The 70,725-nt window shown below is 37.5% G+C and overlaps 6 protein-coding genes across 8 annotated transcripts in view; 4 read left to right on the top strand and 2 right to left on the bottom strand.

Moving 5' to 3' along the window:
* The window catches only part of clcn5a (chloride channel, voltage-sensitive 5a), a 12,354-nt gene extending 255 nt beyond the window's left edge, over positions 1–12,099 (top strand). Inside the window, exons 1-12 of one of the 3 annotated variants that reach the window (XM_046868125.1) lie at positions 1,615–1,935; positions 2,528–2,706; positions 3,940–4,082; positions 4,535–4,634; positions 4,761–5,071; positions 5,183–5,389; positions 5,527–5,607; positions 5,795–6,340; positions 8,409–8,595; positions 8,727–9,125; positions 9,522–9,738; positions 10,274–12,099. In XM_046868125.1, coding sequence (XP_046724081.1) covers positions 2,562–2,706; positions 3,940–4,082; positions 4,535–4,634; positions 4,761–5,071; positions 5,183–5,389; positions 5,527–5,607; positions 5,795–6,340; positions 8,409–8,595; positions 8,727–9,125; positions 9,522–9,738; positions 10,274–10,364 — 2,427 coding nt within the window. In that variant the 5' untranslated portion in view covers positions 1,615–1,935; positions 2,528–2,561 and the 3' untranslated portion in view covers positions 10,365–12,099. Of the gene's footprint in view, positions 1–1,614; positions 1,936–1,956; positions 2,206–2,527; positions 2,707–3,939; positions 4,083–4,534; positions 4,635–4,760; positions 5,072–5,182; positions 5,390–5,526; positions 5,608–5,794; positions 6,341–8,408; positions 8,596–8,726; positions 9,126–9,521; positions 9,739–10,273 lie in introns of those variants that run through there. The other 2 variants (XM_046868124.1, XM_046868126.1) reach the window with 2 other exon arrangements.
* Positions 12,100–15,068: 2,969 nt separating this feature from the next.
* On the bottom strand, positions 15,069–20,827 carry tnfsf10l3 (tumor necrosis factor (ligand) superfamily, member 10 like 3). The gene is made up of 5 exons (XM_046867168.1): positions 20,437–20,827; positions 18,526–18,675; positions 17,085–17,121; positions 16,866–16,952; positions 15,069–16,180 (listed from the first exon to the last, which is right to left on the bottom strand). Exons 1-5 carry the CDS (start codon positions 20,698–20,700, stop codon positions 15,723–15,725), a joined length of 996 nt encoding a protein of 331 aa, XP_046723124.1. The 5' UTR covers positions 20,701–20,827; the 3' UTR covers positions 15,069–15,722.
* A 1,997-nt stretch (positions 20,828–22,824) lies between these two features.
* Positions 22,825–36,874, top strand: LOC124398256 (short transient receptor potential channel 2-like). The gene is made up of 23 exons (XM_046868345.1): positions 22,825–23,056; positions 23,192–23,333; positions 24,533–24,688; positions 24,812–24,984; positions 25,176–25,258; positions 25,552–25,715; positions 25,814–25,859; positions 26,550–26,734; positions 27,531–27,757; positions 28,351–28,459; positions 28,519–28,544; positions 29,097–29,789; positions 29,998–30,207; positions 30,298–30,462; positions 30,834–31,008; positions 31,810–32,010; positions 32,648–32,810; positions 33,739–33,831; positions 33,951–34,143; positions 34,229–34,356; positions 34,472–34,532; positions 34,616–34,724; positions 35,407–36,874. Exons 1-23 carry the CDS (start codon positions 23,009–23,011, stop codon positions 35,955–35,957), a joined length of 4,101 nt encoding a protein of 1,366 aa, XP_046724301.1. The 5' UTR covers positions 22,825–23,008; the 3' UTR covers positions 35,958–36,874.
* A 1,483-nt stretch (positions 36,875–38,357) lies between these two features.
* On the bottom strand, positions 38,358–46,191 carry rrm1 (ribonucleotide reductase M1 polypeptide). The gene is made up of 19 exons (XM_046868432.1): positions 46,025–46,191; positions 44,776–44,864; positions 44,309–44,486; positions 44,082–44,182; positions 43,945–44,004; positions 43,670–43,709; positions 43,402–43,564; positions 42,832–42,973; positions 42,632–42,715; positions 42,380–42,541; positions 41,500–41,579; positions 41,096–41,297; positions 40,820–40,969; positions 40,500–40,721; positions 40,287–40,363; positions 39,613–39,748; positions 39,024–39,119; positions 38,744–38,932; positions 38,358–38,659 (listed from the first exon to the last, which is right to left on the bottom strand). Exons 1-19 carry the CDS (start codon positions 46,041–46,043, stop codon positions 38,468–38,470), a joined length of 2,382 nt encoding a protein of 793 aa, XP_046724388.1. The 5' UTR covers positions 46,044–46,191; the 3' UTR covers positions 38,358–38,467.
* A 5,293-nt stretch (positions 46,192–51,484) lies between these two features.
* slc6a7 (solute carrier family 6 member 7) lies at positions 51,485–64,214 on the top strand. The gene is made up of 15 exons (XM_046868408.1): positions 51,485–51,781; positions 54,388–54,610; positions 57,529–57,660; positions 58,020–58,168; positions 58,260–58,309; positions 59,279–59,417; positions 59,928–60,062; positions 60,153–60,256; positions 60,341–60,465; positions 60,676–60,788; positions 61,658–61,795; positions 61,910–62,009; positions 62,572–62,690; positions 63,052–63,225; positions 63,338–64,214. The coding sequence occupies exons 1-15, from the start codon at positions 51,686–51,688 to the stop codon at positions 63,500–63,502; spliced, it is 1,962 nt and encodes a 653-aa protein (XP_046724364.1). The 5' UTR covers positions 51,485–51,685; the 3' UTR covers positions 63,503–64,214.
* A 4,612-nt stretch (positions 64,215–68,826) lies between these two features.
* Positions 68,827–70,725, top strand: part of LOC124398255 — a 4,188-nt gene continuing 2,289 nt past the window's right edge. The window contains exons 1-3 of the mRNA XM_046868344.1: positions 68,827–69,046; positions 69,371–69,411; positions 70,660–70,725. The exon at positions 70,660–70,725 is cut by the window's right edge and continues 75 nt beyond it. Coding sequence (XP_046724300.1) covers positions 68,881–69,046; positions 69,371–69,411; positions 70,660–70,725 — 273 coding nt within the window. The 5' untranslated portion in view covers positions 68,827–68,880. The remainder of the gene's footprint in view (positions 69,047–69,370; positions 69,412–70,659) is intronic.

Raw genomic sequence — 70,725 nt, 5'->3', positions numbered from 1 at the left:
TGAGATTTGACAGCATGTTTAACTCTGTGTCACAGTATGTACACGGAAAGACGAGGACACGAATAGTAATATTAAAGATGTAATTTTAATAATAAGGAGCAGGTAAATCACATACATACAAGTAGTAAAGACGATAAGCGACAATGAGTGAAGACAGTGGTGATGAGTATAAATAGAGTTTGGGTGAACAGACAGGTGAAGACGGGAAACAAACATGGTGGATGACGGGGTGCAAAGGATGATGGGTAATGTAGTCCAGTGAATGAGGGTTTTAAGTAGCTTTATATATTGAGATATATGTTAGCTTTAACACTGTGTAAAAAACTACTACTTTTAAACAAACCAGCCAGGAAGCTTAAAATAAGTGACACTAAATGTGTATTTCATCTCATTGTATAAATGATATAGGGTCTTGACATGTTGAGTTAAATACATATTTTCTTTCAATAGTTTGTTTTGAATTACTTGTTTTATTACTGAAACATGGACTGTAGATTACTGTGTGTCATGTACTGTGCATACACAAAATACAATTTGAAATATGTAAACAATATACTCTTAGTACCATTATAAGGACATCCTTGTACTTTATATTTAAAAAGGTACACATTACTACCTTAGAGTACCAATGTGTTCCTTAATGTACAACTATACATTTTGGGGGTAAATAAGGTACAAAGATGTCCTTTTAAGGGTACTGTCCCAGTGGCAAGCTGTTGTATTTCTTTCTATCATTCTGTTTTATAATCATATATAATCAGAAAGCATATAAAGCAAAAAAATTATGATAAAAAATAAAACCTGTCAATTACGCAAGGGTTAACTGGGGGAAAAAAACCCCGGTAACATTAGACATTTCGTCTCCCCCACTTTTTAAATGATGGCTACACCCCTGTTACCATACGTATTAGCTGGTAGTAGAAGCATGATCGGAGCACCAATTAGTGTTTTACATCAAAAAGCTACAATCCTGGGGATTTTAAAAATAAAATTACACCCCATGTAAAAATAGTACAGAACTTTATAACAAACTTTTAAAATAAATATATTAATAAATTCATATAATTAATACAAATATAAATAAATATAACACTCTTTGTGCAGCGCGCTGTTTTACGTGGAGAAACAAACAGCACATGGCGTCAGTGATTCGCCTCTAGAGGCCTCTCTTGTAATGACAATAGACCGAAAGCCGGAAAAACTATCAGTATGGATTCCAGCAACTATCGATGACGATTAATCGGCAAAATCGATTAATCGATTGACCTCTAAAAGAGGGAGTAGTCAGGCATGACAGGCATGTCTTTTAAATTTAGGTTTGTGTACAGAGCGCCGTTCTTTAACCCACAAATTAAGTTTCCTCTGGTTATAAGTGCAACTACGAACAGCACATGTTCCTGAGCTTTTTGAATGACTTTTTTTTTTTTTTTTTTTACATATTTCCACCTGAAAAACAAACCGCACATAAACAAAACGTATTGCCGTCGACGGATATCAATCACTACTAATGCTACTTCTTCCGGTACCCCTTAATCATTTTAGAGCCCCTCGTTTTGACACGTTCCCCTGAAAGTCAAACTTCCTTTGTCATAAAATAAAATCATCCACGAAGAAACGGGAAAATTAACATATTTTGTTTTAAAACGGTCATTTTGCATTTCCAAATTCTCTTTCTAAGATGAAAACTAACTGAACACAATATTTTCTTTTTTTTGTCGGCTAATTTGTCTAAAGTCTGTTAATCGATCACTGAGTCACTTTCGGCGGCGAGCATTACTCGATTAGACATGTCTGTTCTGGCAAGTCAAACTGGCTGACTAAAACTAGCTAGCGTCGGCAGCTAATAAGCTAATATTTAACCAACCGGACAACAATACACATTCAGGCAATACGTGAATATGTAACTTGGTGAACCTGAAAGTGCTGAACTAACAGGTAGGAGATTTCTGTTCTACTCTTAATAATTTTTTGGAGCTAGCGCTGTGTAGCATTAGCTGTAAATGTGTATTTCACTTTCTGGAAGATGCGAGAAGCTACAATATGTACATTTCTATTTTATTAGGTCGGAGTAAAGACAGGTTTAGGTGTTCAGTATTTAGAGTTGCTCTGTTGGTTTGTGTGTTAAAGGTGAAATGAGAAAATGTAATAGGAACAGATGTAATGAGAAAGAACCGGATTTGCATGCTTTGGATTTGGATCATAAATGTGTGTGTTCCAGCGATTTGTTTATTCCTTGTGGTGATTGCTTAAGTACCAGTTATATATTAAGTGCCCCAGGTCTCCGTGTGTTTCAGTATTGCAGAGTTAGTTCTTTTCTTTCCTTAATTTCAATGTGTAATTAACTAAAAATTAACATTTGTACGGCTTCAACGCTTTTCGATATTCCGTATGCTTCTCATGGTTGTATATTTTACTGGCCGGACTGAGAGGTGGGGTTGAGGCTGCGATTTGCCATGGCGCGGTCCGTCCAGCTCAACACCCTGCTGTAAGGTGTATTATTGAATTATTCTACATTGTGTGATGACAGGATTACCTGTCCTGGCCCCCTGGGTGAGGTGAGGATGGAGAACTCTGGCTACACTGAGAACTTTCCCGACTTGCAGACGGTCACCAGCAGTGACGAGGATCTGGTGGAAATCGCCGGGGCCACTCTGGATTTCTCCAGCACTGATGATGTGCCTCCTTTAGACCGGGACAATGAAGCAGGTGGATTTCCAAATGACCCCAATATTTGAAGACTATAACACATGTCTCAGATGAAAAAAAAAGAACCATATAACCACTTGAAATATAATATAGAATAATAACTAATTTGCCATTTGAACAGGGAGAATAAGAAGAGAGATTAGAATTTTGATTGGTTGGAAGATGTTCATTAATCATCTGTTATAGCGGTTTAGACAGTACTGCAGATCAGAGCACAGGTTTATATTAATGCACTTGTTTTAACATGTTATGGATGTTTTAAAACTATATTTTTGGGAAGGAGTCACCAGCATAGGAAAGTGTTTAGGAATTCGCACATAATGCAATTTTCTCGTTAACTTTGTGAGAGAAAAATACGGAGTTGTAAAACGTGTACTCCTGAAATTCATTAATAAATGAAAGTGATAGTAATTGAAACATTTCTGTGCTCTGAGACGAATAAAACCCTTTGGACATTTTCTGTTATTGAAAAATAGTCAACCTTGCATTATGTCACATTCCACCACAATTTATTTTATGTCTAAAATGTAAAAGAGGTTCCTGGCGGTCTAGTGGTTAGGATCCGGCGCTCTCACCGCTGCCCAACCAACCCCAGCCACTCTTAGTGCCGGTCCCAAGCCCGGATAAATCCAATCGGGCATAACATTGACATTATTGGCACCCTGACCTGTATGTGGCTATGCAACTTCATACGTAGCTCGTCTGTTGGATCGGACCACACAGGCCAGCCTTTGCTCTCCACGTGCGTTAATGAGCCACTGTTTCTTCCTTGGACCACTTTTGCTAGATACTGACTACTGCAGCCCGGGAACATCCCACAAGAGCTGCAGTTTTGGAGATGCTTTAATCCAGTCATCTAGTAATCACAATTGGGCCCTTGTCAAAATCGCTCAAATCTTTACACTTGCCCATTTTTCTGCTTCTAACACATCAACTTTGAGGACAAAATGTTCACTCTGTTCTTAATATATCCCACCCACTAACAGGTGCCATGATGAAGAGATAATCAGTGTTATGCACTTCACCTGTTATTCACGTCAATGGTCATAATGTCATGCCTGATTGGTGTATACCATAATTGCCTAGAATTTTTAATTTGTCTTATCATTATTGTTTTAGTTCATTTGAATTAACTTCTTAAAACACAAATAGTTTCTAAAAGAATAAAAGGCTGTAACAGAGGTTAAACTTCTCTATCTGTATTTGTCCATCATCTTCATTGTAAATGTGCAGGTGGAGCTGGGAATGGACTTTACGGGGTTCCTAAACTGATGGACCTTCTAGACGAGCCTGTGCCTGGGGTGGGCACTTATGAAGACTTTAACACTATCGACTGGGTGCGAGAGAAGTCCAAGGACCGGGATCGTCACAGAGAGGTTGTATATACTACACTACAGTGAGATCATTCTGGCAGTCCAGTCTCCAGTGTGGCTAGACTTTTTATTTTTATTTATTCTTTGTATTCCAGCCATAAATGTTTATCAGATTTTCCTCATCATATGTTTAAGAATGTATGTATGTATGTATGTGTATGTGTGTGTGTGTGTATATATATATATATATATATATATATATTTCCCCTAGTGTGTGTATGAATGTATGTATATGTATATGTGTGTGTATGTGTATATGTACTCTATAGTTATACTTTTAATATACTTTTATATTTTATTTGTTTTATTTAATTTAGACTTAATATTCTATTTCTATTTTCATGTTTAGATGTTGGACAGTCGTAAAAAGCGTTTCAGTATTGTCGCACTCTATATGAATGTGTATGTCACAAATAAAATTTTAATTTGTTTTTAAATTTGATCATATCTTGCAGATTGCCAGGCAGAGTAAAGAGTCTACATGGGCTTTAATAAAGAGTATCAGTGATGCCTTCTCCGGTTGGCTCCTCATGTTATTTATTGGACTGATGTCAGGTAAGTAAACTTTTTTTATTGCATGACTTTGCTGAGATGTTTTGAAATGTTTTATTATTGTATTTTGATTTTATTTCATAAATTCACTAAACTTATACTTGCATTATTTCCTAATTTGTTGTAAAGGTGCTCTGGCTGGCGGGATCGACATCTCCGCTCACTGGATGACCGACCTGAAGGAAGGAGTATGTCTCAACGGCTTCTGGTTCAACCACGAACACTGCTGCTGGAACTCCAAGGAGACCACATTCCAGGAGAGAGACAAGTGTCCGCAGTGGAAGAGCTGGGCCGAGTTAATGATTGGCTCCAATGGCGGGCCTTTTGCTTATATCTTAAACTATCTCATATATGTGTGCTGGGCTCTGCTATTCTCTTTCCTTGCAGTGTCTCTGGTTAGAGCATTTGCTCCTTATGCCTGTGGCTCTGGGATCCCTGAGGTACAATAGCAATTCTTTTCTTTTCCTTACTATTTATTCCGCACTTAATGTTGTCCAGGTGCAAATCCCGTTGTCGTTTACGATATGGACACACCTCTATCTCGTCCTCAGATTAAGACCATCCTCAGTGGGTTTATCATTCGAGGTTACTTAGGCAAGTGGACCCTGATGATTAAAACAATTACTCTGGTGCTGGCTGTGTCATCTGGACTAAGTCTGGGCAAAGAGGGGCCGCTGGTCCATGTGGCCTGTTGCTGTGCAAATATATTGTGCCACCTTTTTACCAAGTACCGAAAGAATGAGGCCAAAAGGCGAGAGGTGAGTGAGTGAGAGAAATGGCATTCAAAACTTTCCCGAATGGGGTTCAGATGTTTTCTGGTAAACTAAGATTTGTTGGTTGTGGCCTATGGTAACTGTTACCTCTTTATGTTTCATATAATTAATTCATTCATCAGGTTCTCTCTGCCGCTGCTGCAGTCGGTGTCTCAGTGGCATTTGGTGCTCCTATTGGAGGAGTTCTCTTCAGTCTAGAGGAGGTAAGTGACCTCCAGTTATTTATTGCTTTGTGCTGACTTTGTTTTATTTTTATTTTTTTACTTCGGTTTATTTGTGCATTTGAAGTGGTTTTGTTACTCCTGAAGGAATAGACGGCTTATCTCTTTTATTGTCAACCAGAGTACTAAGTCCATCACAGAGTTGACTCTTAACATTTCTCTCTTGTAGGTGAGTTATTACTTCCCCTTAAAGACACTGTGGCGTTCTTTCTTCGCCGCCCTTGTGGCAGCCTTCACGCTGCGCTCCATCAACCCGTTTGGAAACAGCCGGCTGGTGCTGTTCTATGTGGAGTTTCACTCACCCTGGCACCTTGTTGAGCTCGTGCCCTTTGTTTTACTGGGCATCTTCGGCGGTATCTGGGGAGCATTCTTCATCCGGGCGAACATTGCATGGTGTCGGCAGCGCAAAACAACACGCCTGGGTCACTACCCAGTCCTGGAGGTGCTGGTGGTGACTGCTGTCACAGCTGTTCTGGCGTTCCCCAACAGCTACACACGCATGAGCACCAGCGAGCTCATTTCAGAGCTGTTTAATGACTGTGGCCTGCTCGACTCCTCACAGCTGTGCAACTACGCTAACGGAACCGACATCAAGAGCAACAGCAACACCCTGCCTGACCGACCTGCCGGCCACGAGGTCTTTACAGCCATGTGGCAACTGGCGCTGGCGCTCGTCTTCAAGATGCTCATCACCGTGGTTACTTTTGGCATGAAGGTCAGTTGAAATAGTTGAAAATCAGGCTTTGTAAGCAAGCATAGTTCTAAAGGCCAGGATGTGCATTACAAAATAGAGGGATTTTACATCCGGTTTCTAACTCTGTAGTGAAAAGCTGCAACTAAGTGCAGATGATGATGTTTCTGACTGCTGACATGTTGCCCTGGTTTTAGAAACTTATAATGCTGTTTTCTGATAGGTCCTTGGTTTTACTTAAAGGTTTAGTCTAGGCTCACTTTGTAGTATCATATGTAGTCTCTAGTTCTAGCATTGAGTGTTGGATATAAATCTTGGGGAAAATGAATGAGACATGAGAAACTGCTGTAGCCTTCAGTGAGACATGGTTGGACACTACCGTTCCAGACAGTGGCTTCACTATCTCGCCAGGACAGAACAACTGCTTCGGGTAGAACAAAGGCGGCAGTGTTTGCGCTTTGGTGCTCCAGTCATTGCCAAGCACTGCTGTCCTAATGTTAAACTCATAACAGTGAAAATACATCCTTTCTTTCTCCCGCGCGATTTCAGCTCCGACATTCTAAAAGTGACCTACATACCATCGCAGGATAAAAGTAATGCTCTGGACATTCTTGAACAAGAGTAATGCTCTGGACATAATGAAACAATTAATGGGATGGAGAACAAATACTGTGCTGCTTTTATTGTTGTTGGAGACTTTAATAGGGCAAATCTAAAAAAGGTTTTTCTTAAATTCATCCAACACATAAAACATGATGCTGGAGGTTAGTGTCACAGGGCAGTAGATCTTCCATCACCTACCTGAATGACTACCGCACTGTGACTCTAACCTCCAGCATCATGAAGTTCTTTGAGAGGCTTGTCAAAAACCACCCCAGTTCCTCCTTGCCAACCACCATGGACCCTCCCCAATTCACATACAGGAAAAACAGATAGACAGAGGATGGCATCACTTTAGCAATACTAAAGGCTCTCACACACCTGGACAGGAAAAATACTTGCATCAGAATGCTGTTAGTTTACATTTATGGCATTTAGCTGAATTAGGACTGAACTCTCATTTGTGTAGCTGGATTTTGGACTTTCTGACTAACAGACCCAAAGTGGTCAGAATTGGGAATAACTACTTCTCCACTGGCGGTGGCATTCCTCAGGGTTGTGTCCTATGTCCTCTTTAAAATTTGCCGACGACACCTCCATCTTGGGGCTCATAACCGATGAAGATTAAATGGCCTACAGAGATTTGGTGAGAACTCTATTACAATGGTGCAGTAATAGCAAGCTCTGCCTCTGCATCAGCAAAACCAAAGAGATGATAGTGGACTTTAGAAGATTAAATATAACCCTTTACACATCGACAGAACCGTCATAGAAAGAGCCAAGAACATAAAGTTTCTTTGTGTCTACCTCTCTGGTGACTTGTCCTGGTCCCTGCACACCATGGCAGTTGTTAAATCAGCTCGTCAGCGACTCTCCCAGCCTTATAGTTTGTCTACCACACACCACATCAGGCAGGCGGTACCGGGGTATTCATTCCAGAACCAATAGGCTGAAGAATAGTGTTTACTCTCAGACTATCAGAATCATCAACGAACTGTAATGCCGTCTCAACACAGACCACAACTGCCAATTGATACATTTCATACATATTTGCATATGTGTTTAACACACTGGGACTGCACAATTCTTAATTCTCAGAACTATTAATACCACTATTAGTAGTATTAGTAGAAAATATCTAACATGCTGCCAGTGATGTTGATAGCATATGATTGGTGAAACGTCAGTTTGTCTTTAATTATTTATTTTAATTTAAATTGATCAGCTTGATATGTAAAACAATGACATTTAAAGAGAGCAGAGTTCCTGTTTTAAGAGGAATTTAACAACAGCTGGCAGGTGTTAATGTTTCACTGGAGTGGTTTAATAGCATCCGGAGAAGAGGGCATGTGTATATACTGGAGACCCTTAATATTCAGCATGAATATAATATGCAGATGATGATAACTACTTTTATCTTGCTTAATATTATAATTTATTATGTGGGATTTTGAATTTTGACTGGCTGTTTTCCCTGTTTTCCTCTGTGCAGGTCCCCTCAGGTCTGTTCATCCCCAGCATGGCTGTGGGGGCGATTGCAGGAAGGCTGCTTGGGGTAGGCATGGAGCAGCTGGCATATTACAATCATGACTGGGTTATCTTTAAGGGCTGGTGCTCACCTGGGGCAGATTGCATCACACCAGGCCTTTATGCGATGGTGGGAGCTGCTGCATGCTTGGGTAAGAGATTATGAATTTTCAGTATTGAATTATTCACAAGTGTATTCCTGAAAAAAGTGAAATAAGGCAAGGATATGGAACATGTCAAAAAAGAAAAAAATAAATAAATAAATACTCTTCTTACTCTGCAGGTGGTGTAACTCGAATGACGGTCTCTCTGGTGGTCATTATGTTTGAGCTGACTGGTGGTTTGGAGTACATTGTACCTCTAATGGCTGCCACCATGACCAGCAAGTGGGTGGCGGACGCCCTGGGTCGCGAGGGCATCTATGAGGCCCACATCCGTCTGAACGGCTACCCGTTTCTAGAGCCCAAAGAGGAGTTCAGCCACAAAACGTTGGCCATGGACGTTATGAGGCCTCGTCATAGTGACCCCCCGCTCTCAGTAATTACACAAGATGGCATGAGCGTGGAGGAGGTTGAGAATCTCATTCTGGACACATCTTACAGTGGTTTTCCTGTGGTTGTCTCACATGAGTCACAGAGGCTGGTAGGCTTTGTGCTGCGCCGGGATCTCATCATTTCAATCGGTGCGTGAGTTCTGAAACATCCACAACTGTGCCCTGACTTTCCAAAAGAAAACAGATGCTGAGGTTTTTTTGTCTCGTATATTTTAGGAGTGGACACATTCCAAATTTATTAGCTAGCTCAACAGTGTGCTGACCAGTAAAACCATCAACCGTTAGCTGGATAAACTAGGCTCATATTTTCAAGCAGAGAAAAGATTTAGAATGAAATGCCCTGTGTCAGTTTTGCAATTCTAATAAAAGACAGGAAAACAAAACTTTGAAACTATAGAAAGGAGTTAACTAATAGAAATTATTGCATTTTGTAGATTTTCATAGAAATACATACTTGGTGTCATACGTCTGTAGTGTGCTTGTTCTGGGTTGATTTTCAATTTTTTTCTCCACTTTGCTCTTTAGAAAATGCTCGGCAACGCCAGGAGGGTGTGGTGAGCACGTCACGGATTTTCTTCACCGAGTACACTCTGCCCCAGCCCCCTAACTTCCCACCGCCCCTGAAGCTACGTGGCATCATGGACCTCAGTCCCTTCACAGTCACCGATCACACCGCCATGGACATTGTGGTGGACATCTTCCGCAAACTCGGGCTACGCCAGTGTCTGGTCACTCATAATGGGTAAGCAACAAATCCAAGCTGGTCATTTAAAGTTTTTGAGTATGCATCTATTATTGCTGTAAATATAGTGGAAATTGAAACAAATACACATTTATTATTTTAGATATATTTTAGATAATAATCTGAATTTATTTTTATGGAAAAACTAAGAAACGATTATCAGGATTATCCCGTCCTTGTCTATTTTGCATCCAGTCAAACATTCAGCTAACATGGCATGGCCTTAGGCTGGTACTTCCTGTTACTGTTCAAGTTTAAGCCCACTTCTTCCGCTATCCATATCGAGGTCAGGATATAAACTCAAAACTAAAAAAATTGCATGCATCTTGCATATTTATTTTTTATATTGAAATTGCGTTTTTTGAGAATTGCTACATAAGCGCCAAACAAAATATAACAACGCTAATATTTTTACAAATATTTTCTTACACTCTTACTATTAAAAGGACAGGGTAAAGCTGTGTGGATGAGTTATTGTGCAGGTTGATCATACACAAATAGTCATACATTATATCTTATGTCTCTTCACTTCCAGACGTTTGCTGGGAATCATCACCAAAAAGGACATTTTAAAGCACATGGCTCAAATAGCCAACCGTGACCCAGACTCCATTCTCTTCAACTGAAATGCCAGCTTTTATAATCTCACCTCAAAACCTGTTTGATTTGCACTACAGATAACTAACAGTGCTAGGTGAGGGTGCACTCACACTGTGACGGTCGTTTCCAGTGCCAAGTTGGACATCTCGCGCGTCACGACTTCGTCATCATACTTGTTCGGATCATGACACAAAGTCCTGGTTTACAAGTTGCAAGTAGCCAACCTACCATAACATATCTTGACTATTAGTTCATCTTCAAGAAAGCGAGTGGGGAGTTGAATAAGTGGATATGCATGCACAATCCCAATCATATTAAATTATTAATGTAGCTAAAGTGTATTGAAATTCCTGTGACGTTGCAAGCGAAAGTCTTTATTCTTTATTAGTCATTCTTTGTATACAGTTCACTGATCAACTGCAAGCAATTAATTTCTAATCTCATCTTAATATATTGCAATATTTCCGTCATAACTTTATTGAATGAGCTAAAAGCGAATACCAGTAACCACGAGCGTATGTCTGTGTTTGTTGGGGTTTGCGTAACTGTACTCACATTTTATGTTAAATCGGGTAACATTTACTGTGACTTCAGCCTCTTAAGCAGGAACCTAATTGCATAAGGAGCAACAGGTTTACAGCATTGTGAAATATGTGAATACAATTTTAAGGGCATCCAACCCCTTACTTATCATTTAGAAGAGGTTTGCACATTCAAGCATTTATCATCTTTTCTAGTTTAACCCCTTTTTGAATCTGCAGGGCAGCTGGGCATTCTGCTTGTATTATTTAATTGGCTGTTTTGTGGTGTTAAGTGGATTTACACCTGGGTATGTCTGACTTCTGCACCATTGCTTGACCACTTCTAGTTATATACATATATACACGTCTATCATAGCTTGAAATCTTCCTCCCCTTTTTTTTTTTTGTTGCTTCCATTGTTGACTGCATTATTTATGTTATGTTGATCAGCACGGCCGAGTGGCCATGCACTAATTATGTACTTTACGTTTTGTTTTATTTTGTTAAGTTTTCAGCTTTGTTTAGACAGTATATGATCATTTGTAGCAGTGGCCTTTCCACAAAAAATATTGTATTTCACTATATTCCTCAGGATATGATGTATGCATGGTTGAAGACTTTAATGATATTTTAACCACAACCTTAATCTCAGTGTTTAAGACAAAATTATTTTGAAATATACACATCTACAAGCAAAGTTTCTTTGGAGTGTTTTCCTGACATGATGGGATCTTGTTCACTTGAGACTGCTCTCAGTCAGGTGCACGATCCAACGCTGTCATTGTTTACATCCTCCAAAGACACTTTCCTGCACATTACTTTAAGCTTTTCATAAATCCATTAAGGGCTAGAGTTAATACTGGTATTTCTAATCCACAGCACCTGGTGTCATTATCAGGATTTTGTCTTTAATAAGGCAGAGAGTTGTTTTGAAATCATGTTGGAGCTGTTCTTGTATACCAGGGTCTTACAATATCTCATCCCTTTTCTCTTATTGTACCATCACTTCAGTGTGCCTGCAGATCTGGGTACATCACAAGGCCACTTTAATTTTTTCCATGCACTCCATATGAGAAGAGCATTATGTATTTTTATGTCTTAGAAATTTATGTATGTTATGTCATTAATTACTTGGTACCTGTTTATCTGATTCATGTGTGTTTATCATGGTTTATGTATTTGGAAAAAATAAGAATGTATCATTATCACTATAATTTATTCATTAACACTCATAAGGCAAGTTGTGGTTTGATTGTCTGTGGTTATTGTTTAAGAGTCACTCTGGAATGAATCCGTGCAATTTTTTGCTTTAACTTCAGAGAAAAATCAACAAGCATTTAAATACTAACTAAAAGCTCACACATAAACTGATGAACAGAATTATTTGGTTTTATATTCAGGTTGGTTTTAACATAAAATTAGGCCAATGATCACGATCAGTTCCACTTCTTTCTCTTTCCCCGACAAAGCAAAAGCTGGTCTTTTTGCAGATTTAACTATCTGTGAGCTTTTGTTCACAAGTCAGCTCTTTTATGCAAACAGTGAGCACTGACTGTCCCTGCTTCTTTTTTTGAAAGAAGCAGGATTTGCAATCACTAGTATGGGCAAAGTGAAGGTGAAGCGTAATTTAGTGAGAGGGAACAAAGTGGTGCTCTCGTTATGTTTTGTCTCGTGCTCTTTCTCTGGCCCCACCACCAATTCTGAAAGCAAAATGAACAGCCAACAAGTTTCTTTCTGTTTTATGCTGCTACCTATTGGCTGCAATAAAAACCACAGTTACCAATTAAAAAGCTCACAGGCTTAACACGATTTTGCAGATACCTGGTCAGATTTAACAAATATGCGCTTTTTCAGCATAGCATTCCACATTTAATCCCAATTTACACTTACAATTCCCTTCACTCTTCTGGGAACACTTTCCACAAGATTTTAGAGTGTGCTTGTGGACATTTGTGGACATCAGCCACAAGTGTGTTAGTAAAGTCAGACACTGATGTAGGCCTGGGATTCCGTCAGTGTTGAAATTCATCCCAAAGGTGTTCAGTAGGTTTGAGATCAGAGCTCCATAGAAGGCCGCTCAACATTTTATTATAGACATCCCATACAATGATGTGCCTTCAGCTTGGAGAAGAGGAGACACAAATATAGAAGGAAAGGTCAGGTGTCCTAATACTTTTGTCTGTATAGTGTATGCACCTACTTTACATACAATGCACACCTGACCTGACCATTTTTTTTCTACATTCTCTTAATTCAGTTGCTGTTATAATAACCTCCACTCTTCTGGGGAGACTTTCCACTAGATTTCAGAGCATGTCTGTGAGGATTTGTGTGATCATTCCACCATAAGAAATTTGGTGAGGACAGGCATTAATGCCGTGTAAGAAGGCCTAGTTTGCTTGTTTGGGCCTCTTAGTTTTGTAATAAAAGGAAATGTATTTTTTAAAAACATATAGACATTTTATGCAATGATGTCTACAGATTTAATAGATAAGTGTCCACATATTTTTGCCCATGTAGTGTATGCATTTGGAAATCTTAATGGGATGTGAATGGCCCTCAATTCTGCAATCACCCATCAAACTTAAGAATTATAAACACTTTCGATGTCTAATAATGTGTCACCATGGAAATAAAATCTCTGGTTTAATAGTTCACGCTGTGTAAAAAAATTCAGTATCCCAGCAATCTGTCCATATAAAGCTAACATTTCCTTGGAAGAGAAACTTTGTGTGTAATCTACAATAACACATTTCCAGCTTTTCCAGGGAGGTTTTGTGCCCAGTGTTGACTTACCTCTCACTCTTCACACAGACAGCATGGGGATTGTGGGAATAAATCAAAGGGAATTCTGATGGGGATTCGGTCCTCATTTCTGTCTTGGGATTCAGGCATGAACAGTGAGTGTCTTCGTGAGTCAGGGGGCACTGTAGCCTCTGGCTGATGCTCATGTGAGCATCTGGAGCTATTCAAAGACCACAAACATGGACGAAAGAATGTCTCTCGGTTTCTTATAAAGCCTATGTACAATTCAGAGCTCAAGGTCATTAACTGTGGCAGTTTTTTTTTTTTTTTTTTTAAGTGAAATGCATGGGTGGAAAAATACATATATATACATGTACACTTTATACACAACAACCGCTTTAATAGGAACCGTTTTAACGTCATGTGGCTGCGGATAGGAATAGATAGGAATCAAGAACTTTATGTTCACATCAAGCATCAGTCTTTGGTCATTTGTATTTCTTAAACTACTCTTTTGGGAATTTCCAAAACAACGGTTTATACAGAATGGTGTGAGAAAACATTTTATAAGTGATCAATTTATAGATGCAAATGCTGTGATGATGAAAAAGAGCAATGAAAAATGACCAGACAGGTGTGAGCTGACAGGAATTCTGTCGTAGCTTTCTGTCGATAATCACTCTTTACAACCGTGGCGGGCAGGAAAGCATGTCAAACTGCACAGCACAAGGTGGATGAGCTATAACAGAACAAGATTCCAGTCCAGGCAGCCAAAACCAAGAATCTGAAGTTTAATCTTCAAGATTAATGGACTTTTTTTTCTAGTTTTCAAATGTTCCTGATACTTAAGTGCATTTAAAAGTAGCAACCTCTTTCCTTTAGATTACATAGTACATTTTGAATATAAGTAAGGTTTTAACGTGTTATGTAGTATAATTTCTCAATATTTATTCAACCCTCTGTTTTAATATCTGTTGAAAGTACAAAAATGGCTCCAGGATGCAATTTCAAAATTTTTCATATATTTTTTTATTAAATCTCTGGGCTTATTCAGTATTTCCAGAACTGAACACGCTTAGGGCATAAAATGCTTTCTACAGCTGCATGTTCCACATCTGGTGAAATCTGAGCATGTGTTTATCCGGCACAGCAAATTTGTTTAGACTTGCCAAAAAAATGAAACAAATTGCATAAATCTACATGTATGTGCAGAAGGACAGTTGATTGTTGGTTGCGAGCAGTGGCTGAAAGGTGCCAAGAAGATCAGAAACGGTCCTGTTTTCAAGACAGGGATTTTTGTGCAATGTCAAGTCACGGGTATTAGTGATGTGTTGCTTTTGAACAAATTGACTAACAAATGTCATCATTTTTATACAGAGTTATTAATCATTCATTTATTTATCCATTCATTCACGCAATCACGCATTCATTTTTAGAAACAACTGAAATGATGCATTGCAAACCTTCTTTAAACATTTTTGATTTATTTACAAGGAATTCACATCACTAAAGCTGTCCTAACTAGTAGCTCCTGTACAAATGAAACTTCAACTCATATTTATATTGAATACTTTTGGCCAAAAGGGTTTTTTTCTTTTTTACATTTTCCGTTGTTTAAGACTCCGTCTGTCACTGTCACACCAGCTGTAAGCACCAATGGGTTCTGTATATCCATTCATAGTGGTGCACTTCATTCAGACCTATTCATGGTAAATTCATGAAATTCCTCAGCTGTGTTCCCACAAACTCTGGACCACCCATTAGCTTCTCCTTTCGAGATCCTACTGCACATTTCCGAAGGAAAAAACTTTTGTGATGCTCCTTGAGAAAGAGCAATGATAACTCGAGGAACTCTGAATATGAGTTTTACCCTGGGTTTTTAGAAGAATTCATTTTGTTCATCTTTCAATTCCAACAACTGATGAACCATCCTTCTGGTTTTAATAGCTGCATGTGCCTTCTGCATTCAATTAGTCTGCTGTTGAGTCATTTGGTCTCGCTTCATAGAGGTTTCTGAGTAAACAGGAAGCGTCACAGATCCTTCCTTATTCCACCCACTCTTTTCCTTTTTCTCAGTCCACACACTGAAAACTTCAGAGACACTCAAATGAGCAGGGCTCAGAGGTCAAAACGAAAGGCTCCGAAGTAACTGGATGAATCTTCTGCATGTACCGCGGTAGGAGATGACACAGAGACAAAGATCTCATCTCCTGATCGCAGCTCGAACATGCCTCCCTGGTAGATGGAATGGAGGGCATTCTCGCTGTCTGGGGCCCAGCACTTGGTGCCCACTCCTTTTAACAGCTGAATGGGCTGTGCGTAGGCCGTCTTCTTATACACACACTGCACCACCTGCTGACTCACAGAGCTGGACTGATGATCGCCATTAAACAGTGTGATATACCGGAAGTAGACCTGAGCATACAGGTAATAGCGCCCTGTCTGAGGGATCCGCAGCCGACCGTTGGACACTGTCATGTTGTGTAGGTGTGAGCCGAAGCTTTGGTTTCCCCAGGAACGTACAGGGTGGCGACAAGACTGGTGCAGATCTCTCTGAGGAGCTAAAGATGTTGAGCCTAAAAAAAAAAAAAGGTATTTAAATGTAAAAAATTAATAATTTATTCACAATTCAGCACGTCACCCCACAGTAATGTGATTTTTAGTCCATTCTTTGGTAACCATCACTTAAACAGTGAGACTTTAAGTGGTGTGATGTACTATGTAATCATTAGTTACATCTACATGGCAAAAGTAGTTAAGCACCTGACCATTACATCCATATGTGGCTTTTGAACTTTGCTGTTACAATAACATCTGCTCTCCTGGGAAGACATTCCACTAGATCATGGAGCATGGCTGTGTGGATTTGCTTGTTCAGCCACAAGAACTTAAGTGAGGTCAGGCACTGATGTCTGGCTTGTAGGTCTGGTACACACTCAACATTCAAGTTTATCCCAAAGTTGACCGATAACTTTACCTGTACTTTCAAAGATTCAAGTTTACATATTATTGATGTAAGAGTACTTTTACTTGAGTAGAATATTGTACTACTCATTCCACCTCTGCAATTAATCAACCACTTCGAACCAATCAGATTCAAGAATTCAACTGACTGACAAAACTCAATGAATTAACCTTGAGGAACTAAAACAGAACCGATCCTCTTCTTGGTGGCACTCATCATGCTTGTAAACTTGTTTTGTATGAAATGTTTGCATTTACATTCAAATGGAGGTTACTCTATGACACAAAAGAACACACCTTGTAATCCATTGTCTCTGAGGGTGAGGTGAGCGGAGGGCCTCTGGCTATTGGGAACTTTCAGACTCGGTTCGACTGTTTGTCTTTCTATAAGAAACACAGAGGGCTAATCAGAGCATTAGAAGGCTTGTTATATGTTATGGATATATATTCATACATACATACATACATACATACATACATACATACATACATACTTAATTATCTACAAATGATTACCTTGAACCATGTGCTGAGAGATGATGTTTTCTGTAACCTAAGCAAGAAAGCAGAAAAGCCGCTCAAATTTGCAACAATAAAAACATAAAACAGTGATTATCATTTTTGTTGACCTCCTTTCAACAAATGTGATCAAATGTCTCTGCTTGTCTTTGCGAAAAGAAATTCTACAGCGTGATGGAAAAGGATCCACATCCAGGAAATAATTTCCGCTGCCCAAGGACAATAGCGCTCAGTAGGAGGCTGGGGCTTTCACAGTGCCTCGTAACAACATTCAAGACACGTTTATCCTTTCCAAATCAGGCCCAAAGCCGCTGAGAAAACAAAAGCCACAAGGACTGAAGGCCTGCAGACCAATTCCTGCCAAAGACACAAAGAAGTGCTGACATCATAAGTGCTCGACTTTCCTTCATGGCAACGTATCAACTATACAAGAACATTTTCCAGAGTATAGACTAGGGCTGAAAAGAAAGAGAGAGAGAGAGAGAGAGAGAGAGAGAGAGAGAGAGAGAGAGAGAGAAAGGAATTAAGATAGAATGAAAGAGAAGAAAACAAACCAAAATGTAAAGAGAGATGAAAGCTCAGTGTGGAGGGTAAGATGTTCCACTTGATTTTTTTATGCTGCAAAAAGCTGTCTTGCACATTTTAAAAAGTGAAGCCAAACCAAACTTCTAGATACCTGAGTAAACAAGACACAGGCCATGCTCTCAAAGATATATCTTTTTATAAATATTATTCTATTCTGGAGTAGGGAGTAGGGATGTCGCCCTGGCTCGATTAACACTGCATTTGCACTTTTGAGAGCAACAAGAGCAACAACCCACTATTTTTGAACATCCATTTATGGAACAGATTATTCGTTTACTGATCAGGTCACTTATGAGTTGACAAACTTACATTTCTGATATTATTTTTGATATTAAGCGATATTTATCAATATGAAATTTTTTACTTTTTAATAATCAATTCAATAAGCATAGTTCAAGAGATACCAGAAGCCCTAGTCAAAAAGAAAAATGCCTTCTCAAAACCACACCACTTTACATGCCACGCTTTGCATTTCATTTCCTGTATAAATAAATTGCTACATGGGATTTTAAAATAGTATATATGAGGTAAATAAATCCAACAAAGGAGCCATGCAACTACTTCAACTATGCTAAAAAGCCCTGAAGAAGTGAATATAAACAGACTGGATTCAAAAGTATGGGTTTATGATGCTGTGATATTTGCTGCCCATTGTTAAAACTGTTTAAACAAATGTGTGAGTGTTGCCCAGTGATGGACTGGCATCTCATCCAGTGTGTATTCTTGTGTAACAACTTGTGTTTGTGTTTACTGAAGGTGAATAAAAAAAAATCTATATTTCGTGATCACAATTCAGAATACAATTCATTGTCCAGCACCAGCAGGAAAAACGCTAAAATATATCCACATCTACCTTGGATATATATGTCTTAATTCCTTCAGCCAGTCTGATGCATGGTTCACCAAAGAGCTGTACCAGACTATCCGGCACCTCCTGATCTTTGTCCAGAGCATTCAGCAGCCCAAGACAGCGCAGCTCCTCAGACACGCCCTGACTTCGAGCCTGTCCATCCACCAGAAAGAAACAGCGTTAAAAACAAAGTTACCCGAAGGACCAGTCTCATTTACAGTGCACATGGATTGGAACAAAAATGCTGTGTAAAGCATAACTAATAAAAACATGCTGGTTGTGAAAGCAGATGTCTGAGCTGCCTGAAATCCTTTCTTTTGAGGAAACCACACTGCAAGACATCCAGAAATGTCATCACAAAAAAAAAAAATAAAGGAACTCTGCCATGAAATGACAAAAACATGTTTTGAGCCTGATGGAAGGCTTATTTTTGTTACTTCTTTTGTGGTGATGTTAAGGAGGCATGGGTGATAAGGGTAGAAGACCAAAAACACATCTTCTGGTGCCAACATTCTTTAATTCTCATATTTGGCAGTAATGTTTTAGAAGTAATCCCTGGAAGCTAATCTCCATGGTGTCCTTATTGCTTTTTCCACTTGTCTTCATATATTATTATATAATAATTACATAATTCCGTATATTTACTGAGCAATGACACAATCTAAGTTCCATCATATTTAGTTTTACACACATTACACAGGGTTTGCCACAGAAAAGTTGCCTGCCTCTGTGTCAACAGTATTGAAGGTGGATTATGCAGTGTATTATTAATTTATTTACTATTTTGTTCAACTGTTATTTTATTTGTTATTATTATTATTATTATTATTATTATTATTCAGTAATTACTTACCGAAGTAATTACCACGAATTACTTAAATATATAATTTATAATAACGGCTAAGCATATCACAGAGTTACTGTAATTTTCCCATATTTTACAGAATGTCCTGAAGCATTGTATTGACTGTGCAACACTAAGAAAGGCACCCAAATCAACACAACATCGTCTTATATCTCACAAAAAAAAGCAAAAGCCAGGTCAGAAATATTCCAAATCCCCGAAGTAAATGTTGATGAGTTTTACATGGAAGCTATGAGATTGCTCTTTCTAACAACTATGAAAACAACGGCAGCAAAGAGCAAGTCAGCAACCCATCACCTTTATAAACACCCAAATATGAAAATCTCATATAGAAGTTCTGCTTCCCGTTTGTTTGTCTGATTGTTTTAAAAGCTGTATCTCTGTAGGAATGCCAGTCACTTGTAGAAGTCCTGTGGTTTCAGCAAGGTCAAACTATTTACAGGATGGATATGCATTATGTACACAGAGTTGAGCATTGCTTTGTGAAGCCAAGCATTTAACTGTGGATTTCCACAATGAGAAAGAAGCCAAGTAATGAAATCTGTGTATAAAGCTGCCTTAAACTGCTTGAATTTGGTGTCTATGCAAAGTGAAGAAATTTATATAAGTAATAACTTTCTAGAGCTGTTGTGACAATTTGCAAAGAAGCTTAGATTTTAAAACATATCAAGTTTATTCAACTGTTTTTTTATGAAATGGAAATCATTGCAATATGTTTAACATACATTAAGATTATTCAGTAACATCTGTTCTAGGAAAGTAGATCCATACTGAAGATTTCCCTACAGAGTGCCACCAGATGTTTGTTGTGAATAATGTAGATAAAAGCAGAGGTGATAATAATACAGTCGGTTTTAGTTGTGTTTTTATAATAAGGAAAGAACAATATTCAGTGCAGAATTTTTTTTTTTTTTTTCAGTTCTGTTAAAATAATTATGCCAACTCGTGTGCAAGCAAATCTCTGCTGCAGATGCATGTAAGTTGTGTTTGCAGTCATGTTTTGCAGTCTTATTAAAACCTAGTGTTAGGAATAGAAAGCTATCATTTACCTGAGCCATTGACATGTTGAGGTAGACGAACAATCCAGTAGTCGAGGCGACTTGAAGAACCACCATGACTACAAACACGGTAGGGATCCATAACTTGGACGGCGCGTCCACGGATATTTTCGGCTGAGCCATGATGAATGACGACTCGCTGCACACGGATCTCAGAAAATCTGACTCGGAGTTGGATGCCAGCGCGTTCCTTTCGGATGACTGATCCTCACTGGCTTCAGAAGGATCTGCTGGAGGGACGGACACTCCATCCATCCCGCTGTGAATACTGACAAAGCTGATGAAGACCAGACCAGCTGCACATATACAGCACTCAGGATTATTCACTCTTTTACACACTTATACACACGTGTTCAAATCCATTACAGACCATTGTATAGTACACGTTTCCTGTAGTTTTCTCAAGCATTACATTAACATTACAACCAGTCTCCTCTGGGTTTTCCGGTTTCCTCCCACCACAACAAAAAAAAAAAATTGGATTGATTCTGATAAACTTTTCCCTGCATATAAATGTGTGTGTGCATAAATCCCTGTGATAGACTTGTGTCTATTTTGTGTCAATCAATGTCATGTAACACATTCACTAGCAAGCAGAAGAAAGACAAAATACATACAGGATCCAGGGTTGAAGGTTGAAGCACAAGCCTCACATACAATCTTCTGAAAGCTGTGTAACCCATCTTTTTTGTTGTCTATATATGATCTCGTCCACCACCGATATCTCAGAATACCTATCAATCCAGCACTCTATTTTTTTTTAAATATTGTGATTTATTTATGGTCCAGGCTTTTGTCCTGATCATGACTCTCTAACGTGGGAACCACTTCAAGTCCTGACCATCTATTCTTCTTTCACGTTTATTACTCTTAACAAATCACCTTCTTAGAAGTTCAGAGCAGGTACCAGATCAAGTAAATTGTGCTCACTGATGCTTGAAATACATTGATTCTAATTACACAATCATCACTTGCTGTAAATATACGGATTTGTAATAAAGGATAGAAACATATAATAGTGCAAAGGGGTGAAAGGTAAAAAGCACCATACTGGCTTCACTTCCGGGATGTATTATCAGTTCACACTCAGAATTCCAGGGATAAGCTCCGGATCCACCACCACCCTGACCAGGACAAAGTGCTTAGTGAACCCGAATGAGTAATAGCAAAGTTTAATAGGAAGGAACATTGATTCATGATGTGAGAATGATGTGACACGCACACAAACACATAATTGGCAGTAAAATACTTTTCCATTTTTATTACATAATTGTAAACATAATCTCAATAAAAGTCTTGCACATGGTATAAAAGGCCACAGTATCTAGATGCTGAGATGCAGTTTAAGGGTCTTCCTCAAAAACCTTGCAAATAACACTTCGGCAGAGTTTCCTTCTGATCTGAGACTCAAAGCTTTAACCACAACTACAACTTCCAGCAAGCAGCCACTGATTTAGCCATTTCTGAATTCTTAATTTCATTTCAACACTGAGTTACAGTTGTTCTAAAACACTTCATATGAAGCTGAACTCATACAGGGTTTGTACACCAAGGACATTAGGGTGCAGAAAAATGGACTTCTCTTATCAATAGTACACAAACAATAAAAAACCATAAAACTGTTGTATAGATATTACAAAGTTATATAAAAGAATGTAGGTTTAGTGCTTATAAGTTTGTCCTCTAAGTGGCGGCGACTGTGGCAAGGAGAAACTCCTGAGATGGTGTAAGGAAGAAACCTTGAGAGGAACCAGACTCAAATAGGAACCCGTCCTTATCTGGGTGGCACCGAATGTCCATTCGTTATAGTTCCATTATTATTGAGGTGTTCAGTGATGGACACTTAAATAAAGAAATGTGCATGCAAACTACAGTCCTAAGCCATTGTAGGATTGATTTGGACTGTAATTTGGATTGAACACTTCAATAATGATGGAACTATAATGAATAGACATTTGGTGTCCACCAGATGAGGTGTTGGGTTTCAGTTTGAGTCTTTTCAAGGTTTCTTCTTCATACATCTCGGGGAGTTTTTCCTTGCCTCGCTCGGTAGGATAAATGTAAATGGATAAACATAAAATTAAGTTTTCCCTTAACATATAAACACAAATACATTCATATTTTATAACCTTTATTTCTGTAAAGCTGCTTTGGGACAATTTCCTATAAAAAGCGCCATACAAAAAAAAAACCTGGATTGAATTGTGGCTTTGGATTTCATTCATTTTTATGCAAAAGGAAAAGAAAACACGAACTCTCGTTTTATATATTGGGAATTTAAAGATATTTTATCAAACCCACTCCTAACTGTTTGTACTATACCCACAGTGTAGAACGAACTTTCCAGCCTCACTAACACAGCGCTACAGTAGGTGGCGGTAATGAGCCACAAAATGGCGCCTGAATTCTACCCGAGAGGAAGAACTTGGTCGCTTAGCAGCAGTCAGCTGATACAGCTGGCGGGAAAAACGGGGATTTCTGTGTCTCTGTTAAACGAGAATTGTACATAAATATCTATTTTATATAAAAATGTCTTGATGCGGTTGTTATATAAACTGCTTTCATGATGGCACCAGTTCGAATTCAACATGTCGTCTCGTTCACCTCAGAGGTAAGCGATCTTGTTTGGATTTGTCCCCAGTCTTCCCTGCTTCCCTCTGGGGTTAAAGAGTTCGAAATGAAGCGTCTGAATTCATGAATTCTTAAGAAAATGTTTATGTTGACAAATTAATATGGGGCTTTTCAGGACCCGAAGCACCGTGTGGTAAACCTGTGTTTGGGTGAGGAAGGGAGCAGCCCGTGGTTGTGCGGTGCAGCAGACCGGAGCGGCCTTCTGAAAGCAGAGCTGCAGCTGGACCGGGCTTCTACCATCGCCTTCGTCGATGTGGGTCAGTGCCCCAGTAGTATATCATTTTAAACCAACAAACCATGCAGAATAAAACTTCAAGGCCAATTTAATTCCCGAACTTTATTTCAACTCCATAAAGTCGATGAAGGCCACAGCAAATTATTAAATATGACAGATGTTGGTTTAGGTGATGTTACACCTTTATATCAGAATTTAATCATCTTTATTGGCAAGTATTATGTCTTAAATGTGCAAGGAAGTTGTCATGGTGTGCAGGTGCTTTAAAAATAGAAAAAGGAAATCATTTTAAGTAATAAATAAAGCTCTTATTATCAGCCTGGAAGTGGTACGGGTTAGTGGTTAAGGCATTGGATTTGGATCCAAAGGATGTGAGTTCAAATCCCATAAAACAAATAAACAAACAAAAAAAACCACTCTTGGGCCCCTAAACAAGGCCCTTAATCCTATCGCTGCTCAGTTGTATGAATGTATGTGTGTCAATTCATTATTGGCAAAAAAATCTGTTGCATATGTGAAATCTTATATGAAGTTGAACTTTGACATTTTGGTTAAAGTTCTTTTGCACGTTTGTTAGATGCTAAACTGCATTTTGTTGCTGTGTACCTGTACTATGTGACGACAATAAAGATCTATCTGTCTGTCTGTCTGTCCTTAAAATAATTATATGAACACCGAGGCAGGTTTTAAGCACGACCCACTAGATGCTTTTAATATAAATGCTATAAACCTGCACACATGAAGAAAGTCATGAGACTTGTCACTGCCCATTGCTGGGTTATGAAGCCAGTTTTGACAGCAAACCAAGATACAGATCATGGGTGCTCTACTGCCTGTGCTTCTGTTGGTAGTTGCTGCATCAATCACTCGATTCTCGCATAAAGTTTTCTCAACTTAGTCTTTATAAACTTGGTCCCACAGTTGGTGCTGCTCATGTCACTGAAAATCAGCAGCTCTTATTGAAAATGTCTCTGGTTGAATTGTCTGTACGTTTAAACACAGCAGTCTTGTATTTTCTGGAAATCCACCCCAAGAGAACTTGATCTGCACTAGCAAACCAAAGATAATAACCCAATGGGACCTCAGTTCAGTAAACAACACAGACGTCTTTACTTGTAATTAAGAATTACTGTTCCCAATGCAAGCATCCCCTGCTGGATATATTTATCAGTGTTCCATGAATTTAAACACATTGTTTGTTTTTTTTGCTTCGTCTTTAAGGAAACCATGGCTCTGCGTTTGTTCAGGTCGATGTGGGTCGTTCTTCCTGGTCTATCGATCATCCTTATGTCACACTGCTTCCCACGGCGACCCTAATGAGCCCGGCCGATTCACGAAAAGGCATAGGAAAGCACGGTGTGCGCATGTTCAAAAAAGGTGCCTACTGTTTACGTTTGTTTAAGAAAGTGTTTTATGATTATGAATCTACAGCTCACAGATGTGTAAGTGAAGATGATAAAACTGCACTGAACAGTGATTCTTTTCTCTCTGCATGGGCAGTTGACTTTTTGCCCCAGGCTGCTGAAGAGAGTTGGGACAGGGTGAGGGTCACCTGCAGTCAGCCCTTTAACAAGCGCAACCAATTTGGCCTGTCTTTCTTTCGTATCCGCACTGCTGATGAACACACAGATGAGCTTTCTGCCAATCAGGAAACAGATACGAGCAAAAATCAGGTAAGACGCCATAAAAAACTTTATTCATTCCTGTGGGAAGAACTAGTAGTGTTCTAGAACAGATCATTGACTGACAGGCTGGAAGCTATACATCTGAGAGTGACTTGTTTAAATAATAAACATAAACCTGCAATAACGGGATGTTTAATGTTTAATCAGTGGTTTAAGATCTTTTTGTTGGCTGTTAACAGAGTACACCTGATAAAAATTGGGCAATAAAAGAGTGGATCTCCAGCCCTTCTGTACAACACACCTACTTTGGCCAAAAGACAGGGTGAGCATAAATGAGATCTTCTTACCTTTATAAACTTATTTTGGGATTGTTTTTTTTGGTTGACTACAGAAACAATAAAAGTAGTTTAAACTTATTCAACTGATTTGTATATTACATCAGTCTAGTGAGCGAAATATGCGTTTCACTATTGTTTCTATCATGATGATGAAATCATCTTACAAAAAAGCCAAATGTGCAAACCCAGGCTAAGGTGTGTTCATCTCTTTTGGCAGATTGCTAATGGATCTCTGGTTTATTTCTCTTTCTCTCTGTGGTTTTCTTCTTTATTTCAGAGAAAGATCTCCAGGAGATCCCTTAAAAGATCATCAGAATCTGAGCAGGGCAGAGCGCATGGTAACAGCCGCACAGTCAATCAGGTGCTCTCTACAAAAAACCTCTTGCAATGCATTAATCAGCAGTGGTGAGAGACAGGAGAAGACCCGGTACACACAGCATAGTAAGACTGATGCTTATCAAAGAGTTTGCAGGGATTTTCCCTAAAAATGAGGCATTTTAATAGCATGTTTAGGCTAATCATTTTTGTTTTGTTTTTAGGCCCAGTCAGGGCTCCTCAATCACGCAGGAGAACATCAGGAACAATGTATGTTTGAACTGTATTTAAAACAAAATTGTCACTATATCACACTAAACCTTGTGTTCAGCTAAGCTGATGCCTCTAACTGTGGTTAAATTACTGTATAACTGGAAAAACAAAAGCTTTTACTGATCAGCACTCTGGATTAGGTTGTTTGTTTGTTTGTTTCCTAATGGATAACAAACTTTGTAGGTCTACCAAGAAAGTTATTGCATTCACTTCCACTTTTTCTTTTTTTTAGGAAAATGATTTTTCTTATTTCTATATTCACTATATTGTTAGTCATCGTGAATAAAAGTTTGATATAGAATTATGTGTAAGGTGCCTTACTTTGGTCACAGTTTGCTTATTAATAATTGGTGTTTAACCAATTATTTTTTTCTGGACATTTTTTGCTCACTGTTGATCAGGTAACTATCACATCACTGTACCAGTGATGTTTAGCTTCTATAGATACCATTAAAGGTCTGAGGCTCTCAGACTCTACAGGCTATGTTTTATATGACCTGTTTGATGATGCCTGTTCGCCTGGTCATAGTCGAGTGTATACCGAGCTAATTAGTCACATGGTGTCTGGCCAAATTCACTGGAGCATTGATTATACTATAGGGAAATCCTGTGCCTTTTTCTAAATAAATATATAAATATAAATATATAAAAGAACTTTTATTCAAATGTTCTGTGTTTTTATTATAGACTTGAGCAGGCAGACTCTACTCCAAAGAAGACCAGATGTGCTAAAATAGACGTTTCTGCCACTAAGAAGAAAAACAGTTCATTCAAACACAGCCCTGATAAATCTCAAAAAACAGCATCATCGCCAACAAGAATCAGTCAAGATTATCCTGAATCTCCTGAGACTTCATGCCCAATATGTGGAGGTGTGTGTGTGTGTGTGTGTGTGTGTGTGTGTGTGTGTGTGTGTGTGTGTGTGGTTGGGGTGTTAATTATTATTGTAATAAATAACCAGAGAGAACATTAGAATGGACATCAAAGTGATCCTTTGTTCAAAATTCTTAAACCACAACATTTAAACACTGCTTTTATTTGAGCAAAGAAAATGATGCACAATGTACAACATAATGACTTCTGTGTACTTCTCACTGTAGAAAACGTTTGCTTTAGGGTTAAATATGTTCCATTATACTTGATAAAAAACAGTTTATGTATAGAAAATGAAAAAAAGTGAGGCTCCAGTAAATACCTGTTGGAAGTATTCATGTGTAAGATCAATTTATGTACATACTTTGTTGTCGATAAAAGGTATGATAAATCATGTTCTTGCAATACAGGAAGATGGAAGAATGTAGATGAATGGCAGTGTGCATAATCAAGATTAAAATGATGACTAAAGAAATGTAGTAATAATAAAAGAAAACCAAATTTAGTTCTGACACAATCTTCAGATCAATAGGACTGAATTTGATCTCCAGTTGATAGCAAAGGTGTTTCTGTTGTGCCAATTGGAAACCGTTCAGATTTTTCCTTTAAGTCACATGACTATGGTGATTTGTGCTCATTCAGCCATAAGATTATTGGTGAGGTCACCAATAACTCCTATACATTAGTTTCCCCTATTGGGACACCTATTTTTCTTTTTCTCAACCACTGAGTGTACATTTTAGAAGAATTTTCCATTGTCATTAAACTTCTTTCTCTCATTTCTTTGCCATGCAGTGACTTTCAGCCCAGACTACTTGCCCATTCATGCCTCTTCCTGTCTGGACTCTGGTTCAGCCGAGTTCTCCAGTGTCATGGACGGAGAACCTGGGTCATCTTTTTCATTTCGTCCACCTTCTAGTCCAAGCACAGATGAGCTCATGGTGCCGTGTCCTCTGTGCTCCTTCAGATTTCCTATAGACTGCATCCAACAGCATGCCAGTACCTGTGGTGACACCGTGTGGGTGGATTAGCTGTAGTCCTGACTGGGTAAATGTGTCAGCCAAATGACTTGTAAAGGACCGTGTCGGTCAATATATCTACTAAAAAACTGAGGAGGGAAATACATTTTGTATGGCTTCTTACACCTTCGCTGGAGGTCAAGGAGTAAAAGAGTCTGTTTTTTAATGATATGCAATATAATGTTTATGACTCTGAAATATTGCTCTAAATCTGAGACACAGACATTAAAATATTTTATTTTTTTGTTACAAATGTTTTTTAATATACTTAAATTTGTAAAAATTGAAACTGATTTTGTACAAAAATGTTTCTGTATGTTCTGTTCACCTTTTTTATGGTGTCATTGAAAAAAAAAAATACATGTACATAAACTTTGTATCTGGTGTATATTATTCACAGTTATTCTGTTTAGATGGAAATATTTATGACAAGAGAGAGAGATAGACTGAACAAAGGGCCATAATGAGATGTGAAACATATTGTCAGTGTTTTTAATTGGCTGAGACCCTTAGGAATTGCAAGGTGTTTGCTTGGGAAAGTAATTGAAGGTGAATTAATCCATTCAGGTGTGTTGACTTTTCTGTTTACTTGTCAGTTGCATATACACTGTTGGAGTGAACTGAACACGACTCGGTCTGGTTACAGAGCTTTTGAAAATGATCTCAACCTTTGTTTGAAGGCTCAAGAGGGAAAGATGATGATGGGTGTGTGGAATTGCTGATTTTTAAAACCCGGTTTATAGGAATATTGTTTTGATTTCCAGTTTGTGGCATGATGGAGCATCTCACGGTAAGACAACTTATATAATATTAGATTGCATTATTACCTTATTTGTGTAGGTGGAATTAACAGGAAAAAATTAGCAGTGGACATTGTCAAAACATAAACCTTTACATAAATATAGAAACTGTTGAGATTTAGATTCACAAATAAGAGCACATTTAATATTTATTGCCTATATTGGTTTTGATTGTCTTCCTTTGTATTATAGTTTGTATATATTTTGAAAAGACAGTGTGTCCTTGTATCCACAGGCTGTTCTTGCCAAAATATAATTCTTGTAGATAAATTTGATCAGATATCAATCCGCTCCTCTAGTAATTTCTCTGTAATCACAAATTTCATGTGAAACATTTCATGTTAGGAGAAAAGATAGTTTCGAATCCTTTTATTTTAATTATTCCTTTTATTTAATCCTTTTTTAAATGTACTATCTAATGATTGTTAATTGATCTCTTGATATGTTTAGATTTCTCGTAACTGCCCATGTTTTAGTTAAAAAATGATTTTTCTAAAGAAAAAAAAAAAGTTGCATTTTCATTGTCGATGTCTACCTTTCAGGCAGAGCAATGGCGCGAGATTGTGAACAAAAAGATGCGCTTTCCCCCGGAGCTCATCAACGCCATTCACGAGGCGAACGTGTCTGTAATTCATAGCTTGCTGAAGACTGGAGACGGCATCATCCGCCAGTTGGAAGACTCGGAAGACAGGCAGTGGAGAGAAGCTCTGAACCTGTCCATCCGCCTGGGCAACGAGGAGTCCATGGTCACTCTGCTACATGGAGTCAAGTTTGATTTTCGACAGATCCACGAGGCTCTTTTGGTGGCTGTTGACACTAACCAGCCTCGTATTGTCAAGCGCCTCCTCGACCGCCTCGATCAAGAGAAAGGCAACAAGATGGATGTGCACTCTTTCAACCAGGCAATTTTTGACCATTCCATTGATGACTCTCAGTTTGCCCCGGGGGTGACGCCATTGACGCTGGCCTGCCAAAAGGATCTATATGAAATTGTGACCATGCTCACACAGAAGGGCCATGTCATCCCATGGCCTCACAAGGTCTCCTGTACTTGTCTTGAGTGCCGGAACGGGCGCCAATATGACTTGCTCAAGTTCTCACTATCCCGCATTAACACCTACCGTGGCCTTGCCAGCCGGGCGTATTTGTCCATCACTTCTGAGGATGCCATGTTGAGTGCTTTTTATCTAAGCCGGGACCTTCGCAAACTCTCTAAAAGAGAGCCGGAGTTTAAGGTTAGGCAGAGATGGTCATCTTGTTAAAAATGTGTTTTTTTTTGTATATAGTTTGGAATTCTTTTGGATTTGTTATCTACGGTAATCACACATTCTACAGAAGTAAATGGAGATTATGCTTGTCAAAGAAACTTATTTCATATATACATTTCTAAAAATGATTCGGCTGATTTGCATGCAATTCTCCATCGTTCTAATTCTGTTTCAGCCGCAGTACCTTGCACTTGAGGAGCTGTGCCAGGAGTTTGCTGTGGAATTGCTGGGAATGTGTCGGAATCAAAGTGAGGTTAGCACTATTCTCAACAATTGTGGGATTAATGATGAAGACACTAGAGATGAGCTGGAAAAACACTCTTTCGAAGAGGGCATACCAAACCTGGCCCGATTACGACTCGCTGTGAACTACAACCAGAAACAGGCTAGTGTAGTCTCACATCTTATCACATTTCTAAATGCAAATAGTGTGACTACATGCATGCATGAGTAATATGTGTCTTTATATGTATAGTTTGTAGCCCATCCGATCTGCCAGCAGGTCCTTTCATCCATCTGGTGTGGAAATTTATCGGGCTGGAAAGGCAGCAGGACAATTTGGAAACTCCTGGTGTCTCTCGGGATCTTTTTTACCATGCCGCTCCTCTGCCTCATTTACTGGATTGCACCAAAGTCAAAGGTTTGTGTGATTTTAGACAGTTTGGGGATTGTGGAAACTGTTAGTAGTGAAAGAGCCCCCTAAACTGTGAACCTAATTTTACAGTGTTAGCACAGTTTTACTTTATTATACATTTCAAAGAAAAAATCAGACAAATTGATATGAGAACACAATAAGTACAGCTTTCAGGTTGGTACACAGTAACAAAGAAAATGACTGAGCCTACAGTAACCTTCGACATTGAATGTCATCATTTTAATGAAGCATATTTATATCTTGTCAAATTTCCAAAATAGTTCTCTGCTTTACATTTCTGTTTGACATGTTTACATCCAAGGTGGCGGAGTCTTTCATTTTCTTGGGTCTTTTGTTTGTTTTTGTTGTTTTTTTAGATGGGAAAGATTTTGAAAATCCCAGTTATCAAATTCATTCTTCACTCTGCCTCCTACTTGTGGTTTCTCATCACACTGCTAGTGGAGTCCATTATATTGGAGATGTATCGGGACACGTCTACAACCAGGCACCAGACCCTGCTGCACAACTCGATCCACATGGTGTGGGTGGTTGGTGTGTGTTTGGCATCATTACCTCTGAACCTTTGTTAGCAGCACAGCTTTCAACTGTAATGTAAATGACCATGCAGTGTAATTTATATATATATATATATATATATATACAGTACAGACCAAAAGTTTGGACACACCTTCTCATTCAAAGAGTTTTCTTTATTTTCATGACTATGAACATTGTAGAGTCACACTGAAGGCATCAAAACTATGAATTAACACATGTGGAATTATATATCGAATTATATACATAACAAAAAAGTGTGAAACAACTGAAAAATGTCATATTCTAGGTTCTTCAAAGTAGTCACCTTTTGCTTTGATTACTGCTTTGCACACTCTTGGCATTCTCTTGATGAGCTTCAAGAGGTAGTCACCTGAAATGGTCTTCCAACAGTCTTGAAGGAGTTCCCCGAGAGATGCTTGGCACTTGTTGGCCCTTTTGCCTTCACTCTGCGGTCCAGCTCACCCCTAAACCATCTCGATTGGGTTCAGGTCCGGTGACTGTGGAGGCCAGGTCATCTGGCGCAGCACCCCATCACTCTCCTTCTTGGTCAAATAGCCCTTGATGCCTTCAGTGTGACTCTACAATTTTCATAGTCATGAAAATAAAGAAAACTCTTTGAATGAGAAGGTGTGTCCAAACTTTTGGTCTGTACTGTATATATGGACTTTGTTGGTAACTTTTCTGCAACGTGTGTGTGTGTGTGTGTGTGTGTGTGTGTGTGTATATGTATATATATATATTTTTATTTTTAATTATTTATTTATTTTTATACGATCTTGTACCAATTTTCTTTAGGCTTTTTCTGGTATGAATGTAAGGAGGTTTGGATTGAGGGCCTGAGGAGCTACTTCCTGGACTTGTGGAATTGTCTGGATGTGATGGTGCTCAGCATGTATCTGGCCTCTTTTTCTCTTCGAATGGTTGTTCTGATTAAAGGCTACTTTCTGTGCCAGTCACAACAAAGTGAAATGGAGTGCTTATACTTTACAGATAATGGTAAGGAAACACTGTTTTACACCCTGAGTGTTAATCTTGAATCTTGGATTTACCCAAGAATTATCATATCTTCATATAAATATTTAGACATTTGACATATTAAAAGTCAGCCATATGTTGCCTTGAAGACTTTTTTATAGTACTGAGTAGTAAATCATTTTATATGACAATTTAAAAAAAAAGTTCTTTCCATGAAAAAAGGCACATAAGTGCATGCACATTCATTACTTATGGGAAGAAGACGTCTTTAAACTCTTAAATATGAAGTTTTAATAACAAGTGCAGGAAAGATTCACATAAGAAACTGAGGACATGGTGATTTCAGTTCTGAACTAAAATAGTGCCACTTGTACCAAGAGAGAGTCTGAACGGCAATAGCTTCTGCTCGTAGTCCAAATCCTGTGGGGTTTTTTGTGTGTATTTTTAGGTAGACCAAGATATCAGTGCTTAAAGTGTGTGTGTGTGTGTGTGTGTGTGTGTGTGTGTGTGTGTGTAAATGATTGGGTATGATCTTTATATTAAATGGCATAATAACAATTGGCTGTCAGATTGTAACAGTTTCTGAAACAAAGGTAAAACTGAAACCCGGCACTGATCCCTCATTTGGCTAACATTTCAATCACCTCTTCTTTTCCAGCACGTCAAGATTGGCACCAGGAGGACCCTCAGATATTAGCTGAATTGCTCTTTGCTGTCACCAGCATGCTGAGTTTCACACGTTTGGCCTACATCCTGCCTGCACAAGAGTCTCTGGGAACTCTGCAGATCTCTATGGGAAAAATGATTGATGATATGATACGGTATAAAAGTAGCACTGTGTAGTAGTTATGCTAAGCTAGCATCAAACTCCCTAAGCTGAAAAACAAGAATACAATATTTTCCTGCACTAAATATAGTCATAGACCTGTTCAGTTTCTAAAGAATGCTTTTTTTTAATTTCGCACTCGAGTTAAGAGGCAATGCAATGTCACGAACAAGTACGAAAATCTTATAGGTGACTTGTAACTAGTCTACATTTCAATTCTAGTAAGAATCAGTCTGTTCTGGACAATAAAATTTGCTAATTGCAATTTTATATGGCAAATTCTGAGCGGCAGGAAAACAGTAAATATTGGCGCACATGTAGCAAAACTGCTCTTTTCAGTGAATTAGCCTGGTTAGCGGTGCATGACAATCAGAGACTAGTCTTTCATAGGGTTTTTTTATTAAGTCATTAATTTTTTTTGCACAATACACTGTTAGTAGTCACCTACTGTAGATTGTTCAATAAAATCTCATTAAAATGTACTGCATTGAACAGAATCATTGGGGGTGGGGGGTGTTTAATGTAACAGTAATGAATTTTTGCTGTTATGACATTCATGCAGGCTGCATTCTGGCATTAATATAATTGTCCCTGTGAGTTCTAACTCTAAATATCTTTTCTTATTCAGTGTACCTGAAGATAATTGATAATTGTCTATTTATCCACCATTCATTTAAATTAGGTGGCTTAAAGAGTGACTCAATTATATAAAATTAATCTATGAAACAAAAAAATTTGAACTTAATTCACAGACCTGAAACTACATTTATCAATATTTATATCTGCTCCCGTGTGTGTGTGTGTGCTTAAACCCATCATAAATGCAGCAATTATAATCTTAGCGAAGATAAGAATGCTTATAAAGATGTTGAGCCTGATTTATATCGATTGTGAACGTCATGTTTATAATTTTCTCTCTCTAGGTTCTTGTTTATACTGATGATCATTGGTACGGCTTTTTTGTGCGGCATCAACAATATCTACGTTTCTTATACCGAATCTATTTACCTTGGAAGGTTTGAACTCTTATAATTATGTAACAGAAAATGCAATAATAAATTAAAATAATGCAATTTACTATGACACTTGAAAGTATTTGCGTATAGAAAAGTATTGAGAATTTTTTTTTCCCCAGGTTTAATGAAACGTTCCAGTTCCTGTTCTGGACCATGTTTGGTGTCGTCAATAAGGAATATGTGGATATGCCTGATTTTGTGTTGGCTCAGTTTGTGGGCAGAATCTTGTATGGGATCTTCACATTACTAATAGTCATTGTGTTACTTAACATGTTCGTGGCTATGATCACAAACTCTTATCAGAAGATTGAGGTAAGATATTTCTATGTGCTGTTGAACTGAAGATCATTATGCTATGTAGTAAAAATGATGCTTTAGTTGGTAACACTTTTTGTAGGATGATGCGGATGTGGAGTGGAAATTTGCTCGCTCCAAACTCTACCTGAACTACTTCAGAGAGGGATTGACCATGCCTGTCCCCTTCAACATCATTCCCTCACCTAAAGCTTTCTTCTACCTCATACGGTAGGCTATTTTGTAGCTCTATTTGTAGAGCTAACTATTTGTAGCTCTAAAACAAGACTAAGAATTGGAATTATAGGTTTAAACTCTTTTAAACGTTTTTTTTTTTTTTAAATAGAAAACTCTTCTGCTTCTGCAACTATAATTCTACCCCGGATTATCCTCCTATGAGCTCAGGGGTGAGATTTTCACAGTTAGCTTTTAAATAGCCATTTTAATGTTTAAAGTTTTTTATTGATTTCTATTGTTTTTCTCAATGCAGTCTAACGAGACAGATGAGAAGGTGTCGTACCGAAATCAGGTGATCCGGGCTTTAGTACAACGTTATATTGAATCTGCCAGGAGGGAGTTTGAAGAGACGAAGCGCAAAGGTATGACAAAAGAATCTCATTTGTGTCTTAACCATAAACCCATTCAATACTGACACAATGAGGCTTCCTTTATATTTTTTATTGCAACATTTATTTCTCAGGACCATACCCCTTCCCATACAAACATCTAATATTCCTCGTCTTTATCCCACAACAGCATGTATAGAATACATACATGGAGTTTGTGTATTATAAAATAATTATCAATAAGATTATTGAACCTCTTGTTAAAAATCGTTTTGAATTTTAGAGTTCTCGAATTGAAAGGCATGGATTAATTCTCATAAAAGTATGAGACATCTCCAAGTCTGGCTTTATTTTTGATCACAGGTCGTAATTAATGCTGTCATTCATCTACATTATTGTTACTATAGTAACATTCACAAAAAAATGTATAGAGAAATAGCTAGATAAGCTAATAATAAATGGGTCAGGAACATTAGCTTTTACAAATAAAAATATATATTAATACAAATTTATAAATGTGTTTATATTTCTATACTATAATAATATATTATACATTATAGTGTGTGTGTTCTCATTAGGGATACAAAATGTATTTCTGAATAAATCTAATTATAATAATTTGCTAGAGTTTTTAAAACGAAAAATTATATTTCTTTATAGAATAAAATTTATCATCAATTTACATGTATGTATTTCCTTTAACCTTTTTGTGCAGATGTTGGAAACCGGATCACGGGGTTGAGTAAAGTTATTGGACAACTGCATGTTGATTTGAAGCAAATTAACCAGACAATGTTAGACATAGAGGATAATCGACATGATCCTTCAGGACGAAGCACTTCTTCCATCATAGGGAAGTACATCCAGGGTGCCAAAAACAACTTTCGTGACTTTAACAGCGGCATGCCTACTGAAAGCAAAAGCAAACCTTTGCTGGCCAACGTCCACAATCCAAAATCTGAAGACGTAGATGAGGAGATACAGGACATGGTTAAGAGTGTTGAAGGTAAGATAGAGGATGAGGGAGTAGGTGCTGAGATCAAAGAACAGGAGGGTGAAGATCAGACTGGTGATGGAGCAACGGTAGAGGAGGACAGAGCCGGTGATGAGAGTACTGATCAAAGTGTGCTTGAAGATGAAACGACGATGATGGAGGAGGGAAGAGCCAACAAAAGAAGAGAGGAATCACTCACTGGCAGCAGTAGCTCCGAGGACACTGGATTCACATCTCAATATTCAGAAATCTCTGCCAGCAGTCCTGAGTAACTAAGAAAATGTCTCCCTGGATTCATTTTTACTTCAGCTGTTTGAGAATAACTGAAGCATCTGTAACGAAAAAAAATCTAAAATTGTAGTCCTTTTATTTTTGTAAATCTATAGTTACATTCTGGATACACTCCTGTAGGAAAGTTTCTGTACATGCTCTTCCCATGTCTGCCTGGTTTCCTTTCATCTCCAGAAAATGCCAGTAGCTGGATTGGCTAGGATTTATTGCTTCTAAGTGCGAATGAGCAGCTCTCTAAAACCAGAACTTGAAATATTCTTTCAGATGGCGCCAGTTTGTTTTAAACTGACCAGTCATGAAAATAAAGAACAAGATTAGACGACGTTGTTCTTTTCACAATCTTCAGAAAATTCATATGCTAATTCAATTAATGTAACATGCTGAATATGCTGAATATCAGCGATAGAGTGTTCCACATCTCCACACACTCACATCCCACTTTATATAAATGAGCAGGTGTTCCTATTAATGATCTATTAGCCAAGGAAGCAGCACGATGTATAGTAGTTAGAGGAGATTCAGATAAAGGCCATATTTAAAAAAAAAATCAGAACTCTGTAAATGTGATCCACTGTTGGCTGTTTCAGAAACTCCTGGTTTCCTGACATCTTCAAGCACACAGTATATACAGGTTATACAGAATGGTACACAAAAAGAATGGCCAGACTGGTTTAAGCTGACAGGAAGAATGTTATATTACGGTTTTTTTCAGTTGCCTTCGAGCGTTTCTCAGATCAGAAATAAAATTTCCAAAACTACTTATTCAACCTCCACATCATTTAGTCATTTGCGCTCATCATAAGAACATTTCTTGTTGCTTTGATCAAATAGCGAATGCTTTTCTACATTCATTAAATCGATTGTGTACAATCTGCTGTGTCTGCTAATTCCTACATTATCAGTCGTCTGTCATGTTGATCAAAATATATTATATGGGTTTCACCTGAATAGTCTTAACCCCAAAACATCTCCGCATCAGTTCATTGAATGCAAAATGGTTAACCAGTTGTCATCATCTATATTTTTTTAATTTCTTTTTTTTGTAAATGTGACTTGAATTGTGCAGATAAATCTTGAATGTCATTGATGAAGGCGAGTGTATGGCATTGGATCAACCAATAATTCTAGTTCTCTAAAACGGGTCAAATAAATCAAATAAATTTGTGCTGCTGAAATTCGGAGATGCCGTACAGAAAAATTCAAGTTTTATGCATTTTCAATCACTGTAATCCAAACCCTAGTTAATATCAAGAAATACTGAAACTGTGCAGCATCATACTGACGAGTAAACATTTTAATAATTTAGTTTTGAACAATGACAAAAGGACTTGTTATTCTGATGAGAATGACGTGTTTATTGACAAATACTTTTTGAGATGAACTGATTTTGAGAAAAGTACAGGTGAAATCCAATGTATTGTGCTGATTGTACAAATTGTTTTTAGAATGCACTTAATTACTGGTTTGCAAATATTAAGGATGATTCGAGAAATGCTCCAAAGCAACTGAAAAAACTGTAAATGAGCACTGTACAACCACAGTAATCAGAAAAGCATTATAACTTCAGATATTTGTTTATAGCTGACTGGAGTAGAAACCGACACTGCTGTAGCTTCTGTGATTATGAGCTCCGTGTGTGTAATAATTATACTTGCAAATTCAATTAAAAATAATTATCCAAGTCTGCATGTGCATTTAATCTTACCATTGAAATTTATCATGTTTACACTACACAGCTAGGGGAACCTGATTTATTACATAAAATATCAATTTACATAAATGTTTTATGACTCACTTTCCCTCTAAACCATTTTTGATTACAAATTTTTGTAACGTGAGCAGTAATTTGTCCCCATGGCTTATGCAGGTTGCAGCTTGCTCAACACCTGTTTGTCGGACACAGCCTTCCTGTCCCATGAGTCCCTTTGTGTTTCAGTGATTTGCCCCTGGGGGGATTTTCAGTGCTTGCTTTGTGAGAACACACCTGTGATCTTACATTAATAAATAAACATGTGAGTAACAAGTTGATCATTTTCATATAAAAGGATTGAAAAGTGGAAAGTGGATTGTTTCTTTTTCCTCCAAATCATTTTATTGTATAAAAACCATTTTTTTTACTCTTTTACAGACAATGCAATGTGTCACTTGGCTACTTTCCCCATATTAGTACTTTCAGAAACATGACTTGAATGTTGGTCTTGAGAATAAGAAAATCTGTACAAAACTGTTTCACCATGTAGCCAAGTGGAATAAATAGTCAGGTTTATGAAACTTTACATATGCCTGGGATACAAAGTCATAAAAACAGAAACCAGACAGAATTTCTAGAGAATTAAGCCCTGTACCCAACAGTTATGTTAATCCTTACAATACTGTAAATATACTTTCAATGCATATTGGTTTATTTAATGAAACACTGATGTCCATCAGTTGATTAAACTTCTGAACAAAAGGAAAAAAGGAAGACAGACTAAGGAAAAGGAGACACTGTCTATGAGCCACACATCAGACACTCATCCCTATTCTCTAAGGAGCACACCATGGCGGCTTTGTTTCTTTCCTTAATCTCCTCCTCGTTGGGTTTGGTTTCCTGTGCCACCTTCAGTTTCTCCTTGTTGAGGGTGAACTGGATGGGGTTGGCAGCTGGCTTTGTCCTCAGGTAGTACATACCAGTCTTAAGCCCCTGCAGAGAGAATGACACCAGTGTGAGTAAAGCTAGAACAGGACATCAAACACCACACACTGAAGAACTGTTTTTTTCACTTACTTGCTTCCAGCCATAAAAGTGCATACTGGTGAGTTTTCCATAGTTGGGCTCAGCTATGTGGATATTAAGTGACTGGCTCTGGTCGATGAAAGCTCCTCGATCTGCAGCCATCTTAATGATCATTTTCTGTGAAATTTCCCATACAGTCTTATACAACTCCTTCAGGTCAGCAGGTATTGTGGGAATTTCCTGTAAGACGAAGCCCACCAAGAACTATTAGTGTGAGACGCCAATGGACATAAAATGCAAATCAGCTATAAATATCAAACAAAATACGAACTTGGATGGATCCATTATGAGCAATCAGCTGGTTCTTCATGTCCTCGTTCCACAGTCCTCGCTCCGTGAGATCTTTCAACAAGTGAGGATTCACAATCTGAATGGTAGCAGGATCGATAAATGTCATTAAAAGAATTTCAACAAATGAAAAAAGCTTAAATTCTTACAAACATGTCTTCATGTGAACATTTTTCCAGCATGATGACTGGAATTTTCAATGAATCACATGTCCAAAAAACAAAACAAGAGCACTGCATGGAAATACTGCAAAAACAGTTTCTTTAAGGCACGTGCTCCAAACATTTTAAAAACATATAGAAACATCTTCACTTCACAATTTATGGAAAGGGTTCTGAAGTAGATGATGAATTCAAAGTGTTGGAAAAACTTTAAAATGTTCAGGACAGATGGTTCTCCAGGAACAGGTTTGTAGAAGAAGTTATCACTGAAAGTACACGACAGGGCTAGAAACACAAACTTTACCTTTGCCACCAAAACCCATCTGACTTGCGATCAAGTAATTTGCAGAAGTGTGTACCTGATACAACATAATTAAATTAACTAAAAAGCACAAGTGACTTGTGTCGGACCTGAAATTCTCCAGACAGGACACGGCGTGTGTAGATGTTGCTGGTGTAAGGCTCGATGGATTCGTTGTTGCCCAGAATCTGTGCTGTGGAGGCAGTGGGCATGGGAGCCAGGAGTAGACTGTTGCGTACACCGTGCCTGAAAACAACAAAAGCAAAAACCTGGTATATTTGTTTAGAAACTATTACATCCTTTACTTTCTTATCTGATGGAAATTAATTGTGGTCACACATAGTCCACAGATCCCCTGCTTTATAAACCAGAGACTTGGAGCAATGCTGACTGGCCAAATGCCATAAGATACACCTTATAATCCACCTTTCAAAGCTGATATTCAACCTGCATACTGTTGTTAAATACTGACATCTAGCGGCATCAATAATTAGCCCACCATACATTCATGCTAAAACCATTATTAACAAACCAAAGATTAAATAGTTTTTAAAACGTAGTAAGGTTTTGTGTTCAAGGGTGCTAAATTTCCAATAAAATCTACAACACCAGAATAAAGATCAATCAGATCATTTTAGACCCTGTAGAGCTGACCAAGAACTTAAATTCCACAATGCTCCCCAAACTTTGACTACGCAAAAATAACGGTAGCAAAAAAAAAAAAAAAAAAAATTGCACTATTGAGAGGGAATAGGAAAAATCCCCCACAAATACAAAAGCTTACTTTGCAATCTTCTCCTTCAGGGCCTTCCAGTCCCACAAGTCTGTCGGAGTCTTTTCCCACATGTCATACTGCAGGATCTGCATGGAGGAAAAAAAGAAAAAGAAAATAAAAAATATTCTATAGGTAGTTAACAGCTACACGTTAGAATAATAAATTGTTATTTAAAAAAAAGAAATCAAGACTGTAGTGCTCTGCTCCAGTTTGGACACTTACACCCTTGCTAACAGGACAGCCTTTGTAGGTCTCATAGGGGCCATGTTCAGCCGCCAGGTCACAGCTGGCCTCCAGCGCAGCATGGTAGATCGTTTCAAAGATGTGGATGTTGAGAAGTTGAGCTTCGTTACTCTCGAAAGGGAAACGCATCAGGATGAAGGCATCAGCCAGCCCCTGTACTCCGATACCAATGGGCCTATGGCGTTTATTTGATTTCTCGGCCTATTAAATAAACAAATTAAAAACAATTTTAGAATCACAAAGAAAGTTGACAAATTACTGAGATATATTAGCTAAATAAACAAATTAATTCAACCCACCTCTGGCACTGGATAATAATTGATGTCAATGATTTTGTTTAAGTTCCTAACAATGACCTTTGTGACAGACGCCAACTTTTGGAAATCGAACGTTCTCTCAGGTGTCACGTACATGTTCAGAGCGATAGAGGCCAGGTTGCACACAGCCACCTGCAACCAAAACAAACAAAATCATAAACAAAAATAAAGTGCATTTCCATATAAAAAACATTCCCAAGCTTTAGTATTACTGCGTAAAAAAATACGCTGCAACATGTGCTGTGCTCAGGCCCTCACCTCATCTTTGCTGGTATATTCCACAATCTCTGTGCACAAGTTGCTGCATTTGATGGTACCCAGGTTCTGCTGGTTGCTCTTGCGATTGCAGGCGTCTTTGTACAACATGTAGGGAGTGCCCGTCTCCGTCTGAGACTCGATGATGGCGTACCACAGCTGCTGAGCCTTCACGACGCGCTTCGCTTTCCCGTCCTGTTCGTACCTGCCATGTCAACAGTTGGTTTTAAATCAGTGCACTTGCATTCATTATTTAAAAATATTCTCTGAGCAGAAATGACTAGTCAGGTTTGTGCCAAACTATTGACAACATGTAAAAGCAGTAGCTACTTTCTATGTAGTGGCAGAGAGGATTCAGTCTTACAGATGCAGGAGTGTCAATATTTTTATTATAATATTTTTCTTACCTTGTGTAAAGCTTTTCAAACTCTTCTCCCCAGCATTCATTCAGGCCTGGACAATCATTTGGGCACATAAGAGACCAGTCCTGCAAAATGCAACACAATGTGAATATGTACATGTAAAAGAAAATGACTTTGGGGTAAAGAATCACATTGTGATTTTTACTGCCCCCTGCTGCCCGTGAAACAAATTATCCCTCTTTGAAGCTACACAAGCAATTTTTAGTAAAAAGCAGAAAAGCTTTCTGGGCCAGAAAGAAAACTTTAAATACACTAAACTGAAGATAACTAGTCTTAATACAAAAATCTCTTAACAACTGTCATGACAGTTTGCAATACAACCAGGCAACTGCATTTGTCTTCATTACACAAGTACCTGCACCATTGTCATTTAATCTCTGTTTATTGTTCTTATAATTACAGCATTTCGACTGTGTCAATCAGTAGTTATATGAAGATCTTAATTTTAATATTTGTAAGTATACTTGCAAAGCCCTTTCTAGCAATGATTGAGAAAGGTTTCAGAAATACAAGAATCAAACTTTTAAAAGAATCAAACATCCAAGCAAAGTCCATAAGGTTTGTTTGTGATTTTGCTAACAGAGCGGGTGAACAGTAACGACTGCTCTGCTTGTGATATTAGTTTTGAGACACAACATTAAAATTAGTCAGATATTTGTCATTTTATATATCAATACTTATTACTATTAGCATTCTTCAGTGCCTCTCTCTCTCTCTCTGTTTAGTTTCAGCTGCTACAGTATGAACCTTTGTATGGATGAATAGTGAATGGGACGTGGCCTATTTTTGCTAACAATTTTTTGCATTAAAACATTTAGTGAATTGGGAAAAACTATACACAAGCTCTCTTGCAAGCTGCCCTTACCCCATTGGTCTCCACTCTCCTCATGAAGAGATCAGGGATCCAGAGTGCATAGAATAAGTCCCGAGCTCTTTGCTCTTCTTTACCAGTGTTCTTCTTCAGCTCAAGAAAGTCAAAGACGTCAAAGTGCCAAGGCTCCAGGTACATGGCAAAAGCTCCAGGTCTCTGTAGAGCGATATAAACATATGTTGTCATGTAGAACACAGAATTATAGCTCGTTATAGTTGACATCACAATCTGAGGATTTCCTCTCACCTTGTTTCCTCCCTGGTCAACATACCGGGCTGTATTGTTGTATACTCGAAGCATCGGGACCAAGCCATTAGAATTACCATTTGTCTACAAAAAAAAAAAAAAAAAGGTTTGAATGGACTTTATGATCAGTAGAACCAGTTTATAAATAAATAAATAAATAAATAAATAAATAAAAAGCAAAGTCCTAAACTCAGACTCACTCCTGCGATGTAGCTGCCTGTGGCTCTAATGCAGCTCACGGCCACGCCTATGCCCCCGGCAGATTTAGAGATGAGCGCACATTGCTTCAGCGTGTCATAGATTCCATCGATGCTGTCGTCCCTCATAGACAGGAGGAAACAACTGCGAATAAAACATTCCATATGTTACTTTTATAAAACTCTTTCACTATTAAAAAAAACTGATAGAGATTTATAGACAGTTATAACTATGTAACATTTGTCAATTTACAAATACAAAAAATTGTTGCTTAAAAAAAAAAAAAAAAACCATATAGTGCAGTACATATGTTTAAGAGCACCAGTATGTAATTCATGGTATATTTTCTCTGTACAGCATAAGATTCTATCTGGGATTTGTTGGTTACAAAACTTCATATCTGTAAAAGCTTTTATTATAAGACTATAAGAGACATAAAGGGCTACAACAAAAAGATTAGAAATTAAATAGCATGTACAAGCACCTCTTTAATCACATGAGCTTCCAGGCCAGTGACTCTTCCCAAATGCTACATTGTGAGCACATCTTCCCTTGGGGGTGTGTGTGTGTACCTGGAAAGCTGGGGGCGGTTGGTGCCAGCGTTGAACAGTGTAGGAGAAGCGTGAGTGAACCATTTCTCAGAAAGAAGGTTGTAGGTCTCAATGGCAGCAGTGATATCTTCTTTATGGATGCCTACTGAAACTCTCATCAGCATGTGCTGAGGCCGCTCCGCAACTAAAACCACACAACCATACAAACAGACAATAACGCAACGTCAGTGCTCACTGTTTAGTTACAAACTAAATCCCTGAAACACAGCTATTCCATATTCACTCTTACCTTTTCCATTGATCTTAAGCAAATACGAGCGCTCCAGGGTCTAGGAAAAGACAACAATGTTACTATTTGTTTATTAATTGCGTTTTTATATATATATATATATATATATATATATATATATATATATATATATATATATATATATATATATATATATATATATATATACACACACACACACACACACACACACACACACACACACACACACACACACACACACACACACACACACACACACACACGTACATACATAGAATTTGACATCAAATTACCTTGAAGCCAAAGAAGTTGTAGGAGAAATCCCGGTCGAAAATAATTGCTGAATTGAGGCGCTGTTGACCAAACAAAGATGATGAGTTCAAAACCAAATTTATTTACAAAAAAAAAAAACCACTATCTTCCTCCTTACATCCTTATTTGCCAGGATAATGTCAAGGGTCTCCTTGGAAATCATAGGCGAGTGTCTTTCATTCAGGGGGTTAACAAAGTTGTACAGGTCCTCCATCACATCTGCAATAAAAACGTGTTTGTTTCAGTCTGTTGCTTGTGCAGTTGTGTTACTTATTGTTTATCCTATGATCTCTAAATGCATGCAGTGTGCACTGTGGTTGACATGAATCCTACATGACTACTCACCGCTGAAGACCTTCTTTGTCTCCTTGTGCAAGTTGGACACGGCAATGCGAGCTGCCAGAATAGCATAGTCTGGGTGTTTGGTGGTGAGTGTGGCAGCCGTCTCTGCTGCCAGTGTGTCCAGCTCGACAGTGGTCACACCGCTGTACAGCCCCTGGATCACCTTCATGGTAATCTGAGTCTGGAAATGTCACAACATGGTGTAAGGTTCTTGTATATCTATTGGATGCTCTAATATATTCCATACTTTACTCATAAGTAATGAGCTTTAAAAACAAACAACAAAAAAATACCTCCGCTTTAAAATAATGGTAATTAGATTGTATATGAACCAGGTGAGACAAACAGACAAACACACCTCTGCTTTTTAGAACCAAGTCATCATCAAATCACATTGTCACTGATTTTATTTTATTTATTTGTTTGTTTTTGTAACCAAAATTAAAGCCTATCCAAACAGGCATACAAACCGGATCAACAAAGTCAGGGTTGAGCCCATAGCAGAGCTTCTGGATACGGGAAGTGATCTTATCAAACATAACGCGCTCCTGACGTCCATCTGCAAAACAAAAACAATTACATCATGCAGGTTGTCTAAATTTCAAGAAACATGTAGATATCAATCCATCCATATATCATCACTTGGAATAGTGACGTAATTTATAAATAATGGAAACACACCAATTAAATCGTTCTCTATGGGTCATTTCGGAAATAATGACGTTTATAAGTCAGGCTGTCACTTTATCATCCTCAAGCTTATTACTAGCTACAAACTTACATCACTCCATCATTGAGAGTGACTTACAATTATCTCATTTATACAGTTTGAGGGTTGGGGCCATGCTGAAGGGCCCAGCAGTGGTACCTTGGTGGTACTGGGATTGGAACTCAGGCCCGTCTGATCAGTAGGTCAACACATTAACCACTGAGCACAAACTTCCCTTAAAGACTAATGCTGGTCTTTTTGTGGCTCGAGAGCGAAAGAGACCACAAATGAAACAAGAGGAAAGACAGCAAACAAAAAACCACAATAAACACAAAAAACCTGACTGTGTTTGGTCATATTTTCTGTTAAACCTGTACAAGCCTGTGTGAATGAGAGCAATGCTATACCTCAATAGCAAAAGGTTTTCTTTTTACAGAAGGTTAAAAACATTTTCAATGGTACTTTACAGAAAAAGAGATATTGAAAAGTGGAGAATCTTAATTTAGTTCATGGTCGAAACTAATAAACGAACTGGATTAGTTCCTTTATGTAAGGAAGTCGATGGACTTCATTTGTTTGGCGCCAATGACACAAATAACAAAGGAATACAATACAATACAATAGGTAAGAAATTATTTTGCGAAGAAAACCCCCAAACGAAATATATTATTCGAATATTTTCCCAGACGTTATCGTAATAAATTGCTACATTAATATATGAAAACAGTAAAGCACTTAAAAGAACTATAAAACTATAAGTCTTTGTAAAAAAATTGCACCTGCAGTGAGTTTCTAGCACACTTTAGTCACCATTTCCGGATTTATTCAACTATGCTTTAATTTCTATTATAAATAACATTTAACTATATAAAACGTTATATAATTACAGAGTGTACATTTAATCTAAAATGTAATCAATAGCAAACAAGACTTTTTCTTTGCTTTGCAGAAAGGCTACACAGCTAATATCCGAATAATGCGGAAAGTCAGTCATAAACAATAAAACTCACCTCGCTTAATCACATGCATGTTGTTATTATGTTTTAAATCCGAAGAGTATATAAAAAACCTTTTTTGAATCCGGATTATGTGAATCAAACTGTTCACACTTGAAACCCAGAGCAACTGATGTAAGACAGCAAAGGTCTCAAAACGCGCCAGTATAAAAACCCGGGAATAACCTGTAACCAATCTGGTTCAAGCTTATCCGTTTCCGGTTCCGGTGTCATAGTTTACGTATAATTCAGATGTTTAAAGATGTTTATTATTTTTTTACAGTATTTTTGGTCAATGAATTGCGTTTCAGAATGTTATAAAAGGTTATATTATTAATAACTAGATAAAATATACGAAATATAAGAAATATAAATTGAATCTCGTTTATCAAAATGAACGAATCTTTTTTTTTCCATTTAGTTCATTTCGTTCCTTTGATCAGAAATAAAATAAAATGTCACATTTTCAACAAGCAGATCCCCCAACACGTCTACATACACGAACTTTCAATAGTTTACACACACACACACACACACACACACACACACACACACATATATATATATATATATATATATATATATATATATATATATATATATATATATATATATATATATGTTCTTACTAACATTTTATATAATTTCATACTCATTAAGATATATGAGATGTCCTCAGAGAAATATATATATATATATATATATATATATATATATATATATATATATATATATATATATATATATATAATAAATATTTGAACTAGAAGTTCCCCGTCTGTGAACAGTTGATGACCTCAAAAACATGGGTGTTCCCTAGATGAGTATCGTCTTGTTCTGAGTCCATTTGTGAACAACAGAGGGTTCTTCATGACAGTAAGGTGAGGTATGCAAAATTGGCTCTGTCTGAAGGTAAAGATGATGATGAAGCGTTAATGTGAGGAATCCATAAAATTGTCGTGTCTTTCTGGGCAAATAACAACTCGTGGAAACAGATAAAACACGGGGACCGAGGACATCTGGTGTCAGAATACAGAAATGACAAATGTCTGTTTCCTTATGTATTTTAGATTTTGTCACATTAGCCATTGACAATTCACCCAAAATCACTAGAGGGCGCTCTCACCTACACACGCTGAATTTTTCCTTCGCTGCCTGGTGTCTTTCCTGTTGTTATTTGAGCTTTCTTTGCCATGTCTTGCTTCGACTAGTCCTTGTTTATTAGTACCTATTACGGACACTGAATTTACATCTAACTCTATGCATTTATAACAGATTTATTGCACATTTATTGCACAGAAGCAATCCCATTGAATTGATTTCAGACCAATCTTTTGTTGCAAAGGAAGAAAACTCTTCAGGAGCATCTGGGTAGCCATCAAATCAGATTTCAAGTCAAGTCAAGTTTATTTTTATAGTGCTTTTCTCAATGGACATTGTCTCAAAGTAGATTTACAGAATTTAAGAGTTAATGTAAGCGATGTGTATTTATCTCTGATAAGCAGCCGTGGCGACTGTGGCAAGGAAAAACTCCCTTAGATGTTATGAGGAAGATACTTTGAGCGGAACCAGACTCAAACGTGGAACCCATCCTCATTTGAGTGATATCAAGAGTGTAAATATAATTGTTTAAAACAATACAAAACACCAGAAAGTGAGAACCAACATCAGCACCGGAATGTAAGATTATAAGTAATGTTCTTTCTACAGTCTTATACAGTCATTTAAGGTATGGAATCAGGACCTACTAAGCAACTCATTAAATAGCTCAACATTTGAGATCATCATAGATCCAACATCAGCTTCTCCATGCCAGAGCCTTTTAACACTCAAAGAGGTCCAATGTTCAAACTCTACATGAGGTGGAATCCAATGGCGCTGGTACATCTCTATACGGTTCGGGATGTTTGCAGGGTCGGCATTTATTAATGGTCCATAATCCTCATGAGGTGGGACATGACTGGAGCTGGAGCAACATCAGGAGGCCTCGGGATGGATAGAGACAGAGAAGCAGAGGAAAGGAATTAGCATAGCTGATGTTCATGATATTAACAAGCACAAGTTGATCATTTGCATTTGATCAGATGTACTGGAGCACAAGGTTATGATGTGATATGTGTTATGTGTAGGCCTTGTTAAAAAGATGGGAGAAAGCTGGGAGACTATTCCAAAGTTTAGGAGCTAAATGTAAGAATGCTCTACCGCCTTTAGTGGAATTTGCTATTCTAGGAACTACTAGAAGTCCAGGGTTTTGGGATCTCAAGGAGCGTAATGGATTGTAGGGTGTTAGAAGACTGGATAGATAATTGGGAGCCAAACCATTTAGTGTTTTGTAGGTAAGTAGCAATAGTTTGTAGTCTATTCGAAACTTAACAGGTAGCCAGTGCAGGGATGATAAGATTGGGGTTATATGGTGATATTTTCTCGACCTTGTGAGAACTCTGGCTGCTGCATTCTGGACTAACTGTAGCTTGTTTATTAATGATGCAGGACAGCCACCTAGTAATGCATGACAATAGCCCAGTCTGGAGGTCATTAATGCATGGACGAGCTTCTCTGCATCAGATATAGCCAACATGTTTCTTAGCTTAGCAATATTTCTTATGTGGGAGAAGGTTGTTTTTGTAATATGGTTGATATGATTTTTTTTTTAAGTTGCTGTCTAAAACAACTCCCAGGCCTCTTACTGTTGAACTAGTAGTTACAGTACATGTTTCTAAACACAGGTTAAAATGCTGGAGCTTCTGTCTACTGAGCAAAATCTCTGTCTTATCAGAATTTAATAATAGAAAGTTATGCGTCATCCAATCTTTTAGTTCTCTAACACACTCAGTTAACCGAGCTAATTAAACTGTACTGCCTTGTCTTGATAAGATATATAGCTGGGTATCATCAGCATAACAGTTGAAGCTAATCCCATGCCTTCTAATAATGTTTCCAAAGGGAAGCATGTATATTGTGAAAAGCAGGGGTCCTAGAACTAAACCTTGTGGCACCACATAGTTTTAACCTAGATAGTTCTCCATTTAAATCTACAAAATGGTAAAGATCAGAGAGGTAGGATTTAAAAGGATTTCCTGTTTTTATCCACTAACTAACACCTATTTTGTGGAAACAAAGAAGAGAGATCAATTCTGTCAAATAAGCACCTTGTATAACACTTCTTATTGGGTGGCATGATTCCTCTTTGCCTTATCTAACACCAGAGCTACTTGGGCATAAACAATGAAACATTTTGTAAAAGACCAATAAAACAAATATTACACAGCTTAAAAAATTCACCAAAAATGGTACACCAACATTTCAAATTTAATTGTTAGAGTTATTGCAATGGACCATTTGCTGCATATTGGGCAATGTGGACTATGGGTAAGTTGATGATGTTGGTCGTATACCTTTACCGCATTTGGCAGATGACCTTATCCAGAGCTACTTACAACTGAGCAGTTGAGGGTTTAGGGCCTTGCTTAAGGGTCCAGCAGTGGTAGCTTAGTGGTGCTGGGATTTGAACTTGTGACCTTTTAGGCCATAGTCCAATGCATTAAACACTGAGCTACCACTTACCCAAAGTGACAAAGTTTAGACAGATTTAAACATTTGGAAGGTATACGTTTTATTGAGTTTTCATGTGTGTCATGTCAACCTAACCTCCTCCCACCTCTAACTCTGCTCAACCCCATTGCCTGCCCTTGAATAGCCTCACCCTATGTGTCAAGCCCACCAACTAAGAGCAACTTATGGGGATAATTATACAAAGAGACAAACAAACAAAAGTCTGTGGATAGAGCAGAAAGATAAAATGTAAAGGTCAGTGAAGCAGTGAGGCAGTGAAGCAGTGAGGAAAGTGTTTACCTTCCTGAAATGGGGGACTGTTGTACAGTGTCCCAAGCATCCCCACAAACAGGTCACTAAGTCACTTTTAAATACATTTAATTTAACTTTGGATTGATGTGAACATTAAATAAAGCACTTGATATGTATGTACATGATATAATGCATTGTGCTGCTTTCTTATAATTGACTGATTGGTTGAACACGTATATCACACAGACATTTCTCTTAAAGTTGCCACTCACTGTAGGTGTGTTGTATTAACCACAAACCAGAATTTAATGTTCCCATTGGAAGTGTCATAAAATATTTCAGAAGGGTTTCAAACCTGATATCTCACACCTTAGATATGCCTTCGTCTAAAACTTAAATTTCCTGTGCTACAAATTAAACCTGTAAATTGATTATATTAATTATTGAATTAATCAGTGTATAACAATGTCCTCTTTTTACCTGGATTTGTTTTCAGTAAATGGTGTTATTGGGTTGCATGTGACAAATGCCTGTGACAGTACTTCCTCATTTTAATTTAACTTCACAATTTAGTGTCCACAGAAGTTCCTCTTATGAGCCACTCAGCCACTATGGCCATACCACTAAGTTCCCTAAAGCCATACTTCTCAAAGTGGAGTCAGGAGACCCCCAGGTGCCTGTGATTTCTTTTATGACAGCAGTAAAAATCATAATAATTATTAACGTTATTATTTGTATAGCTTGATCGACTCATTGCTTAAACCGAATGGGTTTGAGCCAAACTCAATAAACACATTGTACACATTTAAATTAGATGTTTAAGTTTATTTCACAATAAGTATTCATTGAAACACAAAAAGGCTTAGACCTCCTATTTGACAGGACATTGGCTTCATTCAAGTTCAAGTTCAAGTTTATTTATATAGTGCTTTTCACAATGGACATTGTCTCTAAGCAGCTATACAGAATGGAAAAATGATAGAATATTTATATTAGTGACTTATTTGTGTTTATATCTGATGAGCAAGCCTAAACATGAATATAAATCCAAATAAGGCATATATTATAATAATATATAACTGTCACACTTGCAATAGATGTAAGTAATCCTATTTATGTACTATTAATGTACTAGGATGAATGTAATTCTAAATGCTAATATAATTATTAGTATTAATAAAGTATTAGCACTCTCTCATAACCTTTTACTGTATGTATATATACTGCCAAAAAATACATTTCCTGTCTTAGCAGCGTGTGTGTGGTTTCCTGTTGAAATGAGAGATCTTTTGACACACAGGCCAGCAAACAGATTACATACGAGCATGTTGCATGTTGGGTTTGATGACTGTGGAGGAAGAATGAACAAGCATATATGAACTATTTATTTTGTGTTATTATGAGAGATGAAAGAATTGGCATTAATGCAAGAATTGAAAATAAACAGTTTGAAAGTGGCAATGTGTAAAAACTTGTAACTAAGGTTATTTTTTTACTAACAAACACATTTATAAAACAAGTAAATCAGCATGTCAGTGAATGAAGTGTGAAGCTACACTGAGCAGGCTGGCGACTCACAGGAAGGTGATAGGCTGAGAGAAAGAGAGAGAGAGAGAGAGAGAGAGAGAGAGAGAGAGAGAGAGAGCACATCAGGAGGAGTGGCTTGGTGAAGAACCTGTTGGAGGTGAGCCTTATTCCTGTTTGCTCTCCTCCCCACGGACAACATGGCGAACTGAACACACAGCACCTGCGCTTCTTTACGTAGCACTTTTTTCTTTTCTTTTTCTTTTTTTAGCCTATGCGTACGCTTCCTAATCAAACCCGAATAGATTAGATTTGCGGCGTGTGTTCTGATCTTGGACCAGCGTATCGATGAAACCCTTAGCGGAACCATGTAGCGAGCATCAAAAGAAAAGCCCTGGGGAGATGATGGCGAGTGAAGCTGTACCTGTTGGAAACACCGGAGAGGTGGGTGACGGAGGAGGACCCTGGAAAAATAAGAAACACGGAGATTAACACCATTTCAGCCCTATATTAATATTCATTCACATATATTATTTGCTTTATTTACGAATCAAGTTATATAATTTATATAGTTTTTTTTGTCTATGGTTGAAAAAGAACCGCAATTTGTTTGGTTTCTCTGCTATACAAAGTGCTTTATAACCAAAGCCTACAGGCGCCTGCAGGAGAGCAGGCAGCGAATAGTTCCGGTTGTGAGATTCATAATGGTTACCTGCCTAAAATGAGTTACATGTAATTCATAAAATTGAAACTGAATTAGGAAACATTTAAACTGGATTAATTAAGTTATTAGAACTGAATATTGAAACATTGAAATAGGTCTTTAGTCCATGTGTCTGAAAGAATCCTGTTGGTTTTGGAAAATCCACCCACAGGTTTTCTCGCTGTTGTTGATGCAACAAAGGTTTTAGACTTCAATGTTTACACAGACGTTCATAGTGTTTCCAGATGAACACCACCACCAGACCAGACCAGTTCTGCTTCTCAAAAGTAGATTCCAGGGACACTTGTATATCCATGAAATATTTTACTGTCCATTTTACAAATTAAATTATTTTTTTTGCCATGGATGTCTATAACACATTGGGTTTCTTATAGGATTTTCTCATCCAGGCTTTCAGAATGCAAGCCTTTAGATTGTTCATGATGTTCTTCATGATAAAGCATATTACTTAGTAACTACTATGAATTAGCATATTGTAGTGAAACAAAAAGTAAAAGTATAGTTTTATCGAAGAGTCTGTTGTCATTGATGCATGTTGTGAGGTCAAAAAATAAATTATAAATAATATCAACTGATTTCATTGCTGTTTAAATGAAACACGATTGAGTCTGAGCGAAAGTTTTATTATTATAAGAGATCTCATGGTTCTAATAAATAAATACACTGATACTGATACTGAAGTTTAGGTCGAAACTGAACCAGTATCATTTTTAACTCAACAATTGTTACATGATACTAAACTGATCTATACCAACACTACCACATAAGAGAAACACATTCACCTCCAACAACATGCCTTTCAAAACACTGCTATGTTTATTTATTTAGAGCGTTTAATACAAAACCAACGCAATTACCATGCCTGCCTTGCTAAATATTTCTAATTACTCTTTGTATGGTAACTTAGGTGCGTTCTGTTATTACCCAGCAACATATTTAACATTGCTACATATTTTATTGCACTACACATTCTAATTTTATTAATTTAACACACCTGCCACATGCCAGAGGTACATGCAGGTCTGGACTGAGTAAAACCAAATAGGATTAGTAGAAAATGTTATTAGATATTTGTTACTGAAAGTAAAATTTTAGGCCCAGGTTCAGTCTGATTATTTTCACAATCTATTAAAAAATGTTTGATGTTGTTGCTGGAAAGTAGCAAATGACTTTTTGAAATAAATGATTAAATGATACACATTTGGAAGACATTTCTAAAAAGAATTCTACTTGTAACTAATTAAGTTTTTTTTGCTGAACAAAGGTATAAATTTGCCTGTTCTAGAGCTTGTGTTAGACTTCATTGTTTTAGCAAAATGTTAATGTATGCAAAACAGTTAGTCCTTGACAATGAATTTCTCAACCTTCTGTTTTTACCACTTTTATATTCAACATCACAGTAAATCATGTGCAAACTCGATTAATCATTTTTTCTTTCCAAACATGTTGACTGCATGCTACAGGATATGTGCGATTAAACTGAAGCTTTCAGACTTGTTTCCTCTCGCGTGACATTGTATACAAAACCATGTCTCAGTGGTTCCCTGGTAACCGGAGTAACTTCTCTTTCATTATAATACTCGACGCAACGCCGGTGACGTCACAGTTCCCACCCAGATAGTTTGCTAATAGCAAGGGTTACACCCTGTGAGGCAAACCAAAAAGGAGATTTTAGGCTGGCTGAACACTTCGTACTATGTAGGGCGTTGATCCTTTTACTTTTTCGCAAAACATCCAAGCATTCAACATATTTGTCAGTCATGTTACTGAGGGTTACTAATAATTATGATTCATTAATGTAAATTCTGTATATTGTCCGAACTGATGCAATTAATACAGGCTTATATTATTATAAGGTTCCCTGCGAGTCAGACATAAAATATATTCATATTTATACATTCTGTTTGTACCATCAGTGGCTAAGTTCAAACAGAGAATGGGCACAATTGCAAAATTCTGATTAGTAGCCAATTCCTACTTTATATATAATAATAAATGGCACACACTAAAGGGCATGTTTACCTGACATCTGGGGCAGTAAAATATTAAGTTGCAAGTGATGATTTTATGAACATTATTTTAGCACAATTATTTCTGCTATTTGACATTGAATAACATGTCTCTGGTCAGCATTTTCAGCCTTGAAGTAAAAAAACAAAAAACTTAGACCCTGTAATGATTACAGCACAGAATTACTTTAATTGAATTAATAACTAGAGCAGAGCTTCTTGAAAAATGCCAAAGCTGAATCATGAAGTTAGTGAAATGAAATGTTTGGAAAACCTATACAGAAGTCTGACTGATATCTGTTTTATCTCCTCAACAGGGTCAAACCCAGACAAATGGGTTTTCTGTGCCTCATACTGTGAGCAATCCTGTTTCACAGATCCAGCATGCAAACTTGTCCTTGCCTGTCCAACAGCCACCGGCCAACCTTTCCAGAGGGCAGTGGGGTGGCAAATACGAGTTTCTGCTCTCTTGCATTGGCTACTGCGTTGGCCTCGGAAACGTTTGGAGATTTCCTTACCTGTGTTACCGGAATGGTGGAGGTGAGCTGTACCCACAGGGCTGAAATTACCAAGTACAAAATAGAGCAGCACTCAGTCATTAGAAGCATTTTGAGGGACCATTCTAGCATTGCACCTTTTACTGGAAGTCAAGAAAACAGCTCAGAAATAATGCTGCTATAATGCCCATGACACAGCAATTATTTTTTCTGTCATGACAAGGAGCTTAAAAAAAGGTTTCCAGCAAGATGATAATTAATCTCTGGAATTGGGAAGTGGTTTATACTGACACACAATCCTTGTTAGTGATTATAATCATATAGTAGGATCCATGCACATAAAAGAATATTCTGGTGTTGTTTAATCGTTATCTGTATCATATGTGGGATTACGCTGTATATGTGGCTATACGCTGTCAGTTCCTTTGCTAGAACTGAACTGGGTAAGAAATCTTTTGCGTATTTAGCACCGTTTGACTGGAATCTTATCCAATCAAAATTGAAGTTGCAAAATCTTCTCTCCATGGACCAGTTCAAAGTAGCTATTTGGCAACTGGAAGACGACTCTGTGAAATGTAACTGTTTTTAACCTTTGTTTGTGAAATGTATTTGTTTTAACTGTGTTTGTGATGTGTAAGTCTGTAACTGAATGTATTGCTGCTCATCTTGGCCAGGTCACTCCTGTGAATGAGATTTTTAATCTCAGTGAGTTTCTACCTGGTTAAATAAAGGCAATAGATTACCACAGACAGTCATTTCCATATAGTGAGAACTCACTTCTAATAAGAGAAAAAAATGTAAAATGTGGAACTACAGAAAAGAAGCTGTAATTTTAGACAACAGTGAAGCAATATAGATAGTCATTTTGATTAGTTACACATTCCCAAAGGGTTTCATTAAACCACCAGGCTGAAACTGGGGCATGTCTTTGTTCATGTTTGTATGATGAACTATGCAGATTTGGATAAACCGCTTTTAGATTGGGATTATATTTTTCTCAGTACAAGGAAGTGACCAGATTGCCAATTGTGAGATTTGCATATAAGTTACTGCTCCCGTAGGCATATTTAGTTGGAAAACCTTGCCCTTTTTTTAATATCTCACTGCTGAACCCAGCCAATGCCAGATCTGATAACACAATGACAGTTCATGTCCATAAGCAGTAATCAAAGCTGCACTCGTCTGCACGTGTGTGTCCAGGCCCAGCCAAGGTCATTTGTTAGTTCTGTTATCCTTCTAGAATAAAACATGGACAGTCTCCAAGTCCTCTTGGGTGTGTCCTGCACAAGGGTATTGCAGATGTAATGGAGATGCCCACTGCTGCTCAGAATGCTGTTTGTTAATATTTTTCTCAGCTTGTTTAACGTTTGCATATGTGTCTTGAATATTTCAAATGGATTGTGTTAATAGAATATCGAAACAAATATAAAAAGTAAGGAAACCCTCTCAATAAGCATAAGTATGCTTTTAACTAACACATTTTTCAGGCGTGAGAGTGGGATAAAGATACGCAGTTTAGCAGAAGCAATGTCAGAATAACAACAAATCATAAATCACAGCAGCAGCAAAAACAGGAACAAAAATTATTAACTATTGTTTTGGAAAATAGAAGCAGTTTTAAGAACTATAATGTAAGAGGTTTTGATCCCTCACAGAGATTTTGGAGGAGACAGAGATGATGAAAAGCAGCACTATTTCTTTATATTCAAATCTGAGTTTGAATACATAGAATGTATACTTAAAAACACTACAGCATATGGACAAAAGTACTGGGACACCTGAGTTTTCAAGCCACATGTGATTCTCACCTAAAGACTTGAAGGCACAAAATTGTATAAGATATATTTGGATGCAGTAGCACTTGAACTAGGAGACCCATGGTTTCACAATGAAGTGGAAGATCTTGAATGGCCTGCTTTAGAGTTTTGACCTCAACCCTATTGAACATCTTTGGGGTGAATTGGAATGCTGACCACACCCCAGGCCTCCTCACCCTACATCGATACCAGACTTTACTAGCATCCTAGTGGCTAAATGAGCACAGCTCTACAAATTAAGAAATCTGGAGGACCTTCTTCCCAGAAAAGTGGAGGTTATTATAACAGCAGCAAATAAAGACTAAATGTGGAAAGTGATGTTCAAAAATAAAATAAAAAATCTTATAAACAGGTGTCTACAAACCTTTCTCCATATAGTGTAGTTCTCTATGAAAATACACTAATGTGACACAAAAACATCCATATTAAGTTTGCAAACAGTGTTTCCGGAGTGAACAAATAATAAATCCGTATTCTCTGAATTTAGTGGGCAAGTAAACACTCTGCTGCAATTTCCCTGTCTGATTTTTGGTTATTGGAAATCTAAAATGTTGTACTTAATTGAATATAATAGCATATGCTGAGCTGGTTAGATAAAAAAATGAATTGAAACGGAATAATGAAATAAAAGAAAAATGTATGAAAGGGGAAGACTTTGTAGCGATAGACCTTATTCTTTCTCTATACGTTTTGAGCCCACCTATTGGCCCCATTAGTGTCTTATGTCACTTCAAAGAGACATATTCTGATAGTAGAAATGTTATAAACTGGCTTTCCACTGCAGTATGTTTGTTCTGCTTTGTCAGTGTATTAACATAGCTATGTTCCCGATTTCAACGTCTGCTGCCTGTACAGCTGTAAAAACTGCTATCAGTCGAATGTGTAGCGTAACAGAAGATGGGATTTGTAACAAGTAGCATGTGTGATAGTTGCAGCATTGAGGAGCTTTCCATCAATTTGAATGTACTATGTATAAACATGATAGTTGTGACTTGAAGTCATGTCTCAGGTGCCTATGCTACCAATGTGTCCACCTCTGGTTTCCTCCCATAACGATGTAGAAATTACTAAATGTTTTCAGCTACACTACTTTATGCAAATCATTATGTGAAGTATTGACATGGTATTTTTTGTGGTGTTACAGGTGTTTTTCTCATCCCTTACTTCATCATGTTGTTCTTCACGGGCATGCCACTCTTTCTCATGGAGCTCAGTCTGGGTCAGTACGGAGCTGCAGGCCCCATCACGGTGTGGAAGTGCTGCCCGTTGCTCAAAGGTACCAGCACACTCAAATGCAATGAATTCACTTGATTCTGGGGCTTATTCTGGAATTTCTATGTCAATATATTATATTACATATAAAGTGTTCTGGATTAAACACAGCCTCCATTTTCTAGCTATGAATAATTAGTGTAACTGCATAATTACAGAGTAATGTAGTGTGTTTGCAGGTACACCTGATCATTTTTGGATTTTCTTTTAGTTCATGAAAGTTTTATGCAGGCTTTTATTCCAGTAAAACAATTTCAGCTTAATATTGTTGCTTCTTTATTTTTCTACATGTGCACTAACATAACCAGAAGGTTTTTCTTTAAATGAAGAGTTGAAATGAGTCATTGTTTTGTGTTTCTCCAGGAATTGGTATCGGCATGCTGTGTGTGTCCACATTGGTGTGTCTCTACTACAATGTCATCATCGCTTGGACATTTTATTACCTGGGAAGTTCTTTCCAGAGCCCTCTGCCATGGTCTTGTAATGCTATTGCTAATGCTGCGCTGTGTAGTGTGAGTGTAATATAGCTGTGCACTAAACATTGTGAAATTCCTTTTTGCATGTATACGTATTTATTATTACTCTTCTGTTTGTGATCCATAGAACAACACCAATGTCACACATTCCCTCAGTGCATCTGAGGTCTTCTGGAAGTAAGGATTATTATATTAACTATACTAATATGGTTACTATTGTCACTAAAACTAATAAGAGATATTTTTCAAAAGAAACGTGCTTTATTGTCAACTGAATCTTTAAGAGACCTTTAACAGGGTTTATTAGTGATAATGTGATTAGTGATTATTTATGTTTTCTTTTAAAGTTGTTTCTAATTTAAGTAATTGGAGGACAAATGAATGCTTGTTGCTTCTAAATTCTAGAGGTTAATTTCAGTTAGTTTCCAAAACAATATTTAATTGTCCTAAAATGTTGTAATTGGGTTTTTTTTTGTTTTGTTACAATGTTAATCCTACTGTGTAGAGCAACAGTTTTTTTAAATAAAATTTTTATTTGTCACACACATTTAGACAGAGAACATGTAGTGAAATGCTTTTTATGACTGTCCTACATGTAAATAGAAATAGAATATATAAATGTAAATAAAAATATAAAGTACAAGAACTATAAAAAGTATAATAAAAGTATAATGTATAGCTAAGTATTAAAATAAGGATCAACAAGATCCAAATTTTTTCTTAGTTCAATTGTTCACCACTAGTGCTAAAGAAATATACAGCACATGTTTTGTTCACTTTTGTTGCTACTCGTTACAAATCCCATCTTCTGTTACGCTACACATTCGACTGATAGCAGAATGTTTTTACAGCTGTACAGGCAGCAGACTTTAAAATCGGGAACATAGCTATGTCAATACACTGACAAAGCAGAACAAACATACTGCAGTGGAAAGCCAGTTTATAACATCTCTACTATCAGAATATGTCTCTTTGAAGTGACATAAGACACTAAAAACGCAGGTGTGCTTTTCTAGAAATAGCCTAACATAAATCAGCCAATCATAGTGGTGGTTAAATGTTTTCAAAATTGAGGCCATGTGTAACTCTCTTTCTCTCTCTCTCTCTCTTTTTCTCGCGCTTTCCCTCTGTGTTTGCTATTATAAGTGAACGTGTCCTGGGCGTGGTCAACAGTAAGGGCTTGGATGACCCTGGTCCCGTTAGGTGGCAACTTGCTCTATGTTTGCTGGCTGCCTGGGTCATCATTTTCCTCTGCATGCTGAAGGGCATTCACAGCTCTGGCAAGGTAGCATCCACACAGTCTGATCCACTCATTCTGGCTCATTCAGTCCAACCATCTTTGTCTAATCCAATCAGTTTGATCCACCAACTCCGATTCACTCAATCTGATATGAAGTGTTAGCTACTCATTCTAATCCAGTCAGTGTCATTAAGTCAGTCTGGTTTACTGTGCTTGAGGCTCATACAGGTATCTTAACATTAATCGATTTAATTCAGGCTGTGATTACGTGTTGTGTCCTTCCTTTGATTTAACTTTTTCAGTAACTGTTGTAGTGTACACATGTTGTATTGGCGATTTTAATTGTTTTGTTTTAGTGCATGTATGATGTCATATCATCACTGACCTATTCTAGATATGACATATGCTATTTAAGTATGGCTCAGATATGTATTTCTATCATATATCCTGATATCACAGTTTCAGCTGTTGTGTGAGTGTGTTTTTGTACATTTTGTACATTTGTGCATTGCTTCGGTAATTGTATGCTAATTAAGATCTGTTCCTCCCGTGCAGGTGGTGTATGTGACAGCCACGTTCCCCTACTTTGTGCTAATTGTGCTGATCATCAGAGGGGCCACGTTAGAGGGCTCACTCCAGGGTGTAGCTTTTTATCTGACTCCAGTCTGGGAGCGGCTGGCGAACGCACAGGTACTAGCAACAGTACTTGTCTTATAACACTTGCAGTATATAGTGTTAGTAATAAAATCTCATTTATTTTAATATTGTGGGTTTGTGTAGGTATGGAATGATGCAGCCTCACAGATCTTCTACTCACTGGGCATTGGAGTAGGAGGCCTTCTTTCTATGGCTTCCTACAATAAATTTGACAATAATGTGATCAGGTTAGTTGACTGTAGCTTATCATTTTCCTTGTTTTAACTTTTTCATGGAAAAATTCAGCAATTAAATTGTACTTCCTTTTTCAGGGACACACTTGTCATCACCATAGGCAACTGTGCCACCAGCTTCTTTGCAGGCTTTGCTATTTTTTCCATTCTGGGTCACATGGCTTGGAGGAAGGGCGTTCCTGTGGAAAAGGTGGCAGATTCAGGTAGATCAGTGTGTGTAGGTGTGTGTGTGTGTGTGTGTGTGTTGGTGTGTGTGTTTTCTTTTCCCACAAGTCAGCAGACACTCCCCATTATTTTACAATCTGCTTTTACGATGTGGCTTAACTGAAACATGCCATATTGAATTTCAAGAGAATGAGTTAACTGATCTTAAGCTATACATTTCAGTGATTATGTGTTTGATCTTCTCTCAGGTCCAGGCTTGGCGTTTGTAGCATATCCAGAAGCCCTTGCTCTTTTGCCTGGTTCTGTTTTCTGGTCCATTCTGTTTTTTCTCATGCTCTTCATGCTAGGAGTGGACACACTGGTAATACCCCTTTATTTAAATGTTTCTCACTTCACTATTATATATTTTGTTTGTAAAAAAAAAAAAAAAACTGTCCTGAATGCAGTCAGTGAGCCAGGATAACAAAATAAGTAATGAAGGTCTAGGCCACACTATGTTTTGTATATTTAATTGAGTTTATTAATTTTCCATATTCATTCAAATTCAATTTGAACTCATTAACTTTTATATTTTTACTTTCCCATTTAAATATGTAAATACCACACATCAAGATAAGATAAGATAAGATAAGATAAGATATAAATTGGTTTTGCTTTTCAGTTTTGTCTATAAACCATACCCTGATTTGCCCACTACAGTTTTCCAAACCACATGAAAGCATAACATTACTGTCATTATACAAATCCTGCTAAATTGTTTATATTTTATGTTGCTCTTACAGTTTTATAGTTTATCATGTCTAATTAAAAAGACTGGCTTGCTCATATCAGTGTGTTTACCATTATATTTTAATTGTAGAAATGTAAAGTATGAAAGTATCATTTGATAAAAGTTCAGGTCAATTATTTTTTTCCCAAAAGTAAAAAATCTTTGTGTTTGGCTGATTGACTCCATTTTAAGTGGACAAATGAACAAAAGTACTTTTCATTCTGCTATTTAAACCTTAATGGGACAAACTATGACTACAGTATTTGCATGTAAGATGTTTTCAAAGCAGTGGTATTACAACATTCTTCTGACAACACGCGGTTGTTAAGCAGTGCAGCTTACTTCAGTATAGTGATGTAACTTCCTGATAAGCTAATGAGGAAAGACATGATAGTTGATTTCCCGCTCTCTCTCTCTCTCTCTCTCGCTCTCTCTTTCTCTCTCTCTTTTTCTCTCTGTAGTTTGGTAATATGGAAGGCATTACCACAGCAGTACTGGACGAGTTTCCTCAGCTCAGAAGCAACATGAAGCAGAAGACCATTTTCTTGGCGCTGCTCTGCTTTAGCTTCTACCTGTTGGGCCTGTTACTGGTCACTGATGTGAGTGTAAACCAGCTTTCCTCAATTAATTAGGTGATATAGTACATGAAAGCTGCTGTTGAATGCGCATTTGAGCGTCTTCAATATTTAATACTGTGCATTTCTCTTCAACAGGGAGGGATTTACTGGTTCACCCTCATAGACTCATTCAGCACCAGTTTTGGTCTCATCATCATCACTCTGTTCATGTGTCTGGGCATCTCATTCTTCTATGGTGCGCCTCCCATTACTCTTTTTTCATCTCACACTTACACTACTTGTCTATTAACAAGTGTAGCCTGAGCAGAGGTTTTCCTTCAGACAAATGTTTCCTCGACCCATGTTTCCTGACTTTGAATTTCAGTGTGCCATCATACATTCACTATGTTTGACACAAAGAATTGCCAAATATTTCAGTTAGCATCTTTGGAGGAGCGCCATCAGAGCGAAATAGCTTGTGCCCTTTTTTTCTCGAAAGGAAGTACTCTTTCCTGTCAGTCAGAGCGACACTAGCCAATCAAGGGCTTTTGTGAGCTCATGTACATAGAAAAGGGTAGATAGCAGGTAGTTACGCTGCTCAGTGATGATGCATGATAAGCAGTGGTTGAAAAGATATGGTTGGCTGGCTTCATGTAGATAAGATGAAGAATATTTCTGCTTTCACCCTGCCCAATTGTATATTAGGAGACAGTTTGGCTCAGGAGAAACCAACCGCTTTTCTGTCACCTCTTTATGTTGTGGAACTAAATGTTATGAAGTGTGTAAAGGAATATTTGCATGTGATTTGTTTAACTCAGGTGTGAACCAGTTTTGCCAGGACATAGTGGACATGATCTGTCCCTGCCCGCCCTGGTGTAGCAAACTGCTGCTCTATTTCAAAGCCTGCTGGGTATTCTGTACACCTTTCCTGTTACTGGTGAGTACAGTGTTTGGGGTGGATTTGGTTTTTGGTGTAGAAAATGCATCTTGTATAAAGTGTATATATGATTTTTTTATAATAATAATTAATATAATAGTTAATTTAGTGGGACTTGAAAATGTGTCATTTAGATTGTTTAAACCAAAGCAAGCATGTAGGAGTCATATCCCTCTGAACCTAAGCAGAAATAAACATGCCCCTGACCGAGGCTTGAAACAAACACCATGTCAGCTTGTGTTAAATAATTTAGTGTACCTGTGACATTCTAGCTCGCCGCTTTTCTACTCATTTTATTAACGGCTTGCAGGTGTATTGTATCGCCTAATTATGAAATGTTATGTGTTTATCCCTCATGTAGTTTATCCTGACCTATATCTTCATTGAGATGTACAGATCATCCCTGCATTATGGGTTGTACCAGTACCCCATGTGGGGCAAAGGGCTGGGGGTGTGTATGGGTGTCATATGCTGCCTGCAGATCCCCATCTGGGCCTTTGTGGCTGTCTGGAAGGAGTCTGGCACCTTGATGGAGGTGAGTCCTCACTTGTGACTAATCTGTGTCTGATGTAAACAAGAAACCACAAGATCAAAATTTTTCTTTTATTGTATATCGAAACACACATTAGCTATAATCTGTCTTTCAGCGCTTTCAGAAAGCCATCCGGCCGCTGAACTCCTGGCGAGACAACAACCAGAGCAACGGCACTCATGCACATATTGCAGAGCCTGAGAGAGTGGAGGGACCCTACACGGTCAACCTGACTGACTTGGACTTCACTGCGATGGCCTGGGACACCAGTGAAGCGTAACACTGCGCCTGTAGGAGGAGGCCGAACTGCACCTTTTGGTTAAAGGATGATTGTTGAAGCTGTACTTAAGGACAACTGAGAAAGCTCACACTGTGTGGGCACCAAAAATATGTACCTAAACTAGAATGCACTGTATGTAGTTCAGTGCATTGGCAGTGCCTGTTTCCTTAAAGGAATTTGATAAAAACTGGACATGGGTTTTGTTTTTAGTGACAGTTACCAAAAACGTTGTGGAAATTGCACGTTTGTTCATACTTTCAACCACAGTCACTGTCCAGAAACCAGTAAGCGCTTCCCCAATGGGGAGTTGTTTTATAATGACTAATGATGCAGGTTTTAGTTTCTTTTCTATTCAAGGGGCAATGTTTTTGTAATTATAATGTTTTATAGAGTTGTTTTTATAATATTTTATGATGATATTATGGTGGGCTTCCTAGTAGCTTAAACCTGCTGTTGAGAACTGAGTTAGAATCCCACCATTAGGTCTGGATTCTAAGCAAGAATAATTGTCCCTGTTGTGTGGAAGGGATCGAGCATTGGGGAACATTACTCTATGTTCACACTAACAAGATGCTTGTGTCTTTTGTAGTTTGTCTCTTGTAATGACCATCTTTAGATTTGGATTTTATTATTATTTTTTTTGCTCCAATGGCAAACTGTAATAGACAATAAATTAATAGACTCCAGCCAAATATATGATATAATCTTCTTACTTTTGCTTTGACATAAAATACTTACTATGCTTTATACTAGTTAAGCTAATGGTACCAGGTTCCTACACTCTTCAGAGGCACCATCGATCTGTTATTCCTAAATAATTTTGTCCATAAAATCCCAGGATGTTTAATGAGAAAGTGTACATGACAAGAAAAGATGAACCCACAGTTATATGTTTTCCGTACATTTTTGCACGTCATACAGTCAAAAAAAAAGGGCAGGTAGTAGATAACTTTTGAGTGTGGAACTGAAGAAATGTGCACATGCACCCAGGGCCCAAGGAATCATAAGAGAATGTTTTTATATCATTTGTCATAAAAAAAAAAAACCCAAAAAAGACTCTGTTAATTTAGTGTGAAAATAAGGGCATTCCCTTTTCCTAAGTCAGCTTCACAGTGTGTGTTCATCTGCCCTGTGATGATGTGGTTAGAGATAAAAATGCACAAAAGCATCACGTGTTGATGGTTCTGGTTTGATAGCCATCATGCAATAGGTAACCTGCTGAGCTGGTGGGAAATCGCAACAACAGGGAAAATTCATTTATTCATAAAATAATAAATATCGCTTTAAGACATGATTTGCAAAGTCATGCAGTGAAACAGCAGTATTTGTCACTGAAACAGCATTACTCCTTTATTATCTCCAATTGGCTCCAAAAGACTGAAAACCTATAGAATTGGGAAAAAACTTACATTGTATTTTGATTAAAACACATGCAAAACGTGGAGGCTTTTTGGGGGGGAAATTGTCCAATAAGTGTAACAAAAATATTACTTTTATGATTTTATATAGTGTATTCTATTTTAAAACGTAAATGAAATTAAATACAATTGTGTTAAATAATAATTGTACACAAAACATCATTATTGAGTATCAAGCTATTTAAAGCTATAAAGCTATTAAGGATTTATCTGGATGTCATCTGGGCTAAAGTAGACAAACTGACAATTTATTCCATGTCAGCATTTGTATCTGTTTACCTCTGTGTTTAGGGAATGTTGTCTACCTCAGCAAGTGCTGTCTACCTCAGGGAGTGTTCAGATAGTGCTGCCATAAACAACTATAATGTTTATGTCTGATTTCCTCTAAATAACCTGTAGATCGTTGCTACAGTGCATCCAAATGCCATCCAGATTGCAGCTGCAGATATAATCTTGGCATTTTTAATGATAAAGTTCCTCTGGAAACACTGAACATTGGGAAATGTGACAGTTTACTTCCCCCAGGATGACACACATCAGCTTTTCCACAGACAGTTCCACAGTGTTTTCTCCAAACTCTCCTGACTTACAATGAGCTGCAAAGAGCTCTGCCTCTCAGTGTGATGTTTCATTTAATTCGACGCAGACAAGCCTTTGCAAAGTGCAGTTTACAGCTTCCCCTCTGGCTGTTATAGGACACACATTCCTTTATGCCCATATAGTGTGCGTCTGTCAGGAGGAACTGCAGAGTAGCACCGAAGTCCTTATTAAACCAGACCCATATCCATAACGTTTATTTTCCAGATGTGTCTGAGAACATGGTTTCCATATTAACTGCTTTAAAATATTACTCCAGATATTATTTGCTAATTAAACTATAAAACTGATCCAAGTGGAAGACGGTCAGACAGAGTGCAAAAAAAAAAAAAAAAACAGGAATGCGCAAACAAGACAGCACTTGAGCAAACCAGTCAGATCAGAAGTAACTGGGTTGGACAGATGCAAGTTCAAGTTAAAACATGTCTGATCCAGACACCAGATAAAAGAATATATGTATATAGCAGAGGCACCCAAATTTTTTCCTATTGAAGGACCAAATATCAAACATGTGGGCTGAAAATAAATGTTGCATTACACCAAATATTATATTAAAAGTGATTCCATATTAAATAAATAAATAAATAAATAAATAAATAAATAAATAAATAAATAAATAGAAATATTGTATACTTCACTGCAACCTTGTTAAAGCAATTATATTTTTAATGTTCTAGTTTAGTGAAACTACGTTGAAACTACGTTGATAAACAGTCCTTAATTTTTCTCTTCCCATACAGTATATGGCATGATGGGTCAAATCATAGGTCACCACAGGCCGATTTTAGCCCACAGGCCCTAGTATGAGCATCTCTGGTGTATAGCAAAAAGAGCTTCAGCTCACTTTTTTATATTTAAGCTACATGAGTGCAGAGGTGAACAGTAACAAACTACATTCACTCGCATATACATATTTTAAATCATATCCGATACTGAGTAAAAAAGAAAAAAAGAAAAAAAAAATTATGCAAGGGGGAAAATCGCTTCACAAATTGGCTCAGAAGTTCTGACTTGTCACACATCAGGTATATACAAAACGCAAGAATGGTGCAGAGAAAATCAGGATTTCAAACAGAAAAGGAGAAAAACTTGAAAAAGAGAAAAATGCAAGACTGGGAAGTCAGCTAATCACTCAGTAAAAAAAAAATCTCCATGTCCTTTTTCAAGTACACTATAATCCCCCACCCCATACCCGCTGTTAAAAAAAAAGTAACTCTGTAAATTTTAAATGAGTTACTTTTTACTTTTATTTGAGTAGATTTTTAAATTGGTAACCCTCCTTGTGCTTAAGTAAATAAGGAAGAAAAAATGAAGAATGCTGTGCTAATCCTAAAGATAAGCATGGACAATCCAACTAAAGAGTCAGGCCAAGAAACTCAGCTAGAGCAAGAAATTCTTCAATTTATTTATGTGCCCTAAAATATATCTCTTTCTACCTATCCATCTATATATCACACTCATAAAAATCTCATAAATTGGTTATATTTCATACATTGGTTATATATAATAATATATTTGTCTCTAAACTTGAACTTATGACCCTCCCCTTCCATTTCTTTTTTAAATCCCATATTGGTCGTAGTACACTGTTGTATTACATGCATATTATTTTTTTTCTCGAAAAGTTTGAGTTTAAAATTTGGAAATTCCCTGCCCCTCCCCTTCCAGTTTTTCTTCATCCCATAGTGGCCCTAATATGCTGTTGTCATTATTAGTGATTGTAGTCCAGTCTATGTGAATAAGACCAATAGGTGATTGCAGGGCCGAGGTGGGAATCCCAGCTTTAGCAATTACAGATGAGCAAATCTGAATACATTTGGGTTAAATAACCCGATCCTTTATATGATTTGGGATCAGAGGTGGGAAGTAACGAAATACAAATGTTTTGTTACTGTACTTAAGTAGATTTAAGTAAATTTTTCACACAATTCTTACACAAATATCTGTACACAAATATTTCCTATCATTGCGTGGCTTTTTCAATCTACCACTGGTTTATCATTTTCCTGGCTATCAGGCACCACAGACGTAGGCTAGTTTATGAAGCTAACAATGAGCAAGGCAGAAGGCAACAATAAGTTTTGGGCTAAGGTGGATCAGACAGAGAAAGTCAGCGATGTAAACGTGACTGAAAACAGATATATTCCTGATCACCTGTTCATCATCGTTTCTCTCCTTGTGTTCTATATGGTGGTTGTTCAGCCTGGATACATTCATTAGTTAACAAAATTAGAAATTAATTTTGTATTTATAGATTAATATGATGTGAGGTCCAGTTACCGGTTTGACACTAAAACATGTAGTAGTCATAATGGCTACTTTTTACTCAAGTACATGTCAGATCCCAAACTTCTTTACTTTAACTTTAGAAAAAAGTATAGTCAGTACTTAACTTTTACCCGAGTGTAAGTGATGTAAGTTTTAATATTGAATTTATATTTTCCCATGAAAGTCTTGCATCTACCTATTAACACTAGGGTGTCCTACAGACCAGTGAAAAATATATTATTTGATTAAAGTTCAGTCTACAGTCATTACAGGTTCAGTGTTCAGAGTTTATATGCTTTTTACAGATTTTCTGGGTGGCTTCCGTCACACATGGCATTTCGCAAGGATCCATTTTAGACTTACAGTATGTTTTTCTTACTGCAAGCATAATGTCTCTTTCTCTCTCTCTCTCTCTTTCATTTTCTCTACACATCAACAACACACAGTCAAATGAAACCAAATGACGGTGAGCTCCATTTATAGCTGTAATAAATAAATAAATATTTATTGAATATTACAGAATGTCTTGTATTTCTACTGTTATTTTTAATCATGTCTGCTTTAATTTTTGAGTGTAAAATTAATGAACAATCTTGAATGAGCAGGCCATGAATCAATATAGAGCACACGCTTTACCCAGAGATTAGTGTGTACAACAGTCTACTTGTAAACATTTTAAGTTAAAATGTACTTTACTCTTGTTTCATTTCTATAGTTCCAAAAGTATATTAACCATAAAAAGAGGCAATATTCAGTTGGAAAATTGTGTAATGAAAAACCATAAATATATTTTCTATTTTAGTGTTCGCTAAGAAAAAGCTAATAAAAATAAAAAGCTGTTGATGTAATATTTTGAATATTACATGGGTAGACTGCGTTTGCCTGATGCCCATGTCCTCGATTTTAGCTGCCAATCTGACGTGAAAATGGTGGCATAAAAATTTGGTATCTAGTGACGTCATAAGCCACTATGATGTAACAGAAATATAATGTAGTCCAAGCTCTAATGTAGAGTGTAGCAGCAGATCTATCATTAGTTTGTGTAATTTCGCGCCGGTGAGGTGTTTATTGAGAGATCTCTGATCTACAAAGAAGATGCGGAATTTCTTTCATTTAGTTCAAAATTGTGTGTTGGAACTTTCGCTGCGCCCCCTGCTGTACGCAGGTGGAACTGGAGCCGCAACCGTAATCATTTACTATTTAATGCGTAAAACCGTGAAGGAAGCAGATGCAGACCAAGAGGAAGAATCTGCCAGCAAAGGTTAACTGTTTCTCTTTTTTCCTGGTTTATTTACAATCAAGTCGTGAATCCGCCACAGAGGATTACACCATGCATCTCATCTTTCTATCCTCTCTCTCACTACACTACCGTATTATCTCTGCTCCCATTCAAAGCTGCAGTACATCCACTATGGCCCAAACTTTACTCCCTACAGTGTAACACTTCCTACACTAACACTAGAACAGAGAGACTGGGATTTCACGCTCATATTTAATAGTGTTAAATTAAATCTGATTTAAATAGTGAAACGTATTAAAATGTATCCAGATTCTGATAATTAGGTGGTATTTTTTTTGCATTTAGACTCTGGCTCACTCTTCGAAGTTCCTCAGGACGAGGCCATGGTAATACTGAGGTTAAACTCAACATCCTTTAACATCTATTTTCCTTTAAAATACATTGAATTGTATACCTTTATTACAGTACATTTACAGTATCTTACTAATAGTGAATATATATATTTTATATATATATATATATACACCTTACTAGTACTGGGTTGGACCCCCTTTTCCCCTTTTGCCATGGACATGGTCAGCAACAATACTCAGGTAGGCTGTGCCGTTGACATGATGCTCAATTGGTACTAATGGGCCCAAAGTGTGCCAAGAAAAGATCCCCCACACCATTACACCACCACCACCAGCCTGAACCGTTGATACAAGGCAGGATAGATCCATGCTTTCATGTTGTTGACGCCAAATTCTGAATGTCGCAGCAGAAATCGAGACTCATCAGACCAGGCAACGTTTTTCCAATCTTCTATTGTCCAATTTTGGTGAGCCTGTGCGAATTGTAGCCTCAGTTTCCTGTCCTTAGCTGTCAGGAGTGGCACCCGGTGTGGTCTTCTGCTGGTGACGGTTTATAATAGCGAGCAGCTTATTGAGTATTAAGCAATAAAAACAAGGATACAATCGCCTGCTTAAATTTTGAGCAATAGTGGTGAAGATTGAAAAATCAATGACAAACGAGAGAGAAAACAATACAGCATCTGTATCCAGTGGCAGAAACGAAAATGTGGCGGAGGCACCAAAAATACTTCCTATTGAAATACATTACATAGAAAGTCGTCCTCAGTGACATGAAAAAAGTCTATGATCATGAATCAATCGATAAATATCATTAAAATAATCACAAAATGCCATGAGACTGGGCTTTAATACCAGTGCTAACAAAATAATTATTGTTTTGCTGTCTTTTAGCCTGTATAATTTGCTCAAGGTTATTCACAAACATGAGCCTTTTAGTTTGCATTTATTAATTAAATATAACTAGTTACTGCCAACTATATACCCCGTAAAGTTATTAGTAGCTAAATAAAAGCTAACAGGCCTTTTTTCTGGATTAAACTCTGATTTAAACTCATAATTCTGATTAAAACTAGGCTTCAGTGTCGTACGTTTTTGGATTTATGGCCCAATAGAGAGATCAGAGAGAGCTGGACATATGAATGAGCATATTAATTATTTTGTTCTTTTTTTTTTACTCAAAACACTTCAGTTTATTCTGATAAGTCATGAGTGTTTTTTCAAAGCATCTCAATGTGTATGGAAGAAAATAAAGCTAACTTGGAAAGATTATTGGTCTTTCAGATATCTAAGGATATAGATGTGTTGAAATATCAGGAGTCTCAGCTGGAGATTGAGAACTTAAAGAAT

This window comes from Silurus meridionalis, chromosome 15 (genome assembly GCF_014805685.1).
Source record: "Silurus meridionalis isolate SWU-2019-XX chromosome 15, ASM1480568v1, whole genome shotgun sequence".
Classification (NCBI taxonomy): Eukaryota; Metazoa; Chordata; class Actinopteri; order Siluriformes; family Siluridae; genus Silurus; species Silurus meridionalis.
This window is presented reverse-complemented; position numbering and strand designations above follow the sequence as displayed.

Coding starts and splice junctions, on each gene's coding strand:
- LOC124398256 (XM_046868345.1), top strand. CDS start 23,009: ATGATGGCACCAGTTCGAATTCAACATGTCGTCTCGTTCACCTCAGAG. Junction 25,716..25,813: donor GACCCGGTACACACAGCATA/GTAAGACTGATG, acceptor TTTTGTTTTTAG/GCCCAGTCAGGGCTCCTCAA. Junction 28,460..28,518: donor AGAGGGAAAGATGATGATGG/GTGTGTGGAATT, acceptor TTTGATTTCCAG/TTTGTGGCATGATGGAGCAT.
- tnfsf10l3 (XM_046867168.1), bottom strand. CDS start 20,700: ATGGATGGAGTGTCCGTCCCTCCAGCAGATCCTTCTGAAGCCAGTGAG. Junction 17,122..18,525: donor TTAAGACATATATATCCAAG/GTAGATGTGGAT, acceptor TTTCTTGCTTAG/GTTACAGAAAACATCATCTC. Junction 16,953..17,084: donor CTCTCAGCACATGGTTCAAG/GTAATCATTTGT, acceptor TGTTTCTTATAG/AAAGACAAACAGTCGAACCG.
- rrm1 (XM_046868432.1), bottom strand. Junction 44,005..44,081: donor TTATCCTGGCAAATAAGGAT/GTAAGGAGGAAG, acceptor TTTGGTCAACAG/CGCCTCAATTCAGCAATTAT. Junction 41,580..42,379: donor GGAGAGTGGAGACCAATGGG/GTAAGGGCAGCT, acceptor TGCATTTTGCAG/GACTGGTCTCTTATGTGCCC.
- slc6a7 (XM_046868408.1), top strand. CDS start 51,686: ATGAAACCCTTAGCGGAACCATGTAGCGAGCATCAAAAGAAAAGCCCT. Junction 51,782..54,387: donor CTGTTGGAAACACCGGAGAG/GTGGGTGACGGA, acceptor TCTCCTCAACAG/GGTCAAACCCAGACAAATGG. Junction 60,063..60,152: donor AGCGGCTGGCGAACGCACAG/GTACTAGCAACA, acceptor GGGTTTGTGTAG/GTATGGAATGATGCAGCCTC.